General features: G+C 35.2%; 1 protein-coding gene and 2 long non-coding RNA genes across 15 annotated transcripts; 2 read left to right on the top strand and 1 right to left on the bottom strand.

Annotated features, from left to right (window-relative positions):
* Positions 1 to 9,197: 9,197 nt before the first annotated feature.
* LOC116257070 (uncharacterized) lies at positions 9,198 to 16,556 on the top strand. Of its 13 annotated transcripts, none has more exons than XR_007573787.1 (12): positions 9,198 to 9,332; positions 9,428 to 9,573; positions 10,093 to 10,185; positions 12,251 to 12,325; positions 12,427 to 12,686; positions 12,779 to 12,981; positions 13,052 to 13,132; positions 13,244 to 13,313; positions 13,405 to 14,431; positions 15,325 to 15,512; positions 15,835 to 16,056; positions 16,277 to 16,556. It is a non-coding gene; the product is annotated as an uncharacterized LOC116257070 (long non-coding RNA). The 13 variants fall into 13 exon arrangements; XR_007573786.1 differs by having other exon boundaries at positions 13,052 to 13,142; XR_007573784.1 differs by lacking the exon at positions 13,052 to 13,132.
* A 1,979-nt stretch (positions 16,557 to 18,535) lies between these two features.
* On the bottom strand, positions 18,536 to 19,619 carry LOC116257856 (uncharacterized). Its single transcript, XR_004173489.2, has 3 exons — positions 19,208 to 19,619; positions 18,985 to 19,118; positions 18,536 to 18,697 (listed from the first exon to the last, which is right to left on the bottom strand). It is a non-coding gene; the product is annotated as an uncharacterized LOC116257856 (long non-coding RNA).
* Positions 19,620 to 29,719: 10,100 nt separating this feature from the next.
* Positions 29,720 to 63,648, top strand: LOC116256965 (uncharacterized). Its single transcript, XM_050078629.1, has 3 exons — positions 29,720 to 29,907; positions 33,480 to 33,568; positions 63,444 to 63,648. The coding sequence occupies exons 1-3, from the start codon at positions 29,720 to 29,722 to the stop codon at positions 63,494 to 63,496; spliced, it is 330 nt and encodes a 109-aa protein (XP_049934586.1). The 3' UTR covers positions 63,497 to 63,648.
* Positions 63,649 to 72,089: the final 8,441 nt, after the last annotated feature.

Here is a 72,089-nt window from a genome sequence, read left to right as displayed (position 1 = left end):
CTTGTAGCTAAGGAATAAACCAACTTCTAGGTATAGACTTTGTGGAGACATTGTCACCGGTTATTAAACCTACAATAATTAGAATGATCTTCATTGTTGAACTACTAGATGATGGATGATACATCAAATTGATATAAAAGATGTATTCTTCCATCGGTATATGTGGATCAGCCACTAGGCTTCAAGGACCCAAACAAACCCAATTAGTTGTGTAAGTTAAACAAAGTCTTATGTGGACTACATCAATTTGCTAGAATGTAGTTTAATAAAATTAGCAATTTCTGTTGAATTATGGATTTTTTTGCACTCTAGTGGATTCCTCTTTGTTCATAGGCAAAGGAGAACGTGAAATTATATGGCTGATTTTGTATATCGATGACATACTAATAACTAGTGATAGGCCAAACACATTGAAGGAATTCACTTCAAATACCAGTTGTGCCTTTGCTATAAAAGAATCTAGGAACCGTCCATCATTTTCTTGGTATATAGCTGTAGCAGGAAGAAAAAGATATATTTCTAAATCAGACAAGATATGCCAAGAAAATCCTCCAGCGAGCTAAAATGCTAGATTGCAAGCTTAGCAACATTCCCATGAGAGAATCTCCCTACTGTAACCAGTGGAGCCCAAACTTTCAACATGCTACCCTTTTCAATAGCTTGGTTGGTAGTTTATAATACTTAACACTCACACGCTCGGACTTGGTTTATAGCATAAATTTTGTGTCGTGATATATGCAACCGCTATTAGAGTTTCACTTTCAACTCGTCAAGAAAATTCTCAGGTATGTAAAGGCCACTATAGACTATCGCTTAAGAATAAAACCTATAGACTCTATGCTTCTCTAGAGGCTCTAATGTTATCAACTAGTGTTCAACAACATGGCATGGCATATACCTTGAGCCTAATTGCATCTCTTGTTCTTGTAAAAGCGGCCCATCATAGCACAATCACTTTTAGAGGTGAAGTACCGTGCACTAGCTAGTGCAACAGCTGAAATGACTTGGATTAGTTATATATTCAGATATATTGGAGTTAGTATACACAGAACGCATGTTCTGTATTACAATATTCTATCAGCCTTGCACATGATCATCGATCCGGTACAACATAGTCGGTCCAAACATATTGAATTGAACTATCATTATGTTCAAGAAAGATTTACAGCCAACCTCCTTGAAATTAGATGTATTCCTTCAACACAACATGTAGCTGATATATTCACGAACCCGTTGGGAAGAGCTGAATTCTTTTATTTAAAAAACAAAGTTGGACTGGATCATAGCACCTAGTCCAGTTTGAGGGGAGACATTAACTCATACATATAATATTATTGTATTTGATCCAATATATGTGTAGATTGATCCATAATAATTAGGAACCAAGAAATATCTTGCTCGTGTGATGATGAGCATGAAGTTGATCATGTTAGAATTGGTTATTTGCTATTCCCTTTAACAAATTACAATAACTATGTAACAACAAATATTTGTTGTCTTAATTTACACATGCATTCCCCCATGCTCAGAACAAAAGAGACACTTGAGCGCCTTGTAATGAGGTAGAGAGAAATTATTTCTACCCATCTTTGCTTTTTTCGATAGGTTTACCTATTTGGATGATAATATTCAAACCAAGTTTTAATTTTTTTAACTTGGTTTTGTTTGGATGACAAAAACCAGGTTATAAACCCTCTAGAAACAAACTTCAACAAAAAAATAGAGGACAGTAAAATTATAGTTAAACAAATAGAACCATTCATTATGTATAATATAACTATAGTAGATCATAAAATTGATACACTCATTAATAAGGAACATTGGAGTAGTAGGAATGAAGACTGGTTACACAAGTATATCCCCATGAGGCATGATCATATAGATTGGTTACATTCCTAGCCCATTTTTGACTAAATGCAGGTTAAAGTTGAATAAATGCTTCATAGCCATTGCACTTGAATGTAGAAAATGTCAAACTGCCATTGGAAATTAAGGCAATACTTGTCTTTCAACTATTCCAATCTAAAAGGTAAAACTAATCAAAATATAGTGACCACTTGGCCACATATAAAAGTCTAAGTTAGCTTCTCAATTTGTAAAAATACTTTATTCATTGTCTTCAACATGGATATTGTTGTTGATGTATCTCATATCACCATATCTCATATCGCCACATCAGAGAAAAGGCAAAAGAAAAGTTCAAAGGATCATTGGCCTCAACTATAAGATAGATAGAGAGAGAGAGAGAGAGAAGAGAGATAGAGAGAGAGAGGGGTGTTTCCATGTACATATTAAAAATTAGACAACACATTTTGGGCAAGTAATAGAATCAACATGAAAGATAAGTTTTTCCAAAGTAATGTGCAGATAAAACATCAATAATTGGTGCTTAACATCAATAATCAGTGCTTTCTTGCCATGTTAAGACTGTAGAAGGATGAAAAAACATATGTATATTATACAAATAATAGGATCAATAATAAAGTTTTCCAAAATATCTTCAATAGTGACATCATAATAGGGAATATAAAGAACATAGCTTTACCGATGCGCAAAAAACTAAAAAAACTGAAATTGTCATTAAATGCATTATTAAAGGCACATAAAATCTGTCAATGAACATGGTGACACTAAAGCTTTCATTGATGGTTCTATATATTGTTGGCATATGTCTACTTAGAAATGGATGTCAGTGTATTTTGTTGTTTTACTGATGTTGCAACCATCAGTAAAAAGACATTTTATACTAACATTTTGTGTCTGTCTGTAATTGGTTGTTTTATTGATGATAATCCTTCGTTAGTAAACACATCCTTTTACCAACAAAAGCTTACACATGATAAAAGTCACTTTATATTGATGTTTTCTGTCTACCAGCAATAGTTGGTTTTACTGACGGACCTCTCATGTCAGTAAAACATTGTAATATTTTTTAAATTATATTATATTATATACAACCCAAATAATGAGAATACAAAAAAACCATTCAATTAATGGATAACAAACCAAAACTATAATTATTCTATTATACATAACATATTCTTGGTTAGACATACAAATGAATTGTTATTCTCTTCAATAACGAACATGTTAAGAAAATACATGAAAACTGAAATAAGTCCAAATTTTTTTTTGATAATTATAATTCATCTTCCATATTAAGATGATACTTGTACATCACATTCGGTACATGAAAGAAAGTCCAAGAGTAAGGACTTCAACTTTTGTCTACATGCATCAATAGTGAAAATTAGGAGGTGTCGAAAAACCGGCATAAAAACATAAAATATGTTACAAGAAATGATAGGGATATTTTAACATTAATATATTTGAGACTTAAATGGATAATCCTGTCAGCAAAGCCATGATTTGATTTATATGATCTTTAAGCATATCTACCTTTATATATTTAACCTATAGCTTAGGAACCCTAGCACAGATTGTCTCGAGCTCAAGTACTCTAGCACATGTTATTTTGAGCTCATCATATCTTGCAGATTTCTCTTCAAGTATAATTAACTTTCCTTGTAGAGTACTAACGCGTTTTTTTAATGCTATGCTATATTTTGTACCTTAAGTTGACTCTTGCTTGTAGTTTCAATAGAAAACTATGAAAGTTTCACACCTAGTGTTTCCATTGTATGTAGCCAACCATGTCCATCTTCTACCATCACTTGGGATAACACATCATTACTGCCAGGTGAGTCAGTTGCTTCCTTAGATAAAGTAGTTGTAACACCCAAAAAATTTAGTCCCATATTAAAGATTGTGAGGGATCTTCAAGGGCTTATAAAAAGGTTATTAATTAGATGGTTGTCTTGGTTCCTAGCCTTTTTAGGATTAGAGCCGAAACTGCTAGGAAGCCGGTTCGGATCCGTCAAACCAAGGGCCTAAACTTAGAAGTGGGTTGGGTTGCTACAGTGGTATCAGAGCCAGTTCAATACTTGGACGTGGGGTCCCACATGCACGGACGCATGTACCTTAAGTGAGATGAATTATAACACCCCAAAAATTTAGTCATGTATTGAAGATTGTGAGGGATCTTAAAGGGCTTATAAAAAGATTATTCATTAGATGGTTGTCTTAGTTCCTAACTTTTTTAAGATTGGAGCCGAAACTGCTAGGAGGTGGGTTGGAATCCACCAAACCAAGGGTCCAAACTTAAAAGTGGGTCGGGTTGTTACAGTAGTTATCTTTTTATTTGTTTTTTGCTAATGCGTTACATGAAACACGGTTAGTATGCAATAACAAATCTACTCTTATGTGAGTAACAAATATATACAACATTTACTATAACATTGCTACTTTCGCTGTTAGAGTAGTTTGCATTAGTGCAGCTTTGAGTAGCAATAAAAACTTTAGCACGTGAAGACACAAGTTCATCTTCTTCAAACCATATAAAGGAATATGTCAAATTGAGTAGTTGATATATGCATAGTTAATTATTATTTAACTAGAAATTTGAACTCAAAATAATGTCAAGTTATAATTTACCTTCTTCGCTTTAAATCATACAAAATTCTAAGTACCTATGGTCTATTGGTACTTCAATTGTGCACGATTTTTTAGTACTTTTTCACTAACTTCCCATAAATTGTTACATCATATATGATATTACATCGATTTATACTAACTTTTTTCTCCTCTTCATCAACATGCTTCATCATAGATTCCAATTGATCATTTAAAATCTAGTGCCTAGCAAGTTAGATTTTACGAGCTTCAAAAGTTTGAAAATGCTTGTATACTTTCCTCAATTCATATCTCCACGATCTAAAAAGGTGTCTGTATTATGTAATGCACACTTGTGTAGGACCAACTTATGCAAGATATTGTTCTACTTCCTTATGATTGAACAATATATACCTATGCACTTGTTGATGGTTAAGGTGTCGAAAGTTATTATCTCTAATGCACCTTATGAATGATCCACTCAAGTCGCACTGGATTGAACTTTTGAATTCACAATAAGGTTTTCGTTATTCCTTTCGGGCCTATTGAATCTTGTTTCAATACATAAAAATATATTGAATAAAATATCATGCACTCATACGCTACATATCTCTCTACAATGGAACATTATGGTTAGCTTTATTATGTACGTAACTCTCAAGTTCCGTACCTACATAATAGAAAACCAAGAACATGAACGTAAATAATCAAGCACAACTAACAAGTACATGACAACATACCAACGAAATAGCTTTTTGTTCATTTCTTTCAAGTCTAATCGAGCATTCAAATGATTTTTGGAATTTTTGTTCATGTTCAACAATGTACCAATAATGTTGTCACATATGTACTTTTCAATGTGTATGACATCTAAATTGTAATGTAGCATGGTTTGTTTCTAATATGACTATGTGAAGAAGATACTCATTTTTTTCCAGTTATGTATAAACATTTGTCTCAACGTGAATTATCTCTCATTATTGTCAATGTCACCTGTTGCAGTAATTCACTCCTAGATAGCAGAATTGAAGCCAATTTCATTTCCTCATTACCACCAAATAAATGACAAATTTTTTTATATCTATAACTCATAAGAAACCAATGATGATGCCTTATGTAACATCTTTTTTTGTGTGTTTTAATATGTAACTAACAATATCAACGTAACATATTGGACACGCTAGCTTGCCTTTAGTACTCCACACTAATAGATGAACATATCCTACAAAGTCATGTGTAGTCCACATCAAAGTGACAGGTAGTTGAAAGTATTCTCTTCTATGAATAACAAATATGCATACCCCATCACTCCATAGTGTTAATAATTCATCTACAAGTGACTAAAACAAACATCACCGTCAGATGTATTGGGAACAATTGGTCTATGTACGAACAATGATAATATGGTACAAGGTTGTTTCATACACATCTAAGGTGGAAGATTACAAATAACTAACATAACAGGTCAAATATTGTAGGTTGATGTCATAGTTCCAAATGGATTAAAATCATCGTTTACTATACCAAGTCATACCTTTTGAGCATGTCCTACAAAAGATGAGTTCATTTCATCAAAACTATTCCACGTCAATCCATCTATTGGGTGTCCCAACACTTTGTTTTTAACACGAGTTTCAAAATGTCATGTCATCTGCCATGCAACATCCAATATTAAGAACTTCTATTCAACAATGCAAGTGAAAAATAACACTGAATCTTGATAGGTGTCTTATTTTCTTTATAGATACCTTCAGGGTAGATTGATTGTCAGTGTCTTTCCATCGTGATACACCACATTTGTCATATGTATCTTTTGAAAGGGACTCGTGCCTATACAATACGTTGTTATTCAAGTACATCTATCCTTTCACTATTAATCTTCACTTTTGCAAAGATTACCTCATACATGATTTGTGGTAACTACTCTCCATTAGGAAAGACTTCATGCAATAAATTAAAAAACACACCAATGCTAGAATCTTCATATGAAACATGCATATTAAAAAACTCTTTTTTATATGTTTGCTGCAGCCTAGATAAAGTTCTTTTGTATCTCTACTCAATCTTTCATATAAGTTTTTTCATTCTTCAATAACACGGTTGACAGGTCTAGCTAAAGCAAATACATCTTCATGCATGTCAAAACACATCATCTTACACTTCGTGCATGTTTTCAAAGTACAATCCAATAGTTGGTTAACTTCTATTGCAGGTGGCAAAACTGATTACCCATGAAAATGTCACCGAACATGATTAAACGAATCCATAACAAATAATATGATCTAATGCATCAAGTACATTGTGAGACCTAAAATTATTGCATTTCATGCATGGACATCACATTCTTCCATTGGCAGTGACATTATTAGCACTCGCAAAATCAAGAAAGTTATCCACATCGTTCAAATATTCTACACTATCTCTTTTCTTTGCGATCTAATTTTGGTCTTCCATATTATAAGAACTTCGATCTAAATAATCACCCATAAGTGGATAAGAAGTCAACTAGTAGACAACTATTTGTTAATGAATAGTGCATAGGAGGCCGACATCAAATGTGTATGTATTGCGTAAAAAAATATTTCATATGTCCAAGCTACATGAAAATTTAAAAGAAAACAAAGACTTATACATTGATTTATGGAATAAATCAAGTCATTTGGAAATCTCTAAGCTAAAATGCACTTAAAAAAACTTAAGAAATGTCCTCATGATACTAGTGCTTCGTCCATCTGCAAAGTAAAAATCATTAGGTTTTGGATCATACAAATTATGGCTGAAGAAAATTGTGCAATAAAGGGCCAAAGAATTGTTGATTTCTCCTTTTTTATGACTTACAACTAATATAACTACAAACTGTTTGAGAGGGACTCTGAGACTAGAGGACTTGTATTTTAACATTTGAATCCAAATCAGACTATTACATGTGAATAGTATTAGGTTGCTATTATTTTCCAAAACACGCACTGTGTTGCTGTCCTGTTTGTACATAAATTCACAGATAAGCAAAAACAGGTTCACCAAATCCCACCTCATTTTCAATGGAACAAAAAAAACATGTTCAAATAAGAAACATTGCAAAATTTCTAATATCAATCTTGAGCGAGCAAAAGAAAGTATTTCATCATACTGTCAAGACTAGAATGGAAGCCTCTCGCTCTCAGTTTAGCGTATTGCAGTTTGCCACATAGCTACTTCAATGCAGCCCAAAAAATGCTACGAACTAAAACAAATAATTATTCAGCTAACTATCATATAATCCTTTAAAAATTCTCAATAGTCTACAATTCCAAATCAAATTTTCTCATAATCAAGTGTTCCAGTATCAAATCCAATCTTGTCTGTCTTCTCTGGTGTTGTTCATGCAAAACTTGGTGCTCTTGACATTAAAAAAAATTACGTAAGCAATAAAATTATATTTCATATTTGCTGAGAATGCATATCAAGATACAAATTTTGAGCTGATTAGGCTTTGATTTCGTTACAGAAAATCACGTTAAAGTCTAAATTCAAAGCTAAGCTCAATCAATCACGTTAAGCAGCATTTTTAAGGTTACCAGTTAATTCAGATATAGTCCATTATTCAATCCAAATCCAAATTCAAATAGCCTGATTCAATAAGGAAATTTTAGATGCATTTAGTGGTAAGATGTGGATACATATAAGTTCTCCTTAATTAATCTAATAAATGGCTGACCTTCATGGAGGTTGGAATCCAATTACAAGTAAAAATTCAGATATAGTTTTATATATTTTGCATTTAATTCCGGGTTTTACAATGTGTTACGGGAAAGCTTCGGGGTTCATATTATTCACTAACCTAGTTTTGATTGTCTCACAAACACGCCTTAAATGGCATTTTGGAGAAAAAAACGGCATTTTGCCTCCAACTTGCTGTTTTAATTTGTCAACCAAGTGCAGCTTTACGTTTTTTTCGAAATCATTTGTTTAAGTTCGACATACTTGTGGTTTGTTACTGTTGAAAACTATAAAGTTGCTATCTGTTTCTATCATAAACATTGATACCATCATCACATAAAGTTCCACAGTATTATGACTTATTCATAGATTGGGACATGAATTCGCTTTAAAGGCTACTGGACTATTACATTCTCTTTTGGAATTGAGGCCAAACAAGCTCATCAAAACATGACTCATTCATAATGAAATTTTTGTTCTTGATGTTCTGCTAAAGGCATGCATTACAAGAACAATATAGCGTATACTCCTACAATGATGGGTTCTCCTTTTCAGTTGCATGTGACAAAACACCATTTTTGGTCATCCACGATATGTTTTTGAGTCGAGTTTGATTTCATTAGCTTAAGCTTGACTTGGTTCGAGCTCTTAAAACTCAAACTCAACTCGATTAAGACTAAGTCAAAGAGTCAAGCTCTTAAAACTCAAACTCAACTCGATTAAGACTAAGTCAAAGATTGGTTAGAGACGAGCAAAGCATTTTATTAAAAATTATTTAAAAAAAAACAAAGGCAACACGTAGATTTGAAATGGAACCTGCCATATACCAATCAGTGCATGCCCATTTGAGCGACCAACTTTTTTTAATAACTTTTAGAGACATTTTATATATTTTTCTTTTTAAACTTAATCCAGTTTAACCAATCGGAACCCACTTAACTTGAGCTCTATTTATTTATGCTGTCGAGTTATTTTTTAGCTCAAACTCTACTCGTTTCGTTTAATAAACAAATTGAGTTCGAGTCAAGTTCGTCGAGGGAGTCTAGTCGAGGTCGAGTTGCATGTGACACAGCACCATTTTTGGTTGAGGAGGACGCCATTGCTGAGGCCATCGTGAGCTGTTGAGGAGGATGCCATCGTTGTGGCCATCGTGAGATGTTGAGGAGGACACCACTTAAGAGGTAAGCATTTTTCCCCTTTGTCCTCTCGATCATCCCTTGTCCAGACATTGATTTGCCAAACTTATTTTAATTTCCCGAATTTCTCCTGCCAACAGGATGTCTGATCAATCATAGTCCGTTTGCTCTCCATACCATCAGGCATGGCCAAACCATCAAGCCCCTTGCCTCCATTTGCCATTCAAGCATCAGGTGATGGCCAGATTTCATCTTAGCCATGATCGCCTGGCCCTGTGAGGAAGAGGTATTCATTTTAGCCCTTCATTTTCTGGTATGTTCTATGAAGCAAAGAGAGACCAGCATTCGGCAGTAGGACTTGTGTAAATTTTCAATGCATTTTCTCCTTTTAGATCATGCGAGGAACTAAGACACACTCTTACCCAATCTCTCTGTCTCTCTCTCTAAGGCTGTCGGAGCAGTCCTTTCTGTAGCTGCGTTGGCTACGGGAGCTGTTACGGCTTCCTTTTTCCGTGAAATCTCTATTTAACGAGACTAGAACAAGAGACACTCATCTTACTCAGTTGAATTTCCTCAGTTCGATGTTTGAACCACAAACTGGACCAACATGAGCAGCAAGACAGGAAGAGGCAGAGGCCTCACTGCATCATGCAGATAAAGAGAGAGAGAGAGAAGGGGAGGAGAGTTAATTTCTAAGTTAAATTCTAAGATCAATCCACTTCTAACGGATAATAAAGGACGTTTATCGCAGCACTCTACTTCTGAAAGCTCTTGAAAACTGCGCTGTTTCTATTGGTTTATGCAGATAGCCCATTGGGTGGAGAGAGAAAGAGGGGTTCTAAGTTCTAGTTCTGCTGCTGCTGACCACGACGACGGAAAACGAAGAACGAGCTAAAAGGTAAATTGAAGTTTCTGACGAGTCATGGCGCTCTCAGGTTGTCTTTAATCTTCTTTCTAATTGTGAAAACAAGGACCTGCTTGATTTCCATTGAGGAAAACTCCTTTTTTTTTCTTTTCCTCTTCTCAATTAATTTGTTAAGTTGTCTTCGTTGTTTGTTTTAGCGTCTTAGCCCCGGCCTCTGATCCTTTTCTTTTTTCAGCGTCTGCAAAATTCTTTTCTGTTTCTTTAGTAATTCTGATGCCCAGTTCAGTCGGCGATTGAGTTGTATGTCCTTAGTTGCATTCTTGTTCTTGCAGTTAGAATTTAGGAGTTAATTTTCAAATGTATTTTATGCTATTGTTAATAATAGATAAATAGCATTTCTTCGGCAATGGTTACAATTTCTACATATTTTTTGCAATTTTGATATTCTTAAAATGTTTGTTTAACATAATAGTTTGTGTTTGCATGTTTCTGATCAAGTGATTATCTTTGACTCCAAATTTTTCCACGGAGTATATGGTTTTTGTGACATCACGGTTACCACCACTTACCAGCAAATATGAATTCTGACCATAGTTACCAGCAAATTGGATAGATCTAATAGGCGGTTAGCGAAGTAACCTCCAATAATCGTGACTTCACATTTGTTGATGCCATGGACACTTGACTGGCGTCCTCCTAACCTCCAAGGGCATGGTTGATGCTGTAATGCTGGGCTTGTCAGCAAGAGTCAGGGTTAGTCTGACATGGCTTTTGCTGTGCTTTTTCCTCCTCTACTTTCACTGCTTCTACTGTTTTTGATTAGCAGTGGTATTCCTATTTAGACTGTGAAACAACACAAGGTGTGAACTTTTTTCCCTCAACGAAAAGGGATTGGAACAAGATGCTCAACGAGTATATTATAGCATACTTTTAGGGCTGAAACAGCTCAAAGAAGTTTTTTTTCGGTAATATCATACTGTTTATAAAGGTACTATAGCATGTTTTGACTTGATTGAATACTTTTTGATTGGTGGACTTACCTAGGCTCTATATCACATGCGTGCGGGTATGGTACGGGTTCGAACACCACAATTTTGAAAATTGTGGGTACACGGGTATGACAAATTTTATATTCTCAAAAATGATAAAATGAAAAAAAAAAAACATTAATGGTTTACATTTATATCTCATAAGAAAGTCTCAAACCGGATGATGCCATCCTTTTCATGTAAAATTGAAGCAATGTCAATAAAACTGGGTGATGTCATGCTTTTCTTTTTCTAAAAGAGTTCTTGTTCTTTCTTCAACTGATCCAAACTCTCATTGTGATATCTTTACATACTTGAATTCCCTGTGCTTGTTTTTTTTAACAGATGCTCTTTCACTCTTGTATATGATCCATTAAACTCTTTCTCACAAAAAGAACAAATAAAAACAACATTTCCACCACCGAACACTTGAACCTTCCTACTTGCTGATTAATTACTCTTTCTTTAGGGTACATATTTGTTATTCAAATCACCTCTTCTTTTGTTCTGATTATTTATGGCATCATTCATAATTTTATAAAGCATACCGATTAATGTCTTATGAGTGCTAAATGACAATATATTGTGTTGACATACAAAGGCACCCGACAGTATAGTCAATTGCTTATCATTTATGTTACACTCATTGCTTCATACTCATGTTTATGAGTATGCAGTCAGCATTGCCATTGGAACTAGTACAGTTGGTGCTCCAAAGCATTTTATCAACAATGGTCTTTGCTCCAAAGCATTTTCTCGACACTCAGTTATCCCATGATTTTGTGGTAAACAATTTAACTCTGTTATTTCAAACTAGATGGCCCTGATTTTATAATGCATGCACTTCAGTAGCAATATGCAGCTATGCTTATGATGTACTTAGAATTTTACTTTGTGTATGCATAGCTGCATCTAATTGCTTGAGTATGTTTTTTCCAATTTTCTACTTTTTTCTATACTTTTATGAAGGATTTCATTCCATAGATTTGTTGAAGGCCATGTACATATTGTTTAGTTTCTTCTACACAAATGCATGTGTATATGATTAATTTCAATATCATCTTCTTAAGCCGAGATGCCTCGTAAACCGAAAGCCACAGTTGTCCCTGTTGTGGAAATAGCCCATGAAGGATCTTCATCTATTGGTATGTTTAGTTATGACTTGACTCTTGTAAATTATTACTAAATGTTGTATTTCTCATATTCGTTTATGTTGACTTTATTAACTTGTGTATTACATGTACAGAGCAAGGCACTAAAAAAAAAAAAGAAAAAAGAAAAAAAAAACGTGGACCTAATCGTGTTATGAAGGTAATGAAGTTGGGTGATGGTGAAAAACTTAAGGTTCACCACAGGTACCTTGGTCAACCTATTGGTAAAGATGCAAGCATGTTATTCAAGTATATGGGACTTCTTGTATGAGATGGTCGCTTAGCACCTCTTACATACAAATTTTGGAAGGACATGCCAAAGAGCTACAAAAGAGGCATAAGACATCGTGTTAAGGTAGATTTTTATGTTTTTATAGAAGGTAGATTTTTATATTTTTATAGATTTTTGTAAATTTAAATAAATATTTTTTGATCTTTATTGTGCAGGAAAAATTCAAGATTCATAAGTCTGGTAAGAGGTGGATGGTTAAAACTCGTGGAAAGCAATGGAGAGAATGAAAGTGCACACTTAAAAGAGAACACTTTGACATTCATGAGAGACATGAAGTTCAACATAAGGATTGTGGCCCTAGGGTTGTGCCAAGCCAATGGGATGTATTAGTAGAATTTGGAACTCTCATGAAGGAAAGGTATAATAAATGCATTTGCATTTATGCAATATATATTATTAACGAGATGCCATCTTTTTTTAAATTGAAGAAACTACGTAAGAAAAGCAAGGATAGTTGTGCGAAGAAAAAGTATTCTCATACCATGGGCAGCAAAAGTTTGGATGAGTTCGTAAGAAATGGTTATTGACGAATTTTATCGAGCTTTACATTTTATTTATTTATTTATTTATTCATTGTTGTAATGTAAAGGAATAAGTTACTTTGTGTTTTTTTATGTTAGATGGCAGAGAAAGAAGATGGATTAGAGCCAAGTAGAATTGAAGTTTTTATGAGAATACATACAAGAAATGGTGAATACATTGATCAAAAGTTTGCTCAAATAGCTGTATATTCTTTATTTACGTCTAGTGGTACTTTATCTTAGAAAATTTATTTTTACAGGCCAAATTCATGGAGAGACTATCTCATTCAGATGGACGATCACATGTGACTGATGATGATATTTTTGCACAAGTTATTGGAGAAGAGCAACATGGTCGTGTGCGTACTAATGGATTAGGTCGCACTCCTGCAGACTTTTTTGGCTCACATCCAACCAAGATTAAATTAATAAAGGAATCTATGACGGCAAAAAAAGAGGATTGAGAACTTATAGGAAAAAATAGAGAAGCTTCAAAAGATGATGAACAACTAGTAGCAGAAAATCAATAATTAAAAGCAAGCATTGGATAAATTTTGACAATGATGAGAGGCAATGGTAGAAGCTTTTTTCATGCATCACTGGTGCGTTTTAATTAATGACATTTTGATATATGTTATAGTTTTTTTAATGTCAAATAAATTATTTTTCTTTTTATGTTGCCTTATGAATAGGATGGTAAATGAATAATTTTGAAGCGAAGCTACATGATCGGAGATCTAGAGTATGTTCATATTTAAATTAAAGAGAGTGAGTGTTACTTACTAATGATTTTTTCGTTGAATTTGCAGGTGCGATGCTTCTGTTTCTGATCATACCTGTTTTTCTTTTCATGTTACAAAGTTGTTTTGTTCACTGTCTCATTTGATGAACCAAATCACACAAACATTTTTTATAGTTTACAAGAAATATCCAATGATAGAAAATGTTACTTCTAGATTTGACAAATTTCTCATGCCAATTTTTCAATATGTCAATGTTAGCAAATTAATTTCTTTGTATTCTTAGATAGATGTTCACTGGTCTTTGTGTTCCTGGATACACTGGTTGTGGAGTCTCAAACTTGTTGCAGGACCGCAGAGAAAAAGGACCATTGCCTTTTCTGGTCTTTCTTACGTTTTACCCCCGAGTCAACTAATAGTGGCATAATCTGCTTTTGTTAAAGCTTGCAGGTTAAAATGTGTGGTTTTGAGCATAGAGTTTGAAGCTAAATCAAGATCAAATGGGGTCCATTGAAATTGCAAATTGACTAACTTGCCGATATTTATGGTAATGCTTGGTATAAGCTTAGTTTTTTTTGGTTCTCTTATTAAAGATTCTGAATTACAAGTTTTAACTCCCATCGCTATTCTAATCATGCACTTTTAAGCATGCTGATTTTTGTATCTGTCAGGAACATCCGTTGGAAGTAAGTATATTTCTTATTTTACAAAAAGTAATTTAAAATGTGCACTCCAACCTTTGGTTTCCCTCAAGTATCATGGGTGAGAAAAGCTAGAGAGAGAGAGGGGGGGAGAGAGAGAGAGAGAGAGAGAGAGAGAGAGAGAGAGAGAGAGAGAGAGAGAGAGAGAGATGAGAAATAGAGATTTTTTTTTTTCATGTGAGATGTCAATTGAGAATGTTGATATTGATATTGTACGGAAGTAGATTACATCACATGTTCTTCATCTGAATGAAAGTCAGGTAGTATTTAGATTTTGAGAATGACATCAGAATAGTTGTGGCTTGCATAGATATTTTACATATACGTAGTTAGCTATACTCTTATAAAATGTAAACAAATCTCAAGTTCATTATGAAATGCATGTTCAGATGCCGTATCAGTCTACCATCAAAGACATATTTATGGTTCAGTCAGTCAGAATCTGGGTTGAAGGTAATCAAAAGCTAGTCTTTGTGGTGAGGGTTAGTTAAGCTCTCAGGTTCAGAGAGAGAGTGCAATCTTGGGATGCAGAAGAGTTTCTGCATAATATTTATCTGAGAACAGTATTTGAGAACAGGTTGCTTGCTAAAGGCTTGTTTTACTATCATGTGGAGAAAGCCAAAAGAGTTGTAAGACAATGCAGCTGCTGCGGGCTATTGTTAAAATGCTCTATACGTTTAAGGTCTTTTTAAGAATAAACATGTGTAGCTGAATTTTATTTGCTTGTGTTGCTTTGTAGTGCTGGACAGCTGCTTCCATGCTGAAATATGATGCTAATCATGAAGCATATGTTCTGCTTGTGAAACAGCAGTTGCAATTCAAGTGTGAAAAAGCAGAGGTCATGTTTGTCTATAAAAATTTGAGATCTCGTGAAAAGAATGAGTGAACTTGTATGCCATAATGGAAATCTGGCTTCTACCATTCATGGTAAGTCCTCAATTCCATCCACTTTTTTGGTGGATGTTGATATTTCAACAGTTTCTCTCTTAATTGTCTTTCTCTTCCAAGTAACCATGAAATTTTCATGTGATATCATGATGACTATGCGATGGTCTTTGTTGGAACAAGTAACACAGTTCAGGTGCTAAAAGTTGGCAATGACCTGAGCAAATCCTTGCTTTTCAGCAGTATAATGGAATGTTCTTGTCCTACCTCATTTCTAAACAGCCAAGTCTTAGAAACAATTTTAACCATTATATTGTTGGCATGTTTCTGAATTTTTCTCAGATTATTTTGGTTTTAGTTGCAGAAAAGAATGGTCCTCTTCTGTGGGAAATGAGAGTTGGAATTGCAAAGGAGATAGCAAAGGGATTGGCTACTTGCATGAGTACAGCCCCAAGAAGTATGTTCACAGTGGTCTGAAACCTACAAATATACTAGTGGGGATGAATATAGAGCGCTACATATCAGATTTCGTCTTAGGATGGCTGGCAAATATAGCAGGTGGAACACCAAGAATGCAGTCTGACAGGTATGAAATTGAGAGCAAGCAACAGTAATCTTCTGATTCTGCAGCCAATTTAATTGTTAGTCCTAGATCTTTACATCAAGCACCAGAAGCTTATCGCCTTATCTGTCTCTAAATCTGTCTTTTTCCTTGTGTTGTAGCTTTTTTACTGCAATCACGATGAAAATATTCTAATGATTTTTGTTTTGCAATCTTGTTTAACAGATTTTTCCTTGCATTGTAGCTTATCACCTTCCGAGATTCAATCATCGCCATACAACAAAATTGGGCTGTCGACGGCGTCGATGGATCGAGATGGGTCAGTGCATTCTTGAGTCTCTCTCTCTCTCTCTCTCTCTCTGTGGAATTGAGTTTTTGGGTATTAGCTTTTTCTAATTAGTTTGGACTCTTCTGGTTGGTTTCTGTTGTTTATTGTTTGTGCACATGTTTGGGGTTTTGTTGAGAATTTTGTGTAATCTGATAATGGAAGCTTATTTTGACATGGTTAATTAATTCTTTTGTTTTGGGTGGTTCTAATGGTCTTGTTCTCTGGGTGTTTTGGATTTATTTCATGGTTTTTTGTTTTATTATTATTTTTTTGACTTATATCTACCATGTTCTTGTATTCGAGCTGATCCTCTCTTTTTTATATCTTTCTAGCTGCGCTGATCGTTTCCGTCAATTTACATGGTTTCCTGTGTCGGTCTTTTGTTTCAGTTAGAGTCATTCATGTCATCTTCTCTTGTGACTGGGAAGTTATTCATTGACTGATTTTTGTTAGTTTCTTTGGATCTATTGTTCAAGCGGCTTGGCGCCTGCCTCTTCTTTACTTTTAAGTTCAAAGTTGAACGATTTGGGATTATGTTTATGGTTGTCCTATCCTTCTCTACCCCTGTGAATATTTTCCACCTAGCTGGTTCATCTACAATTGTTTCTTGTACTCTAAATTTATGAATTTTTGCTAGTTGTTCTATTCTTTTTCTTATTCTGATTTCTTGGATTTGATGGTTTAGTAGCGACTGAGTTTGTATTTGGGTTTCTACATGCTAGCGTAGGTTCAGTGTTGTTTGCTCCTACGTAGAGATCTTAGGAGAATGACGTAGAAGCAGAATCAGATATTCTTGGTTCAAGTGCGTTTATGGAAAATTTGTTCAATTTTTAGATTTGTTTGGGGAATTTTTTCATGGTTTGGACCTTTTATTGGTATCCCAAAGCCAAGTCAGATATAATTGGATCCAAAAGATGTACATCTTGATGGAGTACTAAAATTTGACCAAAATTTTATCTATATATTTATTTGAGATTAATATATATGCACTATAACGGGGATGAATTTGTAATAGGGATACATTTATATATATATATATGGTTGGAATAGTAAAAAATTTTCTCTATATATTTATTTGAGATTAATATATATGCACTATAACGGGGATGAATTTGTAATATGCACTATATATGTGGTTGGAATAGTAAAAAATGCAGTTAAAGCCGGCATTTATAAAACGCCGGCAATGAGAAACCAAAACTACCATCTTCGACAACGACTATCAATATGTGGATGAGTCTCGTGGACATTGATAACGAAGACAACAAATTAGTCATTGGACTAAGTTCAGATAAATCCTTGTCTACCTTTTCCAATAGATATGTCTCGGTCCAAATGTAATTTTATGGAGCCGGCTCTCAAAAATAGCATACCATATCTAGATCCAATATTAAATCTAAATGTGTCTCCCTTGCTAATAGCACAACTGGAACAACATGCTAGTTGGAATATCTGTACCATATCTACCTATCATCACTATGAATATACGACCGGAACTTTGACGGTGGCCGGTGGAGATGGGTGCACTCGTCACTGATCATCGGCCCAATAGCTCAAGTCGGTAGTTGGTACGTTGGTCGCCGATGGTAACGAACATAAATTTGGGGGCAGAAGCAGAGCGAACAAGAAAGCGGAAGCAGATCGGGAGTAATGGTACCATTTACTGATGCAAAGAACAAAATCGACTAAAGGCATCCATATTGTCACACATGGAGAAACCATCGTAACACAGATAGCAGACGTCAGTGAACTCAAACATACACTGATGGGGAAGAAAAAATGTCAACGGAAAAGAGATTCAGGGGCAAAAATAAGAGGAGTGTATGGAGAAGAAAAAATGTCAACGGAAAGGAGATTAAGAGGCAAAAATAAGAGGTCGTTTAATAATTGTCTCATTAGACGGAACGGACGGACATCCACAGGATGTCTTGTTTACCAGACCACTCTTTTGTCTGTCTTGTCAGTCTTCTGTCCACTGTTTGGATAATTTAAAAAACAGAAAATTAGCGTTTGGATTGCATCAATTTGTTTTGTCTAGTGTTTGCCTTTTATTTTGTTTGTTTGGCCCATTCTTTGCACACATATATATATATATATATATATATATATATATATATATATATATATATAGAGAGAGAGAGAGAGAGAGAGAGAGAGAGAGAGAGAGAGAGAGAGTTATTAAGCCAAAATAATACAAATTCTATATTGATAACTTGAACAACTTATTATAATCAATCATCAAACATGCAACAAAATTCATGATTCATCAAGTAATTATGATTCATCAAGTAATTAGCTCCTCCACCTCCATCTTTTTTCTCTTTCATGACTTTTCGCCTGCAAATAAATAAAAAAAAAACTCATACTTAAAAATGATAAATCATCAATGAAACATGTACTTTCACCAGACATTTTTTGTGCAAACATTTCAACAAACATTTTCTGTGCAACAAATATTCATCTCTGAATAGCCGATGAAAAATATGAAAAGGTCCGGAATCTATTTATTCTTATTGCAATTCATGTATAGTTGGTGCAAAGGTTAATCGATGTTGGTTGGAAGCAAAGCACCAAACTAGACAATGCAAAAGGAAGGAAAACAACGATTTGTGTTGTCATGTTACCTGAAAAACTAGCCATAACGTGCTCTAGGTTTAACAAATACAGACGAAATAAAAAGCTTTAGGAGCTTCATGTTCCCGACACCCTCTCTTTCCACTGATTTCCCTCTTTATCGAGCCGATAAAGCTTCGCCTTCCTGAAAAAGACAACCATGTTGGCATAAAACCCTTACGCTTGAAGAGACCTTAAGCCCAAACAAACGATCGGAAGGCTCCCTTCACATACATATTGAGAAGAACTTCTTCGTCCTCCTCAAGCTTGACAATCGGCTGCATGACTGCTGCGGTGTCCTCGTCGTCTCTCACGGCCTTCGATGTCACCTCCTTCGGCTCATTCCTCTCCAAATTATCTGTATCATGGATAATCGGTCGATCGTGCAAGGCAAAGAGTTGGGGGCAAGAGTGACAGAGCAAGTGCCTCTGGAGAGATGAGAAATAGGAAGCAATAGAGATTAGAGATTCCAACCATTCCTAGCTCAGAACAGCGAGAGGGGGAGGAAGGGCAGCGGGAGAAGTGGGAGAAGTTGAGGGAGGGATAGAGGACAGTAAGAAGAGTTAGGGAGATCGAGCCGTGTACTGTGCTCTCCGTTCCTTCATTACCCTTGAACACTCCAAGACGGGCGAAATTTATACCCCTTGTCCCAATGTCCCCCTTGTCTGCCTTGCGGCCAACGTTTGATGGTATTTAAAAAAAACGGAACTTGTCGTTCTGTTCTTGCTTGTTCCAGCCTATCAAACGACGTCTAAAGGTATCATTTATTTAAGCGAATAACAAAACCATCACTAAAGGCAGCAATATCTTCACGCATGGAGAAACTGCAAGTCAAACTACACTTTATAACATTACTGACATGGATAGCACATGTCAGTGTAAGTGAGATGGGGAAGAAAAAACATCAATGATAATAAGATAAATACTGCCGGCCTTTCATGATGTCACTAAAAGTCAAATCCTTACTCATGTGCCAGACACACATGAGTAAAACTATACATTTTGTGAGCAATTAGGGGTGGAACTAGGGGTGGAGCAAAAAAGATTTTCATGAGAGAGACCAAAGTAAAGTTTCTATGTTCTGACACGGACCAAAATATTATTTTTCAAATTTTTTGTATAGGATAATTAATTTTTTTTAAAATTTACATGTAAATTTTTTTTTAAACAAAATTTTAGGTGGGGCTAGGGAGTGTGGCCCCACCCTTGGCTCTGCCCCTGCGAGCAATAGGAAGGACACCATTATTGATGGATGCTACGTGCCCACATTAGTGGATTAGTTGAACTGATGGGTCTGGTTGAATGTCAACGGTAACCAAATTAATATTGATAGTCTTTTTTTCAAGCGTCTGTGGCTTTAGAGAAGTTCCTACTATTGTCACAGTTAGTGGCTTAGCGATCAAAGCAAGAAAGTGACTTTGAGGCTCAAAGAGGGAAAAGGGCCGTTGCGGTCCTACCATACGCAAACCTTGCTTGACAGTCAGGGTCCCAATTGAGACTCTTTTTTTTGGCAAAGCAATCGTCGATAGTTTAGCCATGTGAGGCGAAGTTCACGAGCTGGAGAAAGCTTGTCTGGTCTGAGTTAGGGTTCCTATCATCACCACGAGGTGAGGAAGAAAAAAACACGAAGCCAGTAGCATACCTTCACCTTTTTGGTATGATTAATACTGATGACATACAAATTAGTCTTGACCTTTTAAAAAAGTCCTGACCTGCAATGAGTCTTCACCTTTTTGGTATGGTTAGTACTGATGACATACAAATTAATCTTGGCCTTTCAAAAAAGTCCTGACCTTTTTTGGTATGGTGAGTACTAATGACATATAATTCTCATCAGTCCTGACCTTTCCAGAGAGTCCTGACCTTTCAAGAACCTTTCCACATCCAAACAGCATCACATTAAAACAAGATAGACCAAGAGGGGTTACGAACGTGGTATGGATTGGCTCTTCAGGGGCAATTGTCATGGATTTTGGACACTAATGGCATCTTGATTGGTATGGTGAATGGCATCTCATTGTCCAAAATTGCAGTTGTATGCCATTAGTGTTGACTTTGACAAAAAGCTTCAATAGAAGGCTTTGCTTAAGGGAATCCAAAGTGAAGCGAGTGTGCTTATGATTTGTGGTATGGTCAACACTAATGGCATACCATTTGTTTGGAATACAATCATGAAGTTGAAAGTATCAGATATTCCTAGAGGCATACCATGAGAGAAGCTTCCTTGACCAATAGGGTAGATCAAGAAAACAGTAATAGCAGCTGCAAGCCCACGGAGCAGTAGGTTCGACATCTTCTCAAAATGGTGAGTACTAATGACATACAATTCTCATTAGTCCTGACCTTTCAAGAGAGTCTTGACCTTTCAAGAAAGTCCAAGTTGGAAGCACTTTTGACGATTTCCTCAATGTTATGGAAAGGTCATGACTAATGACAATTGTATGTCATTAGTACTCACCATACCAAAAAGATGGAAAGGTCATGACTCATTATGGAAAGGTCAGGACTCTTTGGAGAAGGTTGGTGAAGTGCAGGAATGCTGTATGACCAGACTCGAACTCGCAGAAGTCAATCACCTTATAGTGGTTATATAAAATTGTTTGACCATTCAAAAAGATGAAAAGATCATGATAAGAAAGGTATCATCATAGAACATTAGGCCATTTTCATGATTTTCCACTCCGCAGACCCCCTCTTTCTTTCTTGTTAACTCCAAATGGAGGTGCTTGTTCTGTTGGGCAGCGACAAGAAGGCAATCACGACGAGGCCGGGCGCCGGGGAGACAAAAAAAACACATTTCCTGAATGTTATGGAAAGGTCAGGACTAATGACAATTGTATGTCATTAGTACTCACCATGCCATTAGTATTGACCATCAAAAATTAGTGCTGATCATAGAAAAATTACAATTGTATGCCATTAGTACTGATTATACCAAAAATTGTATGCATTAGAGTTCCCTCACGTCTGTGGAATCGTATTTTGTTCATCCGGGAGATTGTGCTTTGTGCAATTGAAAGATAAAGGTCAGTACACATTTGAAGGATGTGCTTATGAAAAGCTTTTGGTTGTTTCAGGACATCACAATTGTTTGCCATTCTTGCTGCCCTGACCAAATCTCATTTTGTGAATAATGAACTTTTCACGATAAGTGATTCTTTGATAGGACCCTGAAGGGATATTCGAATCCACTGAGGATGCAATAGGCCGCCCAATCCAATTTTCTTCCCAAAAAACTTCCTTAAAAGGACTTCGACAAAGAATGATTTTTTTCCATCCCTGCCCGGCTAATGAACGTTGAAATAGATGAACTTCAAGCTGCTCGTGACATGACGTTGCTTCCTTTCCTTTAAACAGCGAGTGCTTTGACCCAGCTTTGCGAGTTCTTTGACGCCGAAGCAACAGCGAGTGCCATAGAGAAAAGAGCGACAACGAGAAGTGTGGAACGTCATCATCCGATGAGTGGAAAGAAACCGTCCATCATATTCACAGAGTGAGTGGACGGGAAGGCAACCCTGGGAGTCAGAGGATCCATAGAAACTGCAGCCTTTCGAACATCGGATCCATCATTTAGGAAAGTGGGGGTAAATGATCTCTTTTCTGCAACGGAAAAAACGCAGAGCAGATTTGACTCGGCACATAAAACATTCCACCTAGAGTAGCTGTTAATACAAATAACAGAAACTCTGTTATAGCCATTTCTGTACATTCAATGTATTCTACGGATAGAGGAATACATAGAGTTGAACATAGTAAAGTAAGGAATTGAAAGATTTTGTTGAAATTGTCTGTTTGGAAATTTCCCTAAAAGCTAACCATAGGTTCTTCTCTCCATCGGAACAATAGGGCGGTTATGCTCATTACTAAACTTGTGAAAGAGATGAAATATAACCAAGGTGTATCTTTTTTATTAGAGGTTAAATCGATCATTAGAAGAAGAATTAGGCAAAAAATTAGGATACATTCTGAGAAAATAAAACTTCCATTGAAGAGAGGCAAATGAAATGCTTTCATAAAAATTCTCGTAGAATCGAGAATGAAGTTTTCATTCTAGACATGCCAGATCATGAATTAGTAACTGCATCCAATCTCCGAAAAAGTTCTAATTGTTTCAAACTTTCTATTTTTGGAATGGGATTTTTACGGAATCCCCATGAAGAGGATCAATATCTATATAGACACATAGATCCATGGATCCATACATCTCGATCAAAAAATAATCAATAGAAAAAGAAAGAATCAGAGTTGATCGTTTCTCGAAACAAATGAAAAGAAAGATGAAACATAAATCATGAAGCAACTAAGCCCTCTTGGGGGCTTGCTTAAGAATAAGAAAGAGGAATCTCATGGAAATACCATGAAATGGAATAAGGTTTGATCCTATTCATGGATTAACCAAAATGTGCAAAGCTCTATTGGCCTCTGCCATTCTATGAGTCTCTTCCTTTTTGGGTATGGCATCGCCACTCCCCTTGGCAGCATCGACTAATTCGGAACTTAATTTGAAAGCCATATTTTGACCCGAAAGTTTTCGGGATGCCCCTAATAACCAACGAATGACAAGTGCTTTTCCTTGTGTAGATCCTATTTCAATGGGAACTTGATGAGTCGATCCGCCTACACGTCTTGCTTTTACTGCTATATTGGGAATTACTCCACATATTGCTTGAGGATCCACAAATCCACCACTACATATCCAGTCATTACTGATGTCTCTCTATGGCAAGTCAATAAACATAAAGCTTTTCTAGTGACATTGTTCGGCCATCGGTAAAAAACATTCTATACTGCCACCATCGCGACCAAGTCAGTGAAATCCAATTTTTACTGACGTGTTTGCTTCTGCCTGTCAATGAAAGTTGGGTTTCTCTAGTGTTACTTTAGTGTTTCTGTTGAAGATATCTCCAATATTCAAGTAGGTAGGAACCAACGTCAGTAGAATGCTTTTGACGGTTCTCTTTGTCAAGTACCTTCAGTACTGAAAGTCCACAAATAGCAGAACATACAAGGTTTTGGATTGAAATTGATCAGCCAATAAGTTTTTTCGAGAACTCAAATTCTGAAAGAAGGAAAGCAGACTACAATAAACTTATGATTGCAAAATTTACCTTAGGTTCTCCATGCACAACGACATCAATGTCTACATTTTCCTACAACTTGACTACTTTACTTACGTATTGCTTTATGGCCTCCACATATTCATCCTCAAAAATATTTTATTATTTTTACATGGTCTCCATATATTTGACTTTTTTGTTTTACCTAAGTGCTATTATTAAAGAGAGAGACCGATAGAGTAGCTACCTAACAGTTTTCAAGCTAAAGCATAGACTTCCCAATTACATTAGGCAAGTTGAAAATGATTACATATAGAAGAAGAGTATGTTAAATGAGCTAGCCCAGTTGGTGAATACCAAAAGTAACAAATTAGCTAGTTAGTCTCGACTGCTTAAATGAGTCACCTCTACATATATATGCATGCACAGGGAGTAACGAAAAGGAAAAAAAACTCATAAATACACCAACAACTAATCCAGTTGGTCAAGTACTCTTATAAATGAAAAGCATCACAACTCTTCAGCTTGTTACAAGACACTACTGAGATCCTTTCTTATACTTTGACATCAAAATCAATAAGAGTATGATGGATTTAATCTTCGCAGCTCTCATTTTTTAGTCACCGTAGAGTAAGGACAGTAAACTGAAATGTACCAACCACTTGGGGTGTGAAATCAATAATTTAATTAAAATCAGCATAATGAACATCGGTAAAAAGAAAAGCAACAAGGTTACTAGAAATTTGGGATATAGAAGAAGATGCCATGAATCATGAAATGAGAGAGAGAGAGAGAGAGAGAGGAAAAAATGATGGAGAATCCTAGTAACATTGCCTAAGGAGTTAGAAGAAATACCGTTAAGTAGAGGTGGGAATGAAGGATACAGAGGGAGGGAAAGATGAGGTCATTTTTGTGCGATGATGGAATAGTATGAGAATAAATGCAATCAACCATGGATGTTTTCTGCATGGTGGTGGAGTTCAGTTCTGCCATGAGTGCCTCCTATGAGACAATTTCTATGTCAAGGTTTCCTGAACCCACCCAAAAAAATTCATTTTGGGGTGAAAAACCAAAAATAGGGGGTGGGGGAGGGTGGGTGGGTTTCCAAAACCATGTTACAAGGACGTTGTGGGTGAAACTCAGTTCCCCAGAAACCCAATTCCCTGTTGTCCATACACATAGAAAACAAGGTCTAGATGACAAAACAAAGATTTGCCGCTCAAAACCCCCATTTGAGGGTGTCATCCAAACGCAGCCTAAAAAGTTACACCGGTAAGCAAAAACTTCGCACAAAACATCCTTGTAATATGATTACTATTACAAAAACTTGCTGAAGTTTCACTTTTACAAATAATGACATATTATTTTCAAAATTATTTTAGGTAGGCAGCTTTCTCCTCGTCTATTAGGAATGTCAATAAATTAGATTTGGATCATAAATGAACTTTTCTTTATTTGTATTTAAATCTAAGTATGTCAACATCTAATAAATATAATTTGTTAAAAGGCACATCCAATTTGATAAGATCAAATTACATTTATAGCCAATCATTTTCCTATGTTGAATTTCCCTGATTAGATCCATATCGGCCATGCCTTTAGTAACTCTCTCTCTCTCTCTCTCTTTTTCTCCCCCCTTCTGGTGGTGGTGGCAGTTGTGTTGAGAGAGAGCAGGTTGCCTTTCAATGGTGGTCTATTTCAGAGCTTGGTGTTTCCTCAACAGTATTCTTGCCGTTCATTCTAGCGTCACATCCATGTTTGCTTTGTTGATATCATGGGATCCCATCCTAGATGAAGCCAAAACATTTTTACTGATATGCCAACAAAGCATTTCTAATGATAGGCTTTGGAATATTTGTCTCCACCAATTCCGAAAGCTTAAACTTGAAGCTCTCAAGTCATTGGCCGAGGCTATCAAAGCTTGGGGATATCTGCTTTGTGCTTCTAGTGCGAGGGTTGTCATACCCTTCAAACTATTACCTTCTTCACCAACCTCACAAGCTTTCTTTCCCAATGCATCCTTGCCCAAGAGCTGAAGGCAGTATATATCCATGCATTCATTGTCTCCCTTAAGTTGGATACACTGCATGCCAACAACATTAAGTCATCCATTCACTCCCATACCTTTCCTTTCTATGCTCCAAAGTAATCAACCATTCACCCCTCATGGCAGCCATCCTCGTCTTCCCTCTACTCACGTATGGCTGTTCAGGAGGCCTTGCCCATTTGATGTGTTAATTGTGCCATGCTCAACTTTTGGTATGTGGTTAAACTATTTGTTATGTGGTCTCAGTCGATCCCACAACCATCACATCCTCTGCTTTTTCTCTCTTCGCTCAACTGCTTGTAGTTTGCTTCATCTCCTTCCAGCTGACATAACCTCATTCAGAGGTTGTTTGATTACTAACTTGCAAGGCCAAACAAACAAGAGGTCCTGTCTACCACACCACTTTCATCTTTTTATAGACAATGAAACACTTTGTCCACTATTAAATTATTTTACAAACAAAATGTCATTCCCCTTTCATCCAACATTTGTTTTGCGTCAGTCCATTTTTTCTATTCAGTCTGGCATTTATTTTATGTTCTGTTTATTATGTATGTTTTGTCTGGTGTTTGTGTCTCATTTGTGTCTCATGTCATCAGTTCTGTTCATCTCGTATGTTGTTTGACAATAAGAACATTTTGTTTTTTTGTTGTTAGATGTTTTACTCGTTGGTTTTAGAAACATTATACAAGTCATGCTTAGCATGCAAAACAATGAACATAAAAAATTTTTACGAGTTGAAACAACCATTTTATCGTTCACCATGAGATCTCCAAAATGGATTTTCAATGACCAAATTTCAAGAACAAAAGGCCATTTCTAAGCCAAACAAGCACTTTTCACACCAGCATTCACCTAGACCCAACGGGGCACCCAAAAAGTAAGGATTTTCCAAAATTTTCGAGAATTGCCTAACATTCGAGCAATTAAGTGATTTCTCAAATTTATATGAACCCAAGAGTCACTAGAGTTATCTCACTAGAGTCATTATAGTCTGAAGCCAGCTCTCCTATAGGTTAGATCAGCACCTAGAACTTGAAACTATGATCTTTAGTTCAACCAAGTCAAAACAAGTTTACTCTAATGTAAAGAAAGTTTTATCTCACTGATTTTGAGTCAGCCAGGCCAAGTTTCAGTCATATACTAACTTGCAAATTTCCATAGAGTCTTTGTCTCTTTTGTTTGCAGGGCTTTGAGCTGAATTTGAGCTCAAACTAAAAGATTGAGCTAAATTTGAGTTAGGCCATGTTCATCATGTATAAATCAAGTTTTCTTTAGTTCTGGTTGAGATCATTTATCTTGGTTTGAGTTTTAATTTAGTTTCAAGTTCTTTCTCTCTCATATTTTAAGGGTTTGAGTTAAATTTGAGCTCCGCCTGATAAAATGAGCTGAGACTAAGCTAGGGCCATGTTCATCACGTATAAATCAAGTTCCACTTAGTTTCGTATTGAGTTCATTCATCCCTGTTTGAGTTCAATTCAGTTATGAGTGTTTTCTCTCTTCTGTTTTAGGAACCTGGCCACATGTTGGCTCAGTCAGATAGAGAAAATTCATTCAAAACTCTAGAAATACACATATAGGCAAGATGGTCATTTCTTTTCTGAGCCATATTCTTCTGCATAAACATATGGTATAGACATATACCTTGGTTTATAAATTTTTTTAGTTTTAGATCCTTAATTCAAACCCATCTCTTTATTTGAACCTGTTTCAGCCCATAATCACATACAAGGGTATTTTGTCATTTGTCAATATGCACATATTTTTCATAAAAACTAACTTAAGAGCCACACGAACCGAAGTTAGCTTTTCATAAACATTTCATGGATTTGTAGGCCTAAGCCTATGCTTAGGCTATCTCAATTCCACATCAAAACTGAATTTTCCAGAGACTGCACCTAGGCTAAGTTGGCACCCAACCTAGGTCAGAACCTATTTTTTTTTCAGAAACTGAACTTGACCTAGGTCCATCCCATGTCATACTGCTTGAACCCACCTAGCCTAGCTCGAGCCAGGTCCTGGTCCCAGTCCAAATCCAAGTCATATTCTTATGTCTGGATCTCATATCCAAGTCTTAGATCTAATCTATCTTTACAGATCTAGATCCATTGTCTCCTTCCAGATCCTACATATTTCATCATAATCCAAGTTTTAATACCATATCTAGATTCATCGTCTAAAATTTTTGCTGGATCTAGACCTGGATTTGGGTCTCAGCATCAAACCTAGATCCAAGATCCACATGTTAACATAATGCACATTATATCTCAAAAATGTATCATGATTTTTTCACTCCACCTTTAATGTCCATTCACATGTAAGCACTTAAAAGATGCATAATTCTTAGTTGAGCAGTCTAGCGCACACATAAATGAAATTAGTATCTTTATGCTGTTGGGACAAACATTTTTCTAATTTATATTAAGTTCTAAAATAAGGTTTCAAAGCGTGTTTCCTACTATTTATATTCTTGCATTCTTTGTTCTCCATACTCAATGTCAACACAAATAATTTATCAAGAATCAAAGAACAACTTCTCTGTGCATGCATGGCTTTTCACGGAATCAAATTCGGAGATTGAACGAGATAACAACAAGCAAAATATGATTGAAAAAATACACTTTTAACCTACGGTTCATAGTGTTGAATAGGAGAGAGAATTCAAAAAGCTTAGTCCTAGGTTGAAAATCCCAAGGGGTTTGCCCATTCTCTCTCATATAAATAGGGCCTCACACCCCTAAATTCAAGACACACTTTAAGCTATTCTTTGAGAATCCTAAAAAGTTGGTAAAATTTCATCTCGGTACTCAAAAAAGGGGTCTATCTCAAAACAAGTTAAATTTTTAAGAGAGTCTTGGTATAAGACTTGGTTTGGGCTGTATTAGCACTCAACCTAGACCCAACCAGACTTAGCGTGAGGGGTCATGGGAGTTGGTTCAGCTAGGGTGGCAACTTCAGGTAATTTCCTTTTCCTTCTTCTATTTTTTTTGCAGTTAGTTCTTTTTCTTATGCATGTTTAGTTTAGTTTTCCTTTTATCATGTCTAGTTTAGTTTCCTTTTTGCTTTTAGCATGTTTGTTTTTCTTTTTGTTTATGTTTAGTATAATTTAATTCTTGCTTAGTTTAGCATGTTTATTTTCTAGATTATATTAATGTTATTGTCATTAGGATAGGTGTAGGGGTTAGGTATGCCTCTCTCTTTGTTGTCTCTTTATTTCAATTTAATGATGTTGCTTATATAGTTTTACTTAAGTCATGCATATAAAATTTGGTTTTCTTTTGTGCTTTCTTTAATCATGCACTGCACATATCTTTTAATATGCACTAATTCACCTTGCACCCACATGTACCACTTGTCTTAAACAGTCGGCTTAGTAGCATACCCTGTCTATGATACCATGGTGCGGCTAATTTGAAGCCGCACCCGCGTCGACGCGACGCGGTGCGGATTCGGGTGTGGGTACGACCCTGATTCGCACCCAAGACCGTCAACGCTGAGTCAGGTGCGGTCAGACGCACCCAACTAAAAATGTCATTTATTGACTCGCACCCGACTCGCGTCAAACGCGAGTTGGGTGCGGTAAAAAATGAGTCTGGCCCTTTTTGTCTCTTTTTTAGGGTTTTTTTTTTTAATTTTCAACAAATGAACAAAATTAATCGGGCACGACTTTTTTTTCCCCTTTGCTATTTGCTAACGCCTTCTTCGTTCTCTCTCTCTGCTGCGATCCCTTCCACTGGCGGTAGCTTCCTCCCTGTCCGGCAGCCGGCAATAACTTCCTCTCTGTCCGGCGACCGGCATTGGCTGCGATCATCTCTTCCGGTGGCATCCAGGTATTTCGTTTTCTCCAGCCATCTGTGTCCCTATTTTCTCTCGTTTTCTCCAGCGATGTTGTCACCATCGTTCCCTTCTATATCTGTGAAATGTTTCTATTGAGCTCTTGTGAGTCTGTGACCTTGTTCTTAGGACATCGTATTACCGTATTAGCTATTGCAGACTTGCAGAGTTGCAGTGTAGTTTAATGTTACAGGGTAGAATAGGTTAGCATCATATAAATGCTTGTCTCTACTTCTTAATTCTTATATTGGCGAAAATAGCATGCTTGATTGCTTTCTCCTTCTTTGCAAGTTTCATACCCCATGAGTGCATTACTTAATGAGTTTGGGAATGATAGCAAAGATGTTCTAGAAGATATGGGACAGTTGCATAGAGATGTTCTATGGAAAATATCTGCCCTTGAAGATTCCAAAGTTCTTATCCCTTATAGTTATATCAGATGGTGGTGCCTGCTCTTTTGTTCAGCCCCAGAAATCTGACCAGAATGCACATGATAGTGGAGAATAGAAATTAAGTAGCTTTTGCCAATTTCTTGATCCATTGTTGAGGCGTAGATTGTCTGTTTTTGGAGTAGAATCACAATTTTTGGACTTTGTGAGCCTTTACAATGATGTTAGTCGTGCTTCAGCCTTCAGGCATCTAGTGTAGGTTGGGTATAGAATATAGATTCTCAGTCAAACATGGGTATTGGTTCAAATCAGAACCAATTGCAGGTCCCAATTTCTTCAGATGGTGCCTCCACAAGTAAATCAGAGGGTGAACAACTGAGGTCCTTTTATAGCTCGTGCTATGATATGATGAAGTCACTATGCTTTCATGTCAGCCACTTATTTCTTGAATTGGGGAAAGTGATGGTGCTTCCTTCTCGACGATGGGATGATGCCACCACTTTGTCCCCATCAGCCAAGTCTATCTTATTATCTACACTTGCTTGCATCATATTGGACGACTTGAACAACAGAGGTCCTTCTGTTGGGACTTCTTCATCAAAGCCTGGATATATGCTTCATAATTTATATTCTATTCTTTGTCAAGATTATATCATGATTCTCTCTTTGTTGTTCTATTTTTTTTTTCTTGTGCCTTGGTTGATCAAAATGCTAGCTCTCCTTATGCTTGATTGGTGCTTAATGTTAAGATTTGGTTCCTTGATTTTCTCACTTGCTAACCTCTTGTCATTTATTCAATCTAAATGTCACTTGAATTATTTCAATTATTGTTTCATATCCATAGATACTTTTAAAATTAAAGCTCATTTTTCAGTGTTCTATCTGTGCAACAGTGCAAGAGCTGGTCAACACTAGATAACGTGATAAACCATAAAAGATGGCAAACAGAAGGAAGGAAAAGAAGTTGTTTCAGATTCTCCTGCAATAGGTTCTTCATCTAGTGTGAATGTGGATGAAGGTGATGTTTCAAAGTCTTCTACAGTACTTGGTGAAGCATATCCATATGAAGAACAACCACTATGGAAAGAAATGAAAGCGGTCACTAAAGATGTAGGCAGTGGTGGTGGAAATGTGTATTTTGTATGCAAATATTGTGAAACAACATTTGTAGGATCTTACACAAGAATGAAGGCACATTCGTTGAAATTGTCAGGTTATGGAATTCGAGGATGTAAAAAAATTTCAACAGAAAAAGCTCGAGAGTTCAAGAGGTTGCAAGATCGTGTTGATGCAATCCACAACAAGAAGAAAACAAGTATTATTGTGATAAATCCTAAGTGTTCTGATAGAAAAAGAAAGACTATAGAGACATGTTTTGATTCTTGCAGAAGGGCAGAAATAGATAAAGTGATTGCTAAGTTTTTCTATTCTAGCTGCATTCCTTTCAATGTAGTTAGAAATCCATATTGGAAGAAGGCTTGTACTATACTTGCAAATAGCAAATTATCAGGATATATACCTTCTTGTTTAGAAAGGTTGCGTACATCACTTCTTCAAAATGAAAAAAACAAGGTTAAACAAAGTTTAGAAAGAAAAAAGTTATGGAACACAACTAGGGTACCAATTTTTTTCTCATGGGTAGACTGATGTTCAAAGACATCCACTAATTAATTTCATTATCATTGCACGTGATGAACCAATATTTTTGAATGCAGTTGATGCATCTGGAGAATATAATGATGCTAGATATTTGAAGCAATTATTTGTAGAAACCATTAAGGAGGTTGGTCCTGATAAAGTGGTGCAGCTCATTACAGACAATGCTGTTGTATGCAAAAGTGCTGGACTTAGTTTGATGTATATTTTCCACATATTTTTTGGACTCCATGTGTTGCATACACTTTGAATTTAGCATTAAAGGACATATGCAATCCTCCAAGTGAAGATGTAGATCCCAAGGGACATGATCTATTCTCATGGATTCAAGAGATTGACAAAGATGCAAGCAATATTATAATTTTCATCGTCAATCACCAACATGCATTGTTTCTTTTTAGTAGTTATTCTGATTTGAGATTGTTAAAGGTTGCAGAGACAAGATTTGCTTCAATAATTGTCATGTTGAAAGAATTCAAAGAGTGCGAGATGCACTTATTCAGATGGTGTTTAGTAGAGAGTGGAGCTTCTATCGGGTTGAAGATGAGGCTAAAACTCAAAGTATTATAAGCCTTATTGTTGAAACAAATGGTGAGATAAAATTGCATATTTTTTGGATTTCACAAAGCCAATTTGGTGCATGTTGAGAGTTGTTAATAAAGATGAACCTATGCTTCATAATGTTTATGCAATGTGGGAAGATATGATTGAACAAATTCATTATATAGTTTTCAAGAAAGAACAAAAGGACATTGTACTTGATAATTCAGAGTTCTTTGATCACATAAGTACAATATTAGTTGAAAAATGAGATAAAAGCAATACTCCCTTGCATTGCATGACATATTCTTTAAATCCGAAATATTACTCTAAAAAATGGATTGAAGGAGCTCTTGAACGTGTTACTCCAAATCTAGATAATGAGTTAAACACTCAAAGAATGTCATGTATGGACATACTTTTTACAGATTCTTATACCAGAAAACAAGCAATTTATAAATATAACAAGTTTTTTTTAGGAAATTTTAGTTTAGAAGGCGTAGCAACAACAATAGAAGATGATGACGTCAGTCCTTTTGATTAGTGGGCATCTTATGGATTAGAAATGCCCGTGTTTCATAAACTTGCTTTGAGGTTACTATCACAACCTGTTACATCATCGTGTTCTGAAAGAAATTGGAATATATATGGTCATATACACAGCATTAAAAGGAACAAGCTTACTAGCCAACGTGCAGAGGACTTGGTTTATGTGCATTCTAATTTACGTCTTCTTTCAAGGAAAGAAAAAGAATATAGGTATTTTTTATTATGTTGTTTTGCTTTGCTCAATTTCTTATGTTGTGTTAGATTTCTTATATTTTTATGGTCAATATTTTTTATTGTTTAACTTTCATCTTTAATAAAATGTAGTTGTGGATCATCTCAATATTGGGATGTAAATCTAGATGAATTTGATCGATGAAGAACACAATTTACATACTGCTAACATGGATTTTTCTGATCCTGTTATTCCTTCTGAGGCATTCGATGATGATGATATCATTGAAAGCATTAAAGAAAATCAAGATATTGGTGGAAATGGAAGTGAAACGCAACTTTGACAATAGAGGTAATATATATTAATGTATGAATTATGAAGTATGACTGTATGAACTGCGATTTTGTGAACTCAAAACTAGAATATATTTCTTGTTGAGTGTTGAACTGAAGTCTGATGATTGATAATGATATTGATATCATGATTAGCAAATTGCAGTTTTGATGTTGTTATTTAATGATTTTGTGGTTTATGACAATTTTTTGTCATATATATTATATACATATTATTATTATTACAATACATTAATAATAAAAATAATAGTAAATACTCTCACTGCACTGCCGCACCTAAATTTTTTGAAATGTGCCGCACCGGCACCTGCACCCCGCACCTTGGTGACATAGTACCCTATGTGCATTAGCACATGTATGTAAAAATCTGAATTTAGTTTGGTCCTCATCAAGAGCCATTTCAAAATCATAGTTTTCCAAAATATTTTCAGAAATAAGCCTTTCTAAATGATTTTAAAACCCTATACCATGTAGTGGAGTCCAATCTTAGCTTAGTTCTCTAAGACTTAGCTTAGACTGATCTTAGAGCCTACTACTTATAAACCTAGTCCCAAAGCCCAATCTAGTCAAACTTTTTTAAATACTCATTCTTATGAATTGAATGAAATATATATCATACAAAACATAGATTGACTAAAGCCAAACACATTTTTACTCAAACCCATCCAAAGTAGGTTCAATGCCAGTGTAGGCAATACTGAACCCAGTTATTTTGACGAGCTTACTCGTAGCTTATTTGGATCTTGAATTGCAATTCAAAGTGTTGGGTTCAAATCATAAACTTCATCTTGATCCAAACCATGACAAAAACCTGAGCCTACCTACTTAGATTTGGATTTCATGTATGAGATTTTGGATCCCAAGTATTAGAATTTGGATCTTGGATTATGGATCTCACATCTTAGATTTTAGATCTTGGATTTTAAACTTTGAATTTTGAATCAGATTTTGCATACAAATCTCAAAACATAAACTTTAGATCATGGTTTGAATTTTTGGATCTTGAACCTTATGTTATTGACGTTAGATTTCAGATCTCAGATTATAGACCTTGGATTTTGAATTTAACTTTCTACATTTTTGATATCAGATTTCATATCTTAAGCATTGGACTATGGATTTTATGTCTCAGACTTTGGATGTCAAATATTAGATCCTAGATATTGAACCACGATTTAATCTCAGATTTTGGATCCTGAATTTCCCAAATACGGTATGATATTTTGTATCTTCATGACTTCTCCCATTTTAATTTAGAAAAAGAATCTCTCAAATCTTGATCTCAATTTTTTCAGATTCAGATCTTCCTGCTTGGTCCATGTCCTACGTCCGACTCCTAGTAGAGATCGGACTCTAGGTCTACATGACTTAGTTATGCATGCATCGTTTTAGATTTAAGATCTCAATTTGCATTGATGTATGATTATCCAAACATGAACATACTTCAGATTAATTTTTTCTTGCTCATCAGTCCATTTTTAAGATCTACTTAGACTTTATAACATGCATGGTTTCAAAATTAGGGCACGTTTGCTTTCTTAGGTTTCGGACAACATTTAGACTTATAAAACAAAACATTTTAGTCTAGTCCTTGTCAAACCTTGTACTAACAGGTCAGTCCCTTCTCTCAGAATCCCTCACAAGGAAACAAAGGCGAATACAAGTAAACAAGTCTCATTTATTACAGTCTGCATGTAAGATATGATAAAAAGAATTTACATGTAAACAAAAGGGGTGACCAAATGGGACCTGTCACTATCTTGACTAGACAAGGATGTTCCATTTTTCTATGTTTTAGATGTTATTCAACCCTTAGAGCCACTTAGGTACCCTCATTTGATGTATACATATATTTCTAATGTGGATTAGGACTTAGACTTGAAAGAGATTTTTCATGTTCACTCATATAAAGGGTTACACATTATCCCTATTAATTTAGGAGTTGTTTGAAAACAATGTTTGCTTCTCATTTTGATTTTGACCCCCATCTTAGGCTCCATTGCATTAGAGCTAACTGTTTGCACAAGTGTTTGCATGTTTCAAATTTTCTTCTCCCATTTGTCCTAGTTATCACATCACATAATACTCTATGTATGCATTAGCTCAAGGTGGTTTAACGGCTGGACCAACCTACTAGAGGCAGGTATTGGCCCTTCCCTCACCCGTACTAAGACATTAGGTTAGTATATTGGTGAGTGATCAAGGAGAACGAAGACCCAAAATCCTTAGAACCATTTGGAGGAGTCTATGCCACATACTTTGGATTTGTTGTCCAAGTATATGGGCTTATTTAGTCTATGGAACAATTGATGGTCTCAAATCTCAAATATTCAGTTCTGGGTGACCAAACTATTTTTAAACACTTGCATGCTAGAGCCGTGTCATTAGGGGGGTGTTGTTTGAAGCATTTTGTGTGTCTTGTTTGGATACATGTTTATCTTTTTGCATTACATTTCATCAATAGTATGCACTAAATTTTCGTAGAAAACTGGAATGAATTTTCAAAAAAAAAAAAAAAAGCTTTTCTATGTCAAAATCGTCTTGAATTTTCTTTTTTAATGTCATCTAAGATCTCGTAAGCCTTTTAGGGTCAACATTATCATTCTATTTGAATCTCCTATTGGTCGATCCTAACAAACACAGTCTCATCACCTTAGTCTGCCCATCCTCCAATGGTGTATTTATTCACATGTCTGTCTTGATTCTCACCGCATCAGTTTGTTAATCACTACGATCAAGACATTGTTCCTATTTCATATTGTACATTCTACTCTAAGAAGTGTCCTAGATATCAAAACCTATTCTCCAATCATGAGTAGAACATCAGAATTTCAAAGCAAGATTCTTATCATTTCATTTCTTATTCTCTCTCATGCCATGTGGAGATGATTGGGGTCTCTTTCTCAAGTTTTTTTCTTTGAGTCATTTTTCTCCCTTTCATGTTTAAGTGTCTTGGTATTCTTCCATGTGATATACTTCCTGATGGCCAGGATACTCTTCTTTATCTATCCATGCATTCCCTTTCTGCCCTTCATACTGGGGGATCTTTTCTATATGAGATTACAATTTACAAGGAAATAACCACAAAAGGTTTTCAATAAGAAAATTTCAAAGTTTTCAAAATCTAGGAGCAATCAGTTCACAAGTTTCCACATCCAAGTGCCTACCAATTTTTTAAGTTTTGTCAAAAGACTTAAGTTTTCAAGCATTTATGGCTTTCCCAATTTTGCACACCCATGAACACAAGTTTTGAATTCCACATTTCAATGCTCACAAATTTTTCAATCTTGCATTTTGGTGCCCGAAAGTTTTTCAAATTTTGCATCATGATCCATGCAAGTTTTCAAAAATTCACACAAGCTTTCCAATCTCGCACTTGGGTGTGCACAGATTCTCCAATTTCATAAGTTTTCAAAATTTTGCACATTGGTGCACACAAATTTTTCAATTCCACAAGTTTTCCAAAATTTCACATACTGCATATCCATTTTTCAATTTTACAGGTTTTCCAAAGATCACACTTTGGTGCACACTGTTTTACAAACTTTTACACTTTGGTCCACAAAGGGTCTTCAAATTTGATGCTATGGTCTGTATAGGTCTTCCGATTTCCAATTTTGCATATCCAAGTGCACAAGTTTACTAATCACATACAAGTTTTTCAAAACTCTCACTTTGGAGCATTCATGTTTTCACAAGTTTTTCTATTTTATAAGTTTTCAAAGGTTAGTGCACACAAGTTTTTCAAATCTGGCACCTTGGTGTACACATGCTTTCAAATTTCACAAGTTCTCGAAGTCTTACACCTTTGTGCGTACAGGTCTTCAAATTTCGGAAGTTTGTCAAATCTTGCACATTCTACGTAGGTTTTTCCATTTCACAAGTTTATCAATTTTTTTACATCTTGGTGCACGTCGGTTTTCAAAATTCACAAGTTGTTCTAAATCTTACACCTTGGTGCATACAAGTTTTTCAATTTCACATGTTTTTCAAAGTTTCACACTTTGGTGGGCACAAGTTTTTCAATTTCACAAGTTTCTTTTCAAAAACTTCACACATTATTGCAAGTAGGCTTTCGAATTTCACAAGTTTTCCAAAGGTCACCACCTTAGTGCACATGGGTTTTCAAATTTCACAAGTTTTTGATATTTCATGCCTTAGTGCACATAGGTTTTCAAATCTCACAAGCTTTCCCAATCTCGCACCTTGGTGTGCACAATTTTTTTCAATCACACAAGTTTTTCCAATATCCCACTCTGGTGTACACAATTTTTTCAATACCTGAACCCTAGTGCACACAAGTTTTTTAATTTTGCACTTCAATGCATACAAATTTATGAAATTCACATTTTAATGCCTCAAATTTTTAAATCATATATATGTTTTCAATTGCACACAAGTTTTCTCATTTCCATACAACTTTTGTAGTTTTTCACATGATTGTGCACTTCAGTGCAAATAAATTTCACAAGTAATTTTGTCTCGGCACAACATTTTCGCGCTTTAGTGCATAAAAGTTTTTAAAATTTCACACTTTAGTGCATATGAGTTTATCGAAATTTGCACATTAGTGCACAACCTTTTCAAACACATGCAAATTTTCAGGTTTGTACATCAATGTAGGCAAGTTTTTTATTCACATACAAGTGCGAACAAGTTTTCAATCTTACACTTTGGTTCACCCAAATTACCATAAATTTTATGCTTTCGTATGTGGTTTTGCATTTTGATACAGCCAAAGTTTTACAAGTTTTCAAAATGATTATGTGCTTTAGCCAATTTTTTATGCCTCAGGGCACACAAGTTTTACAAGAACATGCATTGGTATAAGATTTCACAATTCAACGACCCCAAATAAATGTGTCTTGGCATAAAATTTTACGCTTCAATGCACCGAAAGAAACGTATCAGTTGACAAAAGTTTACAAAATTTCATATTCTAGTATAAGCTTTCATGCTTTGGTTCCCTTAAGTAAACATGCCTTGGCATAAGATTCCACGATGTCCCCCAAATAAACATACCAATCCATAAATTTTTGTGCTTTAATGCACACAAGTCTCATGTTTTGGTGTAAGATTTTTGTGCTTTAGTACATACAAGTAAACACGCTTTGCTGTAAGATTTCATCCTTCAACACCTTCAAGTAAACGAGCATTGACATAAGATTTCGTGCTTTGACGCACCCAAGTAAAGGTACTAATCTGCATAAGTCTTCAAAGTTTTGATTCCATTATATGATTTTTGCACTTTGGTGCAACTAAGTAAATGTGTCTTAGCATAAGATTTCATGCTTTAGAGCCCCCAAGTATATGTACCATTGCATAAGATTTCGTGCTTCGGCTCACACAAATACACACACTTGAACATATATTTCCACACTTTGGTGCACATGTCCACACTTCGGCCCACATTTTCATGCTTTGCCACATACAAAATTTAAATATTTTCTATTGTATAAGCACTTGTGTTCATAAAGGACCCACAAGCACTCATATTCATAAGAGACCCACAAACACCAGTATTTGTACGGAACCCACAAGCACTAATACATATATGAAACCCTAATGCACCCATATTTGTACGGGACCCACAATCACTCATATTTATACAAGACCCACAAGCACAAGCACTCATACATATATGAAACCCTAAAGCACCCATATTTGTACGGGACCCACAATCACTCATATTTATACAAGACCCACAAGCACCCATATCTGTGTGGGACCCACAAGAAAAAAAAACTTGCACTTTAATGTAAGATTTCACACTTTAGTACATATTTTAACACTTCAGTGCACATTTTCATGCCTTGGCATGTAGAAGTATCATAGACATTTATAGTATGATGAAACACTCCTTACAAGTTATCATAAAGCATCTTGCAAGCACTTAATGATATCAGTTTTTCTACATGGACAAAAAAAAATTCAGTTAGTTTGATGGTCGTTGAGGGACGAGTTTTAAGAGGACAACATCATAAGTCATGAGAAGAGCTCAAAGAAATAGAGGGAATGAAAGTCTAGGAAATGTCATTGGCTTTGACTCATTTAGTAAAACAATTGCTTACCAAAAATTAATAAGAAAACAAAAGATCAAATTGACACAACCAAATCAGGACTAAGAACAAAAAATGAATGAAAATAAGTGCTGAAAGATAAGCTAAGGGAAAATGTAGTCATATCAGTACTCAAGAGTAAAGATGATTTGAGTCTATCCTATGAGTTATGTGATCGATGAATGTTTGTCTATTTAAGTCTTCTAAAGCCTTTTGGACTCAACCAAGTAAGTTTGAGGCTCGTTCTACACTAGTACCCTAAGGCCAACTGGTCTAGGAGATGTCGACCCAAGACTTGTTACAAGGGTTCAGTAGAAAGCCCAATAGACATGACATTGCACATGATAAAGCTACCTAGCCATCAAAGCGATCGAGCCTTGTAGTAGCCTGTGGGGTAGTAAGGTGTTTCCCTTATGGATGAAGGTCAACCCAAAATATCAAGAAAACAAGAGAAGAGTAAAAGAACAACAAATGGCCAATTTAAGAACAAAATGAGTGAAATGCCTTTCTGAAATGCCAAGGGAGACCATGTCCAAGAATTCTCTAATGAATAAAAGTCAGAATAGTGACAAATCCTGCACTAAGAAACATATGACACAGAGAGCAACTCTTCCTTTCCTTATCATTTGGAAATGAAAGAACAATTGTTTTAGATGAATTTCATAACATTGGTTGGAAAGTTTTTGATTCTACAAAAAACAAAATCATGCAAGTTCATACAAGATAGAAGATATACAAGCAAAAGAATTTTATCAAAGTTGATAAGCACTTTTACAAGTCCACAAGTATTTCACAATCATTCACATGAGATTGTCATGCTTCAGCACAAACAAGCATACCAGAACATGCATTTCATTGCATGAATTTTACAAGCATTTCACAAGCACTCAGGTGAGAATTTCATGTTCTGGTGCAAACAAGCACACAAGAACATGTGTTGTATGAATTCTACAAGCATTTTCATGAGCACTCAAATTTTACAAGGATTTTTATGCTACAGTGCACACATGCAAACAAGTACTCCAATGAATATATTCCACAAGAATTTTCAAGCATTTTCACAAGCATCACGCCAGTATTGACACCAGGGCATTTTTTTATATATAATTTCAAACTAGATTTTTCTTTTTGAAACTCTGGTTTAAAAAATAGTGTCATTTTCAAGATGGGTGTTCGATCTTTGCCACTAGGCACGGTTCTCAGCTCAGTAGCAAAGAGGGGTGTTTGTGAACACCCAAAATTTTTACAATTCCAAATGACTATTTTGCCCTTCATCATCAGATCTCTAAATAGATTTTCAATGACTAATTTTCAAGAACAAGGTCATTTTTGAGTCAAACAAGCGCTTTTCACACCAACATTGAACACCTAGACCCAGACCACCTAGGTTGGCCAAACTATAACTTTTTGCGTCTCCATCCTAGCATTACACCCAGAAAGTAGGAATTTTCTCCAAAATTTCTAAAAAACACTTAACATTTGAGCAATTAAGCGATTTTTCAATTTTACATGAACCCAAGAGTAGCTAGAGTTACACCAGAGTGATTTTAGTCTAATGCCAACTCCCCTAAAGCTCAGATCAGCTTCTGAAACTATGATCTTTAGCTCAACCAAGCCAAAACAAGTATACCTTAATGGAGAGAAAGTTTTATTTCACTGAGTTTGAGTCAGCCAGCCTAAGTTTCATTCATGTACTAACTTGCAGATTTCTACTGGGTCTTTCTCTGTCCTATTTTCAGGGGGTTTGAGTTTAATTTGAGCTCAACTTGGAAGTTTGAGCTAAAATTGAGCTAGAGCCATGTTTATTACTTATACATGAAGTTTTCTTCTGTTGGACTTGAGTTCATTTATCTTGGTTTGAGTTCAATTTAGTTTTGAGTGCTTTCTCTCTCTTGTTTTTAGGGGTTTGAGCTGAATTTGAGCTCAATTTGGTAGAGTCAGCTAAAACTAAGGTAGAACAATGTTCATCATGTATAAATTAAGTTTGCATTAGTTCCGTTCGAGTTCATTCATCTCGGTTTGAGTATAATTCAGTTTTGAGTACTTTCTCTCTCCTTTTTTAAGGGTTTGAGCTGAATTTGAGCTCAACCTGATAGAGTGAGCTGAAACCGAGTCGGGATTATGTTTATCATGAGCAAATCAATACTCTCTTTGTTTTGTTTGAGTTAATTCCTTTCGGTCTGAGTTCAATTCAATTCTGAAGGCCATGGAAATCTTTCCTAGTGCTTGCTATACTCTATAAACTTTTGTCCAGCTCAATCCTTTTAAAATTAAATCGAATTTCTCTGATCTTTCATTATGTCCTTATAAGTAAATAGATTTTTGAGTGCCCTTAGCCTCCGATCTTTCAGCATGTCCTTATGATAAATAGCTTTCCCAAGTGCCCTTAGCTCGAACTGCAAAAATTTCAATAAAAATCTGATTTTTATGGCCTTCTTTGATTTCTCTTTATAAATGTGTCATACATGGCTTGGTAAAAATTTGTTTTTTGATTTTTAGAGCAATCCGAGAGGAATTTTTCAACAAGATTTTAACCAGTGCCTACTTAGGACCCTAGCCATAGGTTGGTTCAGTCAAATCAAGAAAATTCATTAAAACTCTTGAAATACACACATGAGAATGATCATTTCATTTTTTACTCATATTCTTCTACATAAACATGGGGTATGAGTCACGTCACTTTATTTGATTCCAGATCCTTAATGCAAGCCCATCTCTTTATTGGAACATGTTTCAGCCCACAATCACACACAAGGGGGTATTTTGGCCATTTGCCACCATGCACATATTTTTTTATGAAACCTAACTTAGGAACCACTTGAACTTAAGTTAGCTTTTCATAAACATTTCATGTATCTATTTGGCCTAAGCCCAAGGCTATCCCGATTACACATCAAAACTGAATTTTTCCAATGGTTGCATCTAGGTTGAGCCTACACACAACCTAGGTCTGAACCCAATTGTTTTTTTCAGAAACTAAACTTGACCCAGGTTTAGGCCATGTCATACAGCTTGAACCCACCTAGCCAACCTCAAGCTAGGTCCTGGTCCTTGCCATTTTCAGTCTCCATTTCATACTTCTGATCCAGATTATATGCAAGTCTTATTTATATGTCTGGAACTCATATCCATGTCTCAGATCTAATCTATCTTTATAGATCTAGATCCACAATTCTCCTTTTAGATCATGGACATTGAATCATAACTCAAACTCCTATACCATATCTAGATCCATCTTTTTAGAAGTTCCTTTGAATCTAGACTTGGATTTGAGTCTCAGCATCAAACCTAGATCGAGGATCCACATGTGAGTTCAATACATATTATATCCCAAAAACATATAGTGATTTTCTCACTTCATGGTTAATGTCTGTTCACACATAAGCAATTGATATGTCTAGGATTTTTAGCTGGTTACTCTGGCACATACATAATTGGTATTTGTATGTTGTTGGGATGAACATTTTTTTGATTTATATCAAGTCTTAGAATAAGGTTTAAAAGTGTGTTTTTTCTTCTTTGTATTTTCACTTTGATCATTTTTCCATACTCAATGTCAATCCAAATACTTTATCAAGAATTGATAAAGCACTTCTCCATGCATGCGTGGCTTTTTACAGAATCGAGCTTGAAGTTTGGACGAGATCACAATGAGCAAAATACGAATGAAAATATAATTTTAACTTGTGGTTTGGAGTGTTGAATTGGAGAGAGAATGCCAAAAGTTTATTCTTCAATTGAAAATTCCAAGGGGGTTTTGCACCTTCTCTCTCTAGGTCCTCACACCCTCCTTTTGAAGACACACTTTAAGCTATTACTTGAGAAGCACAAAAAGTTGTTAAAAATTTCAATCAGGTATTCAGGAAAGGAGTCTTCCTCAAAATAAGTTAAATTTTAAGAGAGTCTTTGTCTAAGTCTTGGTTTAGGCTACATTAGCATTTATCCTAGACTCAACCAGACTCAGCGTGGGGGGTTCATGGGGATGGGTTCTACAAGAAAACCAGCTTTAGGAAATTTCCTTTTTCCTTTTTTTTTCTTTTTGTATTTGCAGTTTAGTTTTGCTTTTAGCATGTTTAGTTTAGTTTTCTTTTTGCTTTTAGCATGTTTAGTTTAGTTTTCCTTTTGCTTTTAGCATGTTTAGTTATCTTTTTGTTTGTATTTAGTATAGTTTAATTCTTGCTTAGTTTAGCATGTTTGTTCTCTAGATTAGATTTATTTTAATGTCTTTTACCTGACCCTCTCTTCCTTGTCTCTTTCTTTTAATTTAATATTGTTGCTTATGTAGTTTTACTTAAAGTCATGCATATAGAATGTAGTTTTCTTTTGTGCTTTCTTCAATCATTCATAGCACATACGTTTTAATATGCACTAATTCACCTTGCATACACATGAACCACTTGTCTAAAACTAGACAGGGTCAGCCTAGTAGCATACCCTGTGTGCATTAGCCCATGTATGTGAAAATTTGAATCTATTTGGTCCTCATACAAGTCATAGTTTTCCAAAATATTTTCAGAACAACTTTTCTAAATGATTTTAAAAACCTAGGGCATGTAGATATGAAGTCCAAACCTAGCTTAGTTCTCTATGACTTAGTTCAGACTGGTCATAGAGCCTACTCTTCACAACCTAGTCCCAAAGCCTAGATCTAGTCAAACTTCCTTAAATACTCATTCATATGAAATAAATGAAATATCTATTATATAACACATGGATTGACTTACGATAAACATATTTTTAGTCAAACCCATCATAAGTTGGTTCAAACTCAGTGTAGGCAAGACTGAACCTAGTTCTTTTGACCAGCTTACCCCAAGCCCATTTGGATCTTGAATTTCAATTCCATGTGTTGGATTCAAACTTCATCTTGATATAAACCATGACATTAAACCGAGTCAACCTACTAAGATTTGGATCTCAAGTATTCGATTTTGATTCCTAAGCATTAGATTTTGGATCTTGATGGATCTCACATCTTATATTTAAGATCTTAGATTTTAGGCTTTAGATTTTGAATCACATTTATCATACGAGTCTCAAATCATAAACTTTAGATCATGTTTATTTAAGTTTGGATCTTGAACCTTATATTAAGGAATTTATATTTTAGATCTTAGATTATATATCTTGGATCTTGGATTTTGGATTTATGAATCTAGATTTTGGGTATCAGTTTTCAAAGCTTAAGCATTGGATTATGGATTTTGTGTTTCAGATTTTGGATCTCAAAATTAGAACATTGGATATTGAACCATGATTTCAAATCTCAGATTTTGGATCCTGACTTTCCCTAACATGATGTCATATTATGTATCTTCATGACATCTCTTATTTCAATTTAGAACAAGAATCTCTCAATTCCTGGTGTCAATTTTTTTCAAATTCAAATCTCTCCGCTAGGTCCATGTCCTACATCCTAGTCCAAGTAGAAACTAGACTCTAGGTCTGCATGACTTAGCCTTGCATGCATCATTTTAGATATGAGAGCTTGATTTGCATTGATTTATGATGGTCTGGAGATGAACAAACTTTAGATTAATTTCTTTTTGTTTATAAGTCCATTTTTTAGATCTACTTAGATTTTAAAACATGCATGATTTTAAAATTATGGTACGTTTCCTTTCTCAGATTTTGGATGATATTTAGTCTGAGAAAGCCAAACATTTTAGTCTAGTTCTTGGTTTGGTTACCCCTGGTAAATGCACCAAAAATAGTCAGACTCCATACCGATAGGTCAGTCCAATCTCTCAGAATTCCACACAAAGAAACAAAGACAAGTATAGGTAAACAAGTTTCATTTATTATGTTTTGCATGTAAGATTTGGTAAAAAAAAAAAAATACACGTAAATTTCAAAAACCTATTTTCATGTATACCATTGAAGAACATGTTATAGAATCCTACTTTCATGTCTATATTTGATAACACAAGAACATGTTATAGAAACACTGTTACAAAAGCCATACCAAGAATTTGTTATATCCAAATCAATGCATTCATTAACAAGATCCTGTTAAAGCAAGATAATGCATAAAACACCCATGTAGCAAAATCAGCTCCTTTGAATTGATTCATCTAACAAAAACATCATTAGTTTTAATTGTTCAAATATTTATATAGTCAACAATATCAAATGAAACTACAAAATATCACAATACAAATAGTTTAATGTCAACTATTGGGTGTTATATGCTGGAATATATAAACATAAAATGAACACAAAAATTTAACAAGACTAGACCTACTACAAACACATCGATAACAATGACAACTCACTAGAAACTGGTCTTCTACCTCCAATACTATATGTGTCTCTAGTTTTTCACTCAAAAAACACATAATAGTTGGAACGTGGTATCATTGTATGGTTCCTGCGTTTGTGAGGGGACAGATAAGTTATTGAATTATCAATAAGAAGCATTAATGTAGTCAATTATAACTCAAACAATGACATATAACATAATGAGCACATAAAATAAAGAGTATCTTACTTGAGCTATAATAATTCCTCAATGCTGAAGTAGTTTGTTCATGAAGTTCATTCTTTGCTACCACATGTTTGTGTTTATTGAGTATGTCTATTATTATTTACAATTTCACTTACTTCTCTACCATTCGTGTTGTCAGGAAAAAATTGTTCAAAATACATGCTGCTTATTTGGGTAATCAAAGCATGAATGGGTAGTTTCTTTGTAATGTAATACATAACTATATGAGAGTACAAGACATTAGGTTTTCGTTTCTCACCAAATTGGTTAAATACCATATGCATAGATATGGTTGGTTCTTAAGTCCTTTTTTTTCAATTAAATCCTTGGATTTTATCCCTTAAAAAGTCAATGGGCACTTGCTGATTAAAGGAAACCATATTTGACAGTTTTGGTTAAAAGAAAAAGACTCCTATTAAAAATATGATGATGGTCAGCTTCAAATTTCACTTAATAGAAAAGCTTCTAAAGGGATGGCATAATCCTACTGTAAGCATCAAGGCGGCATGGACCTTGAAGTTGACATTGTAACAGCCCTAATTTTTGAAGCCATTTTCTTTAAAAAAAATTAAAATCTTTTTAACTTCAAAATCCAAGCACATGGGAAATACCTGTCAAAAAACAACTTATAAAATCATTAGGCATCTTTACCAACTAGCTTTAAACTATTAACATTAATAATAATTTAAATTCAACCATCAAACCAATGTTTCATAAAAGTAGAAAATAAAAAAAGTCATGTGAATCACAAAATCTAAATCAAAACATTGACCGGTTGGGAAACATTAGATCATGACACAATGTAGCTACTTCGTTACTCCACGATCACCTGAAAAAGAACTTGAGAAATTTCTTAATACAATCGTTTTATTCCAGCTCACATGGTTAGCAATGCAACATACAACATACCTTATTATCAAATCAAACTTAAGAGTTCTAATGTATACATTCAATATCTATATGCACATGGACAAAAATAACTAGCATTCATAGTAACATTCATCATAAATTCATGTATGAATGCATGTAATATTAATTATCTGTTAGCGTGATTGCAACCATGATTTAGTTTCTTTTGCTGACAAGGCATAGGCACTATGTGGGTGGTGATTCGACCTCACTGGTTAATTTACACAACAATTTTTGTTTTATACAATGCCTATAGGTACAACTAAAAACATCAACAACATACATGACTAGGTGTCAGCACTAAACTTATAGATGGACCGCTGTCTTCCTCCACTGAATTAGGCCTTAAACAGCAAGTTGGATGTTGGTCCCCAAATCTCATGGTGAAGGAATGGATCACCCCTAAATATGTTTTCTAGGTAAACACATGGCAGAAACAACAATAACAAAATAACCAAAAACCCAGATGGTGAATATTGGCCCTACTTAGCTTCACACAGTAGGTAAGGGAAACCCTTACCTCCTTCCCATGCCACAAGAGATCGTACTACTCTATTCCTTTGAATAGTTCAAACCATTAAAGTCAGACCAGATATGCATAATCATTACGAGTATTTATTGTTAACATAGTCATTTAAGCCTACTTTTGATGCATATACTATTTTTCTCATATGATTCATTTACTGTATTTGCTTAACACATAATTAACAAACATCATATATAGTATGTATGGACTTGGATAAATGATATAATATAATTTTATGGCCATCAGGACCAATTCTCAGTTGTATGTTCACAAGTACATGTATTTCATTCACTAGCACAAAAGTCTAAATCTTGAATATTAATTCAAGAAAATTAATAACTTTGCAAAACACAAGCACTTTCAAGCTAACTTATATCTAGATCCAAATCTCATTGCAATTCAAATAATGCATAAAACAAACACATGATTATGACATGCTTACTTTGCTAAAAACTATTTGTTTGGTTATTTTTGTATCTGCTTGTTCTGGATGGAGCTTATATCAGCTTAATGTTAAAAATGCTTCTCTAAGGGGTTCATTCTGAGACAACATATATGCAGCAAGCTCATGGCTTTGAGTGATAAGGGAGTGTACAAAGGTGGGCTTATTGAAGAAGGTGATTGTTTGCACCCCTCCCTGTGTGCTCTATATTTTGTTTGTAGAAACAGGAAGTTATGCAAATCAACAAAATTTTAAATTGGATTCTGTGAAAAGTTCAAGTGAAAGGAATCCGCCCATCGATACAAGGTCTAACTCTTCCTCCCGCCTTTAACAGAGGTAATTAGACCAAGGACTAAGGATTTTTTGGATCATGTGCAAGTCATTTGGTTTATGCAAATCCTATATGTTTGTGAATAAAAGCTTTGGATTTGAAATTGAAAGTTCATTTCAATCTTAACTTTGGAACAAGCGAATTGAGCCTGTTTTTGTCAAATTGGTGTGGAATTTGGATAAATTGTTTGGAAATTTGACATGTTTTGACAAGTTATTCAACTTGTTTAAGAGAATTTGAGTAAATTCTTTAGAAGTTTAAAAAATGTTCAAATTGGAGACCATTGTTTCATTTGAACTTCAAAAATCCGCAAAGATGTTGAGAATGGTTTGAAGGGCTGACCCTTGTTTTGGTCGAAAATAGGATTGATTTGAAATAAATGGACATCAAGGCTTTGATTCACGAGTTTGAAAATTCAATTGTCATTTTAACAACATGGATTGTAAAATTGAAGTTCTGTTTGGAACTTAGGGATTTGATTGGAAAATTTGAAATTGAGGTCTAGTCCTTTGTTGAGCACTTGAGATCATCTCATGATCTTGGATTGAAGTTTGAGATCAACTTATGATCAAATTTTGAGAAAATAGCTAAGCCTAGCTAGCAAATAGATCAAATTTTGGAAAAAAATATGCTAAGTTACTTTGTCAAATGATTGATATGGAAATCTCTTTTTCCAAATCATGTGATTAGGTCTAAGTGATATGAATTTGAATTCAAACTGATTCTCCTTTAGAGAAAAATTGGAATTTCTCAACTAAGTAGAGCTTACTCTTTTGATGAAATATGAGTTTCAAAATGTTCAAAAATATATTGTTTTCAAACGGTTGGCCAAAGGATCATGCTTTATTTTATTTTGAGACTAGGTGAAGTTTTCAAATTCTTGTTGTGATTGGTCACTTAATTTCTAGAGAATGTGTATATGTGCAATTTGATTTGGTGTGTAAAAATGCATGAAAGAAAAGGGAAACTACGTGAGACAATCATTATTTCCACTCTCATAATCTATCAAAATCAATTCAACATAAGCATAAACTCATGATTCACACAAAAAAAAGATTAATTTTAATTGGAATATAGGATTCTCTCTACATGTGCTAAAAATATTATTATGCACATGAATTAAATATTCCGTCCCCAAGCTCGAGACATAAAGTAAAATTGCAAAATAATATAAAATAATATAAATGAAGTTAAAATAAATTTTCCAAATATATGAGAGACGTGAAAAATGTCAACTTTGTCTGAAAATTGCAATAAAATCAATTTTAGTGTTGATTAAATAGGTGAAATTTAGAAATGTCGATTCTAAGAAGGCTTGTCTCTTAGAAGATGATGAGAAAGCTTTGAAAATCTACTTAACTTTTTATAAGTTAATTTTTTTTCAAATCGACAAGAGAAATGTTCCTCTTGAAAATTTGTTCCCATTTGTGCCGAACATGTATGTTGAGTTTTAACATGAGGTTTTAGAAGACTTGTTTTTCTTAAACCAAGTCTGGTTTCGAGCTTTTTATCAAGAAATTTGTCCATTCTTTGGATGATTTCAGCACGTTTAATCTCCTCTTTTGGAAGAAATAAAAATTGGATTTTTTAATGTGATTTTGAAATTTTTGGGGTATTGATTAATCCCATGCAAATTTGAAAATTGGTAAATGAAATCAGCAACTCCTAGAAATGTCCTTTAAGGTGCCAATTTAAAAAATTAGAACTTTTCCAATTCTATGGGAAATAGCCACTTTGTGGCTGATTATTATCATTGTAATAGTTTAAACTTTGAAGTTTTAAGCTAAATTTTATGAAATCATCATAGTTCTTTTAAGCATGCATTTTTACGTATGTAATGCTGTAATAGACAATTTTGAGATGAAATGTTAAATGATCTTACATTTTTGAACTATGAAGACTAAAATGCCGATTTTCTTTCTTTAAAACCAGCTTGGAAACATGTTCCAACCTAATTTTAAAGAAAAATAGTTTTTAATAAGAAGTTATATATATATATATATACACACACATATCGTATCTTGCTCTTAAAATGAGATATTTGACAAGGGACCACTTAGGTTACGAACCAGGGTGGTACTTAGCTAGGTTCTTGTAGGTAGGAAGATTAAAAACTAGTTTCTAAGCTTTGCCTCCACCCTTAATCAACTAGATTAAGAATTCATGAGTTCAAAATGACTTGAAATAGAAGAAATCAAGACAATGGTTAAACTTGTTTCTCTATAATTTTTTTTGTGCAAGAGTGGATTATGTTAATGAGAATGCATCTGTTCTCAATAGACTTTTAAACTATATATATTGCAACACATGGAAATCTCTGCCTCACTGTAGGATTTACTCATGGTGGGGAGTCAGAAATGGGTTAGGCTGGCTGTTTTTTGAAAGGGACATGACCTTGAGGCCCTTTTCAAAAATTGATTCATGGGTGCTCTTCTTAGAAAACCGGTTTATGCATGAAGAGATGCATTAACATGTACACTTGATCATATTTTCCTTGGCTGGACATCATTCCCAGCTATAAAATAGAATAAAATAGAACCATCTCCATGACCATGGAATTAGAATGATACCAAGAAGCAAAAATGCATGAAGAACAAGCTGAAATTTCCCTTACCCTGTGGTTGACCTAGGTGATTGAGGCTTTTCTTGGATGGTTCTCAAAATCTAGTAATCCTCAACAAGAATCTAGACTAAGATTCAAGCTTAGCAAGGATGAAAAGGGAGTTCTTCCTTGCTAAAAATTGCAGGGATGAAGAGGATTTTCTTGTGACAAAAATCCTAAACAAGGGTCCACTCAAGTACCTGAGCTTGCTAAATTCGAAAGCATGGATTAGAAAATGAGAAAGAGAGAAACGGAAAAGGCTTGGATGACAGCTTCTTCTCCATGGTTCTTCTTCTTTTCTTCTTCCCCTTGCTGGTCTTGGCTGCACTTGTTCTTGGCTGCAACTAAGAGAAAATGTTAAGAGAATTCTCAAATTGTCATCCCCTACCTTAGTTCTCAAGGTGGGTATATATACCCTTGAAATCGAACAAGGAAGGGAAGGAGGTGGCTGGGCATCTACCTCCTTAACTCATTATTGGAGCATGCCCAAGTCTAGGGGAATCTGCCCCCTTTTGGGCTGGTGAGTTAGAATAGGTCCAGCTAGGTGTCAAGCTGGAATAAAAATTGATTTAGATTTTAGAAAATAAGATGAGGTGGCTTCCACCTCAGCCAGCCTCTAATTCGACCAATGAATTAAATGACGATTAAATGATACATGGATTGCTGATTTGAGAAAGGACGATTAAATGATTTTTGGTCCTCTTAAAAGACTCCAACGGGGCACACCTAGCCCACACGCATGAGCTGGGTGTGCTCAGCTAGTTCTGGTCAACCATGGTTCAGACCTAGTCAAGTCTAATTTGGGTCAAGGCATAGTTATTTAAATACTTAGTTTGGCTGAAAATCTTGACAAAAATACCCTTAGCTTGGGTTTCAGTTTTTGAATTCGAGCTTGCGAGGTGGAACCTAGTGACTAGACCTAAATGTTATGAGTTTCAAAATTTATGTTTGACAATTCAATTTCATTTGAAAAGACTTTTGAAAATCTTGTCAAATTTGGTTTGAAAAAGGACATTTTGTTCGTAATTCAATTTTAATAAAATCAAATTTCAATTTGATACATTGATTTTCAATTTGGTATTTGATTTGTACATTTGACAAATTCAAATGTGTATTGGGTTTATATAGAAAACCAAATTTACGTTTTATGAATTCAATTTGGTCATGGGAGGACAGAATTGTTCAATTTTAATCAAATTTGACCAATTGACCAAAGTCGGAGCTCCTTGTTGTGAGCTAGTCTAGGCTTGGTTTGAGGTAATTTGATGAATTCGAGCTTAGAAAGCACTTGTTTATGCTTTGATTGAGCTCAATTTTGATTTTCATTTTGACTAAGTTTAGTCAAAGTGAATGTGATCTAGTCAGGGTCCATTCCTATCCAGTAGCTGAATCATGGGGTAGTCCTAATCTTTGACTAGGTTTGACTAGGCTGAGCTCACGTACTGAGATCATTGAGGGTGTGTGCCACTTTTGGGTGTACCTAGGCTGAACTGCCTTAAGTAGGTTGGTTAGAAGCAACCATAGCTTCTTTGGAATTAAAGCCTCTCTTAGTTAGAGAGTTCCTTTTTAATTAATGAAGAGAAAGAGACATAAATCTCTCTCTTTACCCATGGAGTTCAATGATGATCATATCCAATTTCATTAAAAATGATGGAGTTTCAAATGGAAGGAGATATTTTTGAAAAAGAAGGGAGGGTGTGTGGCCTCTTGGTAGGGTCTTGGCCATGCGAGCTAGGTGGGGCCCACATGAGGGTTCCACTTGGGAACTTAGATCTTGAATTGGATAATGAGGATTTGAATCTAGATTTGGATTCCAAATGACAATTTCAATTGTCTTCGGGTTTCAAACCCTAATTTGGATCCAATATTGAGTATTGGATTAGGATTTGGACTCATAATCCTACATTGGCATTTGTTCTACGAGTTAAATTCATGATGTGAACCTAAATTGTGCTTATATTCGAAATTTGATTTGAAACTAAAGTTTTTTACAATTGTTTTGTGAAAGTATTTTTTTTAAGATTTTGAAATTGTATCCATCGGTTGAGATGGAAAAATTTAGGGTGTTAACAATGATTTATGGTCTTAAGCAAAGTCCATAGGCCTCATTTTACAAACTCTTGGAGGTTATGACTAGTTTGGTTTTTAGCGATCTTTCTCAAATTACTCTTTATTCATTAATAAGAGTAAAAGAGGTATTGTAGCAATGGTTGTGTATGTGGATGATATCATTTTAATAGGTGAAAATGAATAGGATATTGCAAAAACTAAGAAGTATATGCAAAAGCACTTTGTTACCAAAGACCTTGGTTCTCTTAGATACTTCTTGGGAATTGAAGTGTCTAGGTCCAACAAGGAAGTTTTCCTATCTTAGATAAAGAGTGTACTTGATTTATTGTAGAAAGTTGGCATGATTGGAGCAAATCCCATGAGCATCCTAATAAATTCCATAGTTTTCCTTCTTGATGATGAGTTAGCGCCTGTAGACAATACATCTTATAGGTCGTTGATTGGGAAGCTCCTTTATGTGGCTGTTGCCAGGCCGAATATATCTTCAGCTGTTGAGAATTTTACTTAGTTTATGGACAAGCTTAGGAGAGTTCATCGACATGCAGCCATGATGCTTTTAAGGTTTTTGAGTCATCTCTAGGGAATGGACTTGTATTCCAATGGAGATCTTTTCTAGATACAAAGTAGTAAGCTGATGCTGACTATGTAGATTCTATTAATAATAGGAAATCTACTATTGGATTCTATGTGATTGTTGGGAATATTCTTATATCATAGAGGAGTAAGAAGCAAAGGGTAGTGGTCAGGTACAGTGCAAAGTTATAATATCAAGCTTTAGCTCAAACTACTGCAGAAATGACGTGGATAAGATTTATGTTGGATGGTCTTAGTGTTCAAATTAAAACTACCATTGTAGATGATGTGTGGTAATAAGGCAGCTACATATATTTCTAACAATCTAGTTTTTCATGAAAAGATGAATCACATGGAAGTGTATTGTCATTATATTATGATTATGTATTGGCCAAAGCTATATCTACGTTCATGTTACTTCAAAAGGGCAATTTGCAGATATGTTTACCAAATATCTCCCAATTAGAGACTTCATTAGATATTGTAACAAACTAAGCATGATAGATATCTATGCTCCAGCTTGAGGGAGAGTGTTAAAAAATAATTTTTAGTCGGTTAGGTGGTTATGAGTAATTTCTAGACGTTAGTATTATTTTCATTATTTTTAGTTCAGACCCTCTTTTATATTTTCTATTTTATTGATAGACTGTTTTAGTAATTATGTTGCTGCTTCCATAATCTTGTTTAGCCTGGGATTAGGTTTAATGTTATGATGATTTTTCTCTCTCTGAACTCCCAGATTATTTTCATTATTTTTAGTTCTGACCCTCTTTTATATTTTCTATTTTATTCATAGACTGTTTTAGTAATTATGTTGCTGCTTCCATAATCTTGTTTAGCCTGGGATTAGGTTTAATGTTATGATGATTTTTCTCTCTCTGAACTCCCAGCTACATCAGTGATTGAATTTGTTAACAATGACTCTTTAGGTGCTTTTGCTAGTTTGTAAGCGAAGAGAATGTAATCAGTATTTGTTGCTAGTTCAATTAGATATGACATGTGTTGGTCGTTTCCTTACCCCATTTCTTCATCTACTCCTACATAAGAAGCCTGTCATAAGATGCAACATATAAGAACCGTCATGCATGTGGGCAGTAGTACCACACATATTCCCTCCAGGCCGCATTCATCTTTGGGCTCATGTCATCTCTAGGTTTATTGCCCATCAATAGATGGTCAGGCTTGTCCCTCAAGCAGGTACACTTACCCCACACTTGTGGAGGAGTTCCCTAAACTCAAGGGATGGAATTAGATTAGTGTTAATAGCATCAACAACGAAAAAGAGAAAACTACCTTCAAATGTAATACAGTATTTTGAAATCAATAAGGTATATAGACTTCTACTCACCTATCTTGCCGTAATTTGATGTTGCCTTCTCTGATTTTCCACTGAACATGATGACTGATCTTCTACCCATCCCATATTACTCTTTTAAAAACCAGGATCCTCTATTACAACTTCTAAGAGAACATAAGTTGCAGACACATATATGTTACTCTGGCTACTCCTGCTCAAATGGATTTGTTTGAGCAGATTTGAAGAGCTAGATTGACTGAATTGGCTAGATTTATTCATATCTTGGATGCTAAACAAGTCAGTTTCTCCTTCTTGTACAGGTCTATAGAGGTTTATCCAAGCTATGGATGGAGTATTCCTACATGCACCTAGCCATCCCCAAAGAAATTTTGACATTTTTGCAATTAGCTCTCTAATAGTTGAAGGTAACAGATTCCATTCCAACTAATTACTTGAAGAATAACATGTTCTAGAAACACATCTTGTTTGCATGTGATGGAAAAGTGACTCTCCATGACGCTAGTTTCTTGTTGATTTTATTCAATAGGTCTTTATAGTATTATGACCTTAAATTTCTTTAGAAGAGTAGAGGACCAAGGTATTGGGTAGGAAGATTGTCATGTCTTCCCCTAGAATATCCCCCAGCCTCAAGGATTCATTGCAGTTCACCTGAAAAGTAATAATCATTAATTTTTCTTGGCTCACCTTTAGGCTTAAAGATACACTAAGGGAATCCGGCTTTCACATCTCTAACTAAGAAAGACTTGGGGTCTACAAAAAATTAGCATATCAATGATATATGCCAGCATGAAGGGACATTTATCGCTGTCTTAGGATTCTCAAATTTAGTTCATTTTTCCTCTTGTATATTTATTCTTCCAGCTAAGATTTCATGACCACAACAAAAAGATATGGAGGTCGAGGGACTCTCTGCCTTCTCCCTCTCTTCATATTGCAATAGTTGCCTTCCTTACTACTAACCATGAACGGCACTGATGTAGATGAGACGCGAACCATTACTTGATATATCCATTCTTTTGAGAATCCTTGTATTAGAGAAGAGAGCCTACCCTTGGAAACCCCAATTAACTTTATCATAGACTTTAGTGATTTCAAGCATCATACGTGGTAGAAAAACACCTACTATTTCACATTCATTAGCATGCCTTCCATGCACTCTACCAATAGATTTAAGATGATCTTATATGACAAATTGCGTAAGGCTAACAGTCTAAACTGTTGCACACTATTGGCTTTAGGAGTCTTTGGTATGAGAATGCTAGTAGACATGTTAATCTTATGCGCTAGTTTATCAGTTTTGAGAAAATTGTCAATTTCCTTGAACATATCCAAGCCAATCACATTCCAAAGTCTTGGTAAAATGCTTGAAAGAAATCATATGGGCCAAGTGCACTATGGCTTCCTAGGCTGAAAACATCCTCCACCTTCGATGTATGTATGTCTCATCAAAGTTGAGTTGTTTGCTGCCAAAACAATATGAGCATCTTTTAGATTATAAAGTAGTTCCCTATGTCTTTGGAGATCCCAATCAAAAATTAAATGAATTATTTGCATATGCATTTCATTTCAGGCTCCCTATTGAAGCAAAAACCATGGTGTTGTAGAGCATGTGTTGTATTTTTAGCATGTACTTCTCTAATTAAAGCATGATAAATGTTGTGTTTTTGTCACCCTTTTATATGCATTTGACTCTAGCCTTTGATGTCAAATATTGTCTTCTTTTAAATAGTTCCTTAGTTTAATCCTTAATGTTTGCTTCAAACCTACAAGAGAATGTCCCCCATGTTCTAGTCTTTCTTGCACCTCCCTATGTCTTGAAATTTTAACCGAAATATTAACAAAACAGGTCATTCTTGCAATTCTAGACAAAACCTTGATCATGGCATAACCCTAAGTCTAGCATTCCCAAGCATCCTCTATACTCCTTTGGCATCCTTCCCTTTTCGCCAATGAAAAAAATACCAAAATTCATAAGCATGTCAATTAGATGTGTGTACTTTTCTTGAAAAGAACAGCAAAGATGAGTGGTCTAAGATGGATCTATGTAGAATAGGAAACGAGCTTCCTGCACCCCAAATTTCTCTCTGAGATAGGTTAACTAAACGCTAGTTAAGCCTATACATTATTATTTCACAGTTATTTGTCCAGAGGAAGGTCTTATTTTTCTCCTCACGACCATAATATTTCAATGTAGTAACAATTTACTGAAATTCTAGCAAGAGCTGTGTGGTTTGGAACTCTTCCCGTCTTCTCCATGGCTCCCCTTAAAGTTTAAAGTCTCCAAGCAAATTGCACGGGTCATCATACCCTTTAACTATCTATTGGAGCAAGCTCAAAGCATCTCCTTTTGCCACTAGTTGTAGTAGTGTCCATCATAACATGAATGCTTTCCTTAATATAATGGCATTTAATGAAGACATGTATAAGTAGTCACAACTCTCACTTCCCATAGATCCTAACCAGAGAGAGTTTTAGTTATCCCACCTATAAGATCATAGTTAAAAACAACCACAAATCTATTTGCCTTTACATGGCATGCTTTCACTCCTTCCATCGACAACATGGAATCAAAGATGAAAAAGCACCATAGCTTCGTTTCTCTTAGTAATATCACGCAGCCCTCATAGCGAGGACACAAATATTCCATGATATTGTTTTCATGGATGAGGGCCGTTGAGGCCTTCTTAGGTGTAGGTTTGGTGTTTGTCTCAACCAAATCAAGAATATGACTATTATATTTTGTGAGATGTTTTTAGAAACAGTTTCGACATTTTCCTTCATGTGGGAGATGGATCCATTGCTAATGTTTCTAAGTATTGCCCTATCTTTTGATCCTTTACTCTCTCTTCTTCTGTAATGTGATTGTTTGACATATAATGCCATCCCTTTGAGATAATTTCTTCAAGCTTTCCAATGCACACCTTCTCATCCTTAAGGTTAAAGACTATCTTTGCTACTCTTTGCTTAGAAAGTGAAATTAGAGGCAAAATCTTCATCTGCTCTGTCATCTCCAGAGACATTGTTGGAGGAAAGGGGGTTCTCCAGAAAATCAGTATGCATCATATTCTTAAGTTGACAATCCATCTCTTTCACTTTATTGGTCTTTGTGTCTTCCTCCATTTGCAACCTAAGAGCTTAGGTTCAGCTCTCTTTCTATTATCTGTTCTTTGCTATATGGTTCACACCATTTTTTCATGTTTGAACAGTATAAAAGGAGTCGAGCTCCTCATGTTCAACCTCCCAAAGCATGTTAAACCTGCTAGAATGTGGACCCATAACTTCCTTCAAGCATGTCTCTCTCTCTCCTATTCCCGTGCTACACGTCTCCCCTCTATCATTGATATCTTTACCACATACTTTTTTCTCTTCAACCGTTTCTCTCTTTGAGCACAAATTCAATGGGTGGGCATTTACACCACAAATTATACAAAGCCAGTCCGTCCCTTATAGGCTAAGGATTGTAACAGTTGAGCACTATTTCTCTAGTTCCAACTCTATCTCAAGGAAGAGATTTTCTCTTATCAGGATGTCTATACAAATCTTATACAACAACACAGGGCAGTAGCCATAGTTTGCAAAACATACCTACTGCTTAGTCGAAATGGATCTGGCAAATGTATTCTTGATGGACCAGTTCCTATACTTTTTGACACAAATCGAGCCTGTCCAATTTAGTTTCACATGGTTAGGTTTTCCTTCTTTCTCCTCTTCTCATTCACATTGCTCCATATCACCATCGACATTTTTGTCCATGAAAATGTTGCAGCAGATGATCATTGATGAAATGCTACATATTTTGGAATAGCTTGAAATCATTTGTGAAGATGTTGCCTCAGACAATCACTGCCCCGTATTAGTAAGCCCTCTCTCTATGACAATATCTATGGCATCCACGTTGTTGAATTGAAAAGATTTGAACGATGCAGTAGGGACAAGAGGGGTGATGGAAGAAAAAGCTAAGAAGAAGGTAAAGGAGAAGAGGAAGGCCTTAGTGATGATGAGAAGGGTGAGCAAACGGAGGGAGAGTTCCGTTTCTTTATGAGGGGAGGTGGCTGCATGAAAAGCTTTTGCATGAGAAAAGTGCAGAGCAAGCTAAGAAGAACAAGGCAAACATGGTTTAGAAATGCATCAAGGTGACTCAGTTACTAAAAGAGTGTATGCTTTACCACTCCACCTCATAGTTCATTTATTTCTTATTGTAAAAAAAAAGAAAGAAGAAGATTGAGAACTTGAGAGTCGTAATAGGCAAGGACTGAGTTGGATTCTTCCATTTCAGATCAATTCTTCCCTTGCAATAGCTTTTGTGCATTTTTAGGTACATTGGTTTTGTTCATCGGATCTGACTAGAGATGTTTGGTTTGACGAACCTAATTTTTAGTTCTTAGTTTATAGTGGGAAAATGTAGGATATTTTTCTTCTATGTTTGAAATTCTCCTTTCATTGTATAAGAAATTTTCCAGACCTTGATCACCTTACATGCTTTTTCCTACATCAAGTTTTCTTATGGATAAATATGTATTTATATGTCATGATCTGTAATGCATGTATATTGATCTTTATTTGTTTCTTCATTGTTAGATATTGGTTGTGATTTTGTTTAATGGAATTGTATTACATGTTTATTGATCCTACTATGAATCCATCATTTAATTTTTCCATTCTCCGAATTATTTTCATACTCCAAAGAAATAAAGATGCTTAGGTAATGTGATAACATATACATTTTGTAATATGCCTTATTGTTATATAGGTTAACATGGGCTTATGATCTATCCATTTTTGTTTGCCCTTGATCAGTTTTCTTTTACCAATTTAGTTTTGAGAGACAGTTTCATACCATGGCTTGAGTTTTTTTCTTGGTATGAAACATTTTGACATGGAGTTTTTAATCCGATCATGCTTGCTACCTGCAATATTCACATAGTTGTGACCCTTACTTCCATTTCCTCATGGTCATTTGAATGATCCTCACTATTATATTTTTCTTGCTATAGGTTTAAAGGACAATTAGTTATGTGACTTGTCTTCATTATGTTTGTTCATATATTGTTGAGGTACATAGTTGTGAGTTTTCTTGGAGACGGAAAATGTAATCTAATAATGGACTTAGCCCTATGGATCAATCTTTTTAGGTGGACCTAACTTTCTTAAGGACCTATCTATGAAGAGATCAGATAACTTAGTGTATGTGATATATTAAATTCATTGGTTTCATAAAAAAATTGGTTATAATATGCATAAGTTTAGAATATACATACTTATTATGTGTTAGCTTTTCTATAAAAGAAAAATAATCTTTTTAGCATATATATAAATTTTTAGTTAATTGAAAATTGTAGAAATGTTTAGAAAAATTATTTAAAATTAATGTTATATATGCTTTAGAGTCTACAATGGCTTTCCAATACTGTATTTATGTTTGTGGGTGTTTTGCAAGAGTGAGATTGTTTTCAATTCCAGAAATTATGTCTTTTTCCTATTTTGAAAGTAAATACTATTAAATTTAGTGATAATAGGTTCTTATTAGTTGAATGGTGTAGTAGCATTCTTCGCATTTCAATTGGTCTCAATTTGAGAGATTTGACTTCAAGTTTTCTAGTTGATTTTCTTTTTTTGCTTTTGGACAATCAATCATTTGCCACCTTTGACTATTTTTAGTATGGTAATGACTTTTACTACCATAAAAAAAAATCATGTAGAAACATTGAAACCGTGTTCTTACATTAGTTTGGTATACTGACTCCACTGATCTTTCTCCCTTCGTATTTGTTCTTGTTCTTCTTTAATCACTCCCTTACTATTGTTGTGTTAGTGCAGCCTAGAAGCAACATTGCCAGTGGATTCTTGAAGCCATTAACTATTTTGTAAACATTTTGACCAAGTTGGAACACATAACAATATTATTAATATATCTAAGCCTATTTGGATTCTGGTGTTTGCAACTTGTGGGGGAAAATAAAAGCAATTGGCTAGACTATTGTTAGCTTAAGTTTGAAAGGCATCCATTAGCATCTCCAAAAGTTTATTCTCATTATCGTTTAATTGTTATTAAATAAAATATTCTATTTATGTTTCCATGATAAATTTGTTAATCCATAATTTTCTAAGGTAACTAACATCTTGCTCGTTCCAGGTAGGCCTTCTTGACCTCATTGGTAGAAAAGTAGATTCAATTGGTTTTTATAAGCAAAAGTTTTAAACAAGGGGAAGATGTATAATTTTTATTTATCTTTTTTAAATTTTATCTTCATATGGAGAATTACATCTGTAGTTGTTGATTAAGAAAAATTGCTTGCCTATTTTGTACCAAAAATTATCTAATTACTGAATCTTTGTAATTTTTAGCTGCTCATATTTAAAAAATCCTAAGAAATGGAGAAGGTATCAGCTATAAAGTTAGCTACTTTTAGTTATAGATTTATAAAAGGTCATTGCACTTATAGACTATTGTTTTAAAGACAAATGCTTATCCTTTTCTTATTATTCGACCTACACTCATAGTTTTTTGCTGCTCTGTTATTGTGCTGTCTAAATAGGTTCTTGTCATTCAGTTTTTTGTTGTTTAGTTATTTGTTACTTATGTTTTTGGTTGTATTTGTTACTAATCAAGAACAATTTTTCTGTTGCAACAAATATGAACATAAGTCTTTATGGAATTAATTTTCTATTGAAAGCATGGAGTTCTTTCTTCTCCTAATACATGGTGCACCTATATGTGATCAAAAACCAAATTGAAACTTCAGGAAAGCAATTTTAGGATATTATTGGCAGTGACTATTATGTTGCCTCTAAAGTGTTTAAGTGCAGGTCTGGGCTTGAATATGACATTTGGAGTATAAAACAAATGTTTTGGGCAGAGTGTTGCAAAGTACAATAGTTTAAATGCTTTCATCAGAATATTTTATTCTACGTGCTTAGATGTTGCAAGATAAAGTACTCTAGTTAAATATTTAGTAACTGAACTAAAACCTATATAGAGCTCTATGCATAATTGCAAACTAAGATTTAAGACATTAAGTGACCAAATAATTATCAAAGTAACTAAGAAACAAGGACTCTATGAACTATAGACACCTATGTGATTTTTCATTTAGTGATATCTCTCCAGTAGATACTGATCTTGAATTGTTTGGAAGTGAGGTTTATTACAAACATAACAGCTAAATTCCTTTTACAAGTTTTACTGCACTGTAAAACATAAATCCTTATAGCTATATGGTATTATTTGAAATAACACTTTAATCATGCAGCCTGATATAAACCTTATCGTGAGGTGTGAATTACTAACTTCAGTTTTAAACAATGCAAGCTGTCATATGGTAGCAGTTCCAGCTTCGTTACTTTCTATAAGAGATAAATGTCATTTTTTTTGTCTAATCTCAATCTTTGAAGGTTTGATTTCATGGTTAATCAGTTAGTGTGTCTAGAAGGCATTCAACCATGTCTGTTAGAGGTTGAAGTATGTAATTAAATTTCTTGTTAATTATCTACTTTTCTTCTTGGTTTTAATTCAATATGCAATTCTAGATCATGTCTAAGATAGTTTGTAGAATATGGTCGGTAGTCTGCTCCATTGAAGAGCAGGTTAGAATATACCTAAATTCAGCTTATATGTATCTATGTCAAATGATAGATATAAAGGTAGGAATTTGCCAAACATGCTACATTCCTTTGTTATGTACATATGTATATCTGCCTATAGACTATTTGATAATTGGAAATGCTTAAACTTTTGATTTCCATATACTTAGGTTGGTGCCTCCTCATAATTTAAAGTTGGTGTTGCTACCATGTTCATTAACAGTTTGTCAAGGCCAATAGTAATTGTATAAGCAATCATATGCTTCAAGAGATTCATCTTTTATATAGCTCTTGTTTCCTAATTGTCATAGATCTACTTACTGTAACTTTATCATGACCACTTTTCTTCCAAAATTTAAACTTCATCTGAAAATTGTAATCAGCTTGAAATTGTTAATGTGTGGAATTGTGAGAAGATGCACTTTGCACTTGTGCTGCAAGGTTGGACCCTCCTCTTCCTCTTCTTGTTTTTTGACTCCTCTTGCAATTTAGCCAATGAGAATAGCAGCTTTCTCCATCCTCTTCCATTATTGAAGGCACATTTGTGATGGCTTTTTAGCTTATACTCTAAGACACCAATTCATCCTTTCATGGATTTCAGGGTAATTAGGACTTCCCCTTCTTATTATTTGTTTTGAAGTTTCTGTTTTTTTATTGGAAGTGGTTACTTGCACCTGTTTGGTTTCAATTTGGGTGTCTAAATGCTTTTTTCTCCTTGTTTTACAGTTTTTTGTGCGGTTTAGGTGGATTAGAGTTGAATTTGGTTATGCTAATTGTTTTCTCTCTTTGTTTTTTTTTTCTTGATTCAATGGAATTTTTAGTGCCTGTTGGTTTTTGAGGTGTGTTTCAAATGATGGTCGTTAGGGGTACTGAGATCTTCATGCCTTTGGTTGTAGTTTTTATGATTTTCTTCTTCAATGGGAGGCTTTGTTTTGATGAGAATATATTTCATCATGTAATGATTAATGTTGCTAGTTCTGATGTGGGGCAGCGGATGGCATACAAGCCTATTCGATTATCGGAGATGAGAACAGAATGCTTCAGGTGCAGGTACAGTTGCAAGGAGCTTTGGCCTCAGGTGCAAGGTTGAGAGAATAAATTTGTAACGTTTAGTTTATGATCAATGAAAGGAATTTTGTAAAATATACTTTTTTATGACATAAATAATTTGTTCATAACATATTTTTCTGTCAATTAGTGATTATATATATATATATATATATATATTAAAAATAAATATTGGGAAAACATAGTTAAAAGTTATGAACTGTGGCTAAAAGTTTCTAACCACAGTGATAATAAGCAGGTTTTGTAATAATTTTAGTTATGGTTTGGAACTGTCGCTAAAAACCTTTAGCAATGGTTTTTAATGTATTTAGCTACAGTTTTTTGTCATCACTAAAAATGTGTTCTCTTGTTGTGACCCAAGCAATGCCATTTCAGACAATGTTCCTGGTTGGGCCATTGATCTATAATAATTCGCCATTAAGCAAACTGGCTACTGCATGGAAAACTCAAAAAAGGTGGAGAAGAAAAAGGACTCTAGAACAAGTGTGTGGGCTTCACAAATCCCAGGGCCATAGACTGACCCATTATTTTATTGCTGCATCAGTAGTTCTGAAGGATGGGATCCATACTAAGTTTTCTGGTTGGGATCACTGTGAAGTCCCATTCTAGGTGATTATAGAGCAGTAGCGGAGCTAGAAATTGTTTTGGCAAGGAGGCAGTACCATTTTAAATTTTAAACTTTTAAGGGCTACCGATGTATAAATAAATAAAATTTAAGAAAGCATCAATATATAAATAAGGAAATTTGTGTGGGTTGTTGTTGGCAATTGCCCAGATCAGCTACCTGTGGCTCCACTATTGTTGTCCTGTGTGACTAAGAGGTATCATGGATGCAGACTAAACATAGGACCATGTAAAAAAAATTAGCTCTCTTGTCATTGTTTCTCCTTTCTTTATCAGCCTACTTCTTCAAAACTTAGCCAACCCGAGCTCAGTACTTCTGCTAGAGCTTGATTTGAGCTTGAGCTAAGGCCTTTTAAAGCTCAAAGAAAGTCCAAGCAGCCCTAGATCATGTTGATATTGACTGGTGCATAACACATATGTATATATGCTGCAGGACCCACTACTAGTGCCACATTTGATACTGAAATGATATGGGCTGGCACACGTATTAACTTTTTGATTTCTCAAACATGTTTATTGCACTAGTACAACAGATTTAGATTCATGCATGAAAATTGAAATTTCTTGTAATTATGCACGAATAATTAGTACAAGCCTCTTATCAATATTTTCATAAAAGATTAGTATTTGATCCTCTAATTTGTAGAGTGCCAAATTTTATTCTACCTATAAAATTAATTTCCCTGAAGGACATAGCTCAAACGGGCAGAGTTGAGGTGCGTTGGAGGTGCATCTCCAGTTTGGAACCTGTGGAAGGCTATGTTTCTGTACCGCAAGGAAGGTGGGCCCCATGTGCAAGTTAAAGCACTTGGAGATTTTACTACCTAGTACGGACACAGCCCTGGACTCTTAAGGGACAATGGGAAGAATGGGGGTTCCGGTTCTTGCTCGAGCTGTAGGATAACCCTCAAGCTCATCTGAGACCTATAAAATTAACTATTAACATATGAAATGCATATGACGGCAGAAAAAACAAAATGAAAAAGCAGGACATGATGTATAGTTTTGGCTGACTTGAATTGAAAAATCTGGCATGAAAACGTGGAAAAAAATGGACTTATATTCAGCAAGGTACATGGAAAGTACTTTCCCTAATCCTAGAGCCCCACGAGGCCCCACACGTTCAAGATGTGAACAAGGCAACCCCACGCCCACAACGAGAGACAAGGCATTGTTCAATGAAAGCGTGTTTGTCCTGTGGGGAATGCAAGAAGAGATAATCAATGCTGCCAGTTTTGCATGCGTCCCCACCAAGTTGCCCCGCAGTGCGTGGGAGCAAGACAACCACACGCAGTGTCAGATCAACTCCTATTAACCACAGGTACCATTCAGTGCATGGAAGCTGTTGAAATAATTAGCGTTATATCCATCAAGATCCGAAGAGCTGTTACCCATGAAAATGATGCTTATGTAGTTGCATGAGGCACCAAATTAATATGATGTTAAACCAATCCACAAGATTCATATTCAGTGTATCTACATGTAATCTTAGCGGGCCAAGCTGTCACTGGTCTGGGCCGAACCCAGCTGCGACGATGTCGGCCGGGGTTCGGACTTTACGAGAAATATAATGGGACCCCTTTACCTGCATTGTGGCTGTATTTTTTTTATAAATTTGTTATAAGATGTGGAGATTAGAACAAAAAGTGATTATTTAACTTAATCAGGTTCTGGTCTACACGGATCCAGCTGGATCCTCCCCCCTAAGCTGTACAAGATACAAAGGAGGTGACTTCGAGGGATCATTATACATACGCCTGGACCTACCGAGCTTTGTCAAATGTGAAAGGGATTGCTGTTGCCAAAATAATTCTAGGGGATAGTACACCATGCCTGTCCAGAGCTACCGTATTAATATAATCGATCTGTACTTAATTAAGTAGCAGACGATGCACGTAATATATTAATCTTAGGAGGTTATACGCTCTCTTATACTTGAAACGCGTACATGCGTTTGAGTGTGTAGGTGTCCATGTGCAGGCATGAGTGTCTTGCCATGCACTGTCTTACATATATATATATATATATATATATAAAATATATATATATATATAAAGTAGGCGTTTGAGTGTGTAGGTGTCCATGCATATATATATATATATAAAGTATGCAAAAAAGACCCGTCAATGCAATGTCCTCAATTTTGTAAACATCTGAATTGTTTTAAAATTTGTACTGATCAACCAGAAGCCCTTTTTCTCTATATTAATGGCTAGTTTTTGCTTCTTTCGCATGGGATGATCCATAGCTTATATATATGTAAAACGGAAGGAATTGACATATATATATATATATAGAGACAAGAGAGCGAGAAAGAGAGAATGAGAAGAAGAAGAAGAAGAAGCTGAAATCCTCCAGCCAGCCAGCCATCCATCCTCATGCATGGGGTCAGATCATCAAGCTGCATGTGTGAGAGGCTGGAGGCATCTGAATGGCTGGATAAAATTAAGGAGAAAAAATGAGATAGGATATTTTATTCATTAACATTAATTAACAACTTTTTATCCTTGATTGTCTCTCAACCATTCATCTTAGAAAAATCAATAACCCAGAAGATTCCTGATGAGGACTCCAGTAACTAAGGGTCTGGTACCTACCAGTTTCTTATAATGTTCAATAATGTCTGAAAATTAGGAATAAATTAAATAAAGTCATGAAAATTTTGAGTGTTAAATTAAATATTAAATTTTAAAAGCAGAAATAGTAAGGCTGTCCGTCAAAAATTTTATAAGAGTCAACACATCAGATTTTCGTTGCTTTTCCTTGGCACATGCATGGTTTTGGTTTGAAAACCAGCTAAAAGATAGGTGAACTTGCTGGACAGCCATTGGACAGCCAAATCTACCTAAAGTCTTTGTGCCTCTGTGTGTCTGGATGGGGTGCTCAGTTTAGCTGAAATACATTACTGATGGATACATACCGTTTCGCGGTATCGTTTGATAAGAAACAAAGTAGAGATATTAACTTAAATAGTTATTTCTCAATAATAGATGGGATTTATAAGCCAATAGAAGTTGATATGATGCCGAATTCTGAATCCTTAAAATTGTAAAGAACACTTCTATAAAGAAATTCATATTATATATTTAATTTTGTTTAAGGACGTAATAATACAAGATTCAATATCGGCCAACACAAGCGAATGTGTGCGCTTCATGCATGTATACTCTCTGGTGCGAAAACTAAAACTTAATGTAACAATACAGCCGGATTAATTATCATATATATTCTTCCTGTTATAAATTTAAAGTTCATCCTAGACAGGAGAAAATCCTTATACACACATACACACACACACAAGAAAGAAGACGGCTAACTTAATGCATGGGTCTGGTTTTTGTGTTTTATCCAAGAAAAAGGTATTGTATCGAAGAACCTGCTGATTATTTACGAACTTAATGATGTGAACTGCATACTACTCCAATACGGTCTAGTATGGTGGGACTTGTTGTTCCAGTCCCCGCTGCATTGAAGTTTGCTTTGACTTCTAGAAGTACTGGTTTTTGCGTTTGAACCTCGTGAAAATTAAAGAAGGGATGAAAATTTTAACGCAAAACTAAACCTATAGAAATGTTTGAAACATGACCAGACAATAAACAGAACAACCTGTCTTGATTAACTTGACATGATAGAAATGCAATGATTTGATAACAATGCCATTTCAGGTACAGCCAATTAACCATGGAAACAACAATTTGTCACTAGAATCACCAACTGATTTGATAGCCATTTTAGCTTTAGCTTATTCATTTTTTTGCATTGTACTATATATACACACACACACACCAAAAGGCAGTATATGACATGACTTGCTACCGCCTTGAATTTAATTAAGCACAGAAGAATTATATATACTTGTGTTTGTACTGCACAAGTGTCTCCAATGAAACCACATATATGATCTACCTTTTATTACCCAACTCAGCACTTCGACTAAGAAACCATATGTGGTCGTGCCCTCTGTTCTTAATTAGTACCACACTATACATGCAAAGATCTGCTTGGAAGCCCAAGTTCTGGTACGACATGTGCTGAAACAGACATAGTCCGTGGTAAAGAAAAGTCGAAACTATTGTATATAAGATATGCATGTTTATTGATAACAAAAGCTTCAGAAAAAGAGAGAACTTTTAACTAAATCAAACCTCTCAATTACAAAAACTTTATACAAAAAAAATATATTATATTGACCTTAGTGTCAGAAGGTTATGCCATAATGATATTATATTTTCTGGAGCTACAGTAAGGTTTGTGAACTGCTACTGCCAATTTATGATAATTAATATCATGAAATGAAAAATGTGTCACTTACCCAAGAAAAGATGGATCACAAAGGTCTTGCCTAAGATAGACAAGGACAGTGAGCTTAAACTCTTTTGCCGCTTATTTCACTTTAGAATCTTAGCCAAGTCAATTTGAGAGCACTACAACTTTAAGAAAACACACTTTACTGACACCAAAAAAAGAAAGCATCACTAAAAGTGTCACTTTCACTGATGCAAAACAAGTAAATGTCACTAAAACACATCATACTGCAGTACAAGCAAGTCGTGTCGGCAATGAACAAGATTCCTTAATGCACAAGGAGGTTGTATCAGTGACGCTCAATCTTTGCTCATGCTACTTCACATAGTGTCACAGTTGAGTAGTTTTTTCCTGATTCGACAAAGACCAGCACAATTAACGGCCCGCTAATCTTCAGTAACACAAGACGATTTCATCTCATGGATGCCTTAGCCTGTTATCTGATGCCTATGGCCTTTAGTGATGCGACAGACTTCGTATGACTGTGGTTTAGCCTTATATGGATATCTTCTTCAGCGATGCGAAAAGATATTGTGGGTTGGCCTATCAATAGTCTTTAGTGACACGAGCTTTCACATCATTGATAGTATGGTTCTTCGTGACAGACATTTGTCACATCAAGGACAGCTTCGATATGGTCTGTCACACCATTGATAATTCTTGCTATGCTCTTTAGTATTCGGAATACTTTAGTATCATTGATGGTGTGGCATGCTATGGTCTTTAGTAACACAAAAAGTGGACCTCGTCAACATTCTGCTTGTGAAATGCAGTTTCTACACTTTTGCTGATGCGCATGAAGTAAAGGAAATCATTGTCGTTTGTGATCCATCATATATGACGTATTTGAAAGTAATTCTTTTTCCAACTTACTTGTCAGCACTTCAAGGTCATTCTGATATTCGGTAGCTTTCTAAAGAATACTATTACCATCTTCTGTGTTTTATTTTCCTATTTAATATGTCCTTGGAGATTTGTCCAGTTCCAACGTTTTGATTTCATCCATGGTCCTTTCTATTGATAGCTGGGTAAAAGATTATGTTCTTGTATTTTATGATTAATTTGTTTTTGTATGAAATGTAGGTTGCACATTTTAGCATCACCAAAAGAGGTGATGGTTTTCAGGTCAAAATACACTTGTTTCTCTAGCATGGACATTTTCTTGGGTTTAATTTGGATGTAATTGAGAAGTTAGCAAAACAATTGCAGTATTTAATGTTAATTTGGAAAATTTTCTAGATTTGCAAAAGCTCAACATCTTGGTGTACTTAACTTCATTGGGTGGAGGAGGATCCTAATGTCCTGCTGCATTAAATTTCTGTTATAGTTTTTAGGAATTGTAAAGCACGAGGTACTAGAATAAGTGTTCACTGAGTAAGTGGGATCATGAAAACATAGCCTTTTATTTCCCTTTTGTATCATTTCCATAGGCTTTGAATTGAAGAGATGCAGTGTAGAAATTAACGATATTAAAAAATCGTGCAAGTTTTGATACATAAAAATTTTACAAACGTTTGCTTTATGAGGAGTTTTTTTCAATAAAAAAAAAAGGAAAGATGTAGCAATCACTATCACGATGGAACAGCTATTGCTATAGGCCTACAATGGTGATGAACACACTTTTTCAAGTGATGCATGCAATCGTGTTACTAGTTGTCTATACCATTACTAACACACTTTTTAAAGTAAAAGAAGCAAATACTGAATCTTATGCACTAGTTTTCGTAATGTGGTTTTATCGTTTTGCTAATGTGAAATAGCGTCATTAATAGCTGTCTTCACTGATACATGCACATTTTGTTGTGGCAATGCCATTTAACAACTACCTTTATTGACAACCCATAGTGCAGCGGATGGGAATCGTGCATAATGCTTCAATTTGTCTTCATAATTGGTGAAGGGCACGACCTGTCCTATAATATTGTATAATAATTGCCTGCGTAATTGGGGCACAGCTCAATTTGTCTAAGCATATATGTGCTTTATACTCTGGTGGTCAAACCCAAAACATACATATAAATAAATAAACATTGTACCTACATAAAAGGTCATTGCCTACATATCGACTCCACAACTAAAAATATGGGAAAAGAATGATATAAAACATGGTGCCCAGCAATCAGCCTGGGTGAGAAGCACTTTATAATATAGTCTATTCTTAAACCCTTTTACAATAATCAGCTTGACTGGCATTTAGTCTATAAAGGTCATTCACAGTATAACCGGCCTTTTGGCCGCTCATCTTGTGCTTAGGCTCATTTCAGAATATTCAATAAAAATGCATTGGAAAATGTATAATACAATTGGCGTACAACATCATACAATAAGATTTATAGGCCTGAAATCACATCTACACAAGCACTGGTCTCGCACCAGTTTATCGGCACCCGAGTCATAATGCAACACCTTTCAAAGAGGTCCACTCACAAGCATAGCACAGTCATTGTGCTCATAGAGAATGACATTCAAGCATGTGTGCAATGTTGTTAGTGCTCATCTGATACCATATCATGATATTTGGCACAAACTAAGGTCATTTAACAGCTCGCATGCCGTATAAACAAGGAAACTCGATTTCTTCTAATATCAGATGGAAACCGACTCAATACCACATGACAACATAACTCATATCTAAACTGTAACCATAAACACAATTTGTGCTCACATAGTGTTTCCCATTCGCCATATCTAGTAATCTCGCCGGTGAGGACATAGACGTCAAAATGTATACTGGACACGTGGAATCATGCAAAACAAAACATAAACATAATCCAAGTGTGCATGTGTGGCTGACCCAAGATGGCCATAGCCAAGTCATGGCCTACTTGCACCTGCCTTTAAAGATAGGCCGTCGGTGATAGCCAATTTTGAACAAGCTAAAAGATATCCATCCGGGCTTTTTAGCCCAATTTGTCATATAAGTCATGATAGTGTGCTGCATTACATGTTAAATTGGCCCCAAAAGGGTCCTTGCGAAAATTAGGAGCATGGGACATCATAAAAATGCCTAAATTAAGGCATTTCTCATGAAATTAAATGTGCAAATGCATAGAACATGATAATCATCAAACAAAAAATTTGGGGCAAAAGCAACACATCAAACTAGCCCTTAAGGGTCAGTGAGAAAAACTGGGGGTAGGGGCTTTGTGGAAACACTCAAACCAAGTCATTTTTTCCCAAATCAAATATGCCAACATGTACCAAAAAAAAAAGAAGAAGGCACTAATCATGGAATTTAGCACGAAACCATGTATGTTGTGATTTGAATTTAATCAAGCAAATTTTCAATCGTAAAACCCTTGGAGAAGGCTATACCCCAGCTTTGCCAAATGACCTCCCATCCCAAGTTGTGTTGGCGATTCTACATACACCTACTATCTGGGATGTTACACATTTCATTAGCAAAAACATTAGTGTCATTTCCTTCAGTATGGCTTGCTTTGCATTACTGATAGTTCTATTTATGCCTTTCTCATCACTACTAATGTTTGTTTTACATTAGTAAAACTCCCTTTCTTGGTAGTGAAACTAGGTAGCAACTCCTAATTTTGAGAGAGGACTTTCAATAACTCTTGGATCCTTGCCTATAGCATACAACCTTCGGCATAAAGTTCAACGTCGTTG

Source organism: Nymphaea colorata, chromosome 7 (assembly GCF_008831285.2).
Source record: "Nymphaea colorata isolate Beijing-Zhang1983 chromosome 7, ASM883128v2, whole genome shotgun sequence".
Taxonomy (NCBI): domain Eukaryota; kingdom Viridiplantae; phylum Streptophyta; class Magnoliopsida; order Nymphaeales; family Nymphaeaceae; genus Nymphaea; species Nymphaea colorata.
Note: the sequence above shows the minus strand (reverse complement) of the source record. Positions and strands in the feature narration are given on the sequence as shown.

Coding starts and splice junctions, on each gene's coding strand:
- LOC116256965 (XM_050078629.1), top strand. CDS start 29,720: ATGAACAAAATTAATCGGGCACGACTTTTTTTTCCCCTTTGCTATTTG. Junction 29,908..33,479: donor TCTCTTCCGGTGGCATCCAG/GTATTTCGTTTT, acceptor ATTCCTTCTGAG/GCATTCGATGATGATGATAT. Junction 33,569..63,443: donor ACGCAACTTTGACAATAGAG/GTAATATATATT, acceptor TAATGTTGCTAG/TTCTGATGTGGGGCAGCGGA.